This window comes from Eschrichtius robustus, chromosome 6 (assembly GCF_028021215.1).
Source record: "Eschrichtius robustus isolate mEscRob2 chromosome 6, mEscRob2.pri, whole genome shotgun sequence".
Taxonomy (NCBI): Eukaryota; Metazoa; Chordata; class Mammalia; order Artiodactyla; family Eschrichtiidae; genus Eschrichtius; species Eschrichtius robustus.
Window position 1 is genome coordinate 5,532,475 of NC_090829.1, and position 72,089 is coordinate 5,604,563.

Consider the following 72,089-nt stretch of genomic DNA (forward strand, 5'->3'; position numbering starts at 1 on the left):
CTCTGCCCCTCTGTGCTCGTCTAATTCCATTTCCTATTCCTAAAACAACAGCACTTAGGTTAGAGAAAAATCTCTTTCCACTCCCCTCTGGGGGGACTAGCCTGCATTGCCTGAGGAACCTGAAATGACCTCCCTTAAGACTCAGTGCCGGCTGTCCTCACCACCTCCCTCTGTTCCTCTAGACCCACAACTAGAGCCTAACGCCAGCAGACCCCTGAAGGTGAAGTGCAAAGTGAGACCCATGAGGAGGTGCAACTTGGGTTCTCCAGGAAGCAAATTCTGGGGTGGAGATTTGCTTACAGAAAGTTTCTTGAGGCATGCTCGCAGGAGTAATAACTGTTAGAGGGAAAAATTGGGCTGTGCTGCAGTCACAGCAAAGGCCTCAACCACCCCAAGGGAGAATTGGAGCTGGGAGACCTGTTCATAATTGCACAGCTGGGGGCAGGGAGCTGGGCATTTAAGTCCCATGTGAACCCGTCATTGGATGCTGGCTGCCCCAAGAAAGGGGCTGTGATGTCGGAGAGGGCAGCTGTCTTCAACTGAGCATAATTCCTGGAGAAGGCTGAGATCAGGGCTGTCAGCAGGTGCATGCCCAGCAGACGGACACAATTCCTTCAGCCTCGGAGGGGCGTCTGAGGACAGAATCCTCTACAAATATGCGTTCATTCTATTGTTATTTTCAATTTAACTACTTTGAGGGACTTTATAAGTTGTCATAGGCTTCAGTGGGATTTCCAAGTATTATGCTCTTTCTTCCTAGAAATTTTTATGAGAAAATCTATTTCAAATACAGTTTATGCACTATGTTTTGTATCATGATGCATTTAAGAATCAAGCTCTCTCTAACTGTGAGGCCTCACTACATTTTTACCAATCTTTTGAGACAAGTGTAAACAAAGTGACATAATATGTTTGCAGGCTCCTTATTGAGGAAAAAGTAAGTAAATCAAAATTAATTAGGCAGTGTTCTAGTCATTGTGTACATATGATAAATTGTTTAATCGTCACAGTAAATCGATGTGAGAGATAACATCGTTTCCATTATTCAGAGGAAGAAACTGAGGTTCAGAAAAGTTAAAGAAATTAGGCAAAATTTCATATCACTGGCTGCTTCAGGAATTCCCTGTTTTAGTGAAAAAGGTATATGTCTGTATTAGTTATACATTGTTGTAGAACAAGTCACCCCCAAATTAATGGATAAATAGTAAACTGTTATCATCTCATGTAATTTCTATGGGTCGTGGAAGTGGCTTAGTTGGGTGATTCTGGCTCAGGGTTCCTCATTCGGTTGGTTGCTGAGATGTCCAAGGAACAATATGGAGGCTAGGATGGTTAAAATGTTGGAAGGGAGTGATAAGCAATGGGGCTACAGTCACTGAAAGCCTTGACCAGGGCTGGAAGATCCACTTCGGCTGTTGGTTGGAGGCCTCAGTTACTTGCTGCACGGACGTCCCCAAAGGGCTGCTTGTATGTTCTCACCACATGGTAGTTGGTGATAGAGCAGGAGGAAGCTGCAATGTCTTCAAGGACCTAGTCTCACAAGTCACGCACAGTCCATTAGGGGCAGTGGGGATGGGCCACACTTTGGGGGTGGGAGGCAGTTGAGTAATTTAAAAATTTGTAGACATATTTTAAAACCATCACAATGTTAAGTATGTTAAAGTAGCGTGTATGCTTTATTTTCAAAATTTTCATCACAAGTTCGGCACATTATAATTGAACCAACTTTCTTCTTTATTTTTAATTGGAGTATAGTTGACTTACAATTTTGCATTAGTTTCTGGTGTACAGCAAAGTGATCCAGTTATATATATATATATATATATATATATATATATATATATATATATATAGTCTTTTTCATATCCTTTTCCATCATGGTTTATTACAAGATACTGAATATCTTTCCTTGTGCTATACAGTAGGACTTTGTTGTTTATCTATTTTATATACAGTAGTGTGTATATGTTAATCCCTAACTCCTAATTTATTCCTCCTTCACCCCCTTTCCCCTTTGGTAACCGTAGACTCTTTTCTATGTGTGTGAGTCTGTTTGCGTTTTGTAAATAAGTTCATTAGTGTCATATTTTAGATTCCACATATAAGTGATATCATATAGCATTTGCCTTTCTCTGTCTGAGTTACTTCACTTAGTATGATCATCTCTAGGTCCATCCATGTTGTTCCAAGTGGCATTATTTCATTGTTTTATATGGCTGAGTAATATTATACCACATCTTTATCCATTCATAAACATTTAGATTCCTTCCATGTCTTGGCTATTGTAAATAGTATTTCTGTGAACATTGGGGTGCATGTACCTTTTCAAATTACAGTTTTCTCCAGATATATGCCCAGGAGTGGATCATATGGCAACTCTATTTTTAGTTTTTTAAGGAACCTCCATACTGTTTTCTATAGTGGCTGCAGCAATTTACATTCCCACCAACAGTGTAGGAGGTTGAACCAAATTTCTTGATTGCTACAAGAAGCAGGCCTTTTATATGGCAATATTTTCTTAGTTATGAATATAGATTTTCTCATGTACAGTGTTATGAAGTGGAAAGAATGTTCATTCTTTATGGAAATTTTGAATATTTTAAGTATTAAAAGATTATCTTAATTAATGTAGCAATAAATATTTTCATGTTTAAAATTATTTTATTCATGAATTTATCCAGTGATTATTTAGTGAGGGCATGCTATTCACCAGTACTGTTCTAGGTGCTGGGGTTAAAGCAACAAACAACACAGGTATCATGATATACCTTCATACATCTTGTATTTTAATGGCAGAGATGAACAATAGCAAGTAACCAGATGAGTAAAAAACCATAATCTAGATTGTCAGCTATGAGTCAGGGTAAGGTAATAGCTGGTGGAGTGTCTGTAGGCAGGGACATTGGAAGGCGGTGGAGGGGAGAGTAAGAGAGGGCATATTTTTGGTTACCAAAGACCACCCTGACAGGCTAACACTTGATATGCTCAAAGAACACTATGGAGGCTAGTGTGGCTGAAATGTTGGAAGGGAGTGACAAGAAATGAGGTTGGAAATGTGTCCAGGGACCAGATCCCAAGGGTCTTGGAGGCTATAGGAATTAAAGACTTTGAGTTTTACTTTAAGTGTAATATAAGCCAAGGGAGGCTTGAGAACAAGAGAATGATATGGTCTAACATACATTCTAAAAGCCAGATGCTTTTTGGAGAATAAACTCTAGTGGGATAGAAGTTCAACCAGGACTCCCAGCTGGGAGATGACCCAGAATCCAGAGATGACAGTGTCTTAGAATAGGGAACAGGACAGGGGAGGGAAATGGTCAGACTCAGGTACATTTGTACAGGAGAGAAATAAAGGGGTAAAGGGTAACCCAAAGGCTCTGACCTCATGGCACTACTCAGTTAATATATAAATGACTACTTTTCTCTATAATTTATGCTCGCTGCTGAAATGTTTTCAGACATTGTTTTTCCCCTTGAAGAAATTCAGAAAACAACTTAGTTTGAGAAAACGTTCTTTACAACTACCAAGTTATTAAATTAACTTTTCCCCTGTTACCCAAGCTTTAGTCACATTAATACTGCACTCAGAGAGCGAGAAATCAATAAAGCCTTTAAATACCCATGATTATTAGTTCATATACATTTATATAAAATTATTTAATAAAAAAATCAATATTTAATTTTAATTTGGTATGAAGTGAAGTTTGTTATCAATTTTAAATTTCTTTTGATAACTTTTTTATAGTTTAGGAGTCAAAATATTCTATGTCTGGTAATTGAATAATGAAGCAATTGGAAATGAACCTCAAAACTCTCTTCTTTAATTAATAGTCACTATTTTTGTAAAATTTCTCAAGTGGATGGCCTCTCTTATTAGATTTTCTCTTATTTTCTGATTGAGCAGTGCTAACCAAATAATAATCTACTATGTTATGTCATGTATTAAATATTCCAAACTTTATTTCTTATGCTCTAGGGTCATTAGTTTCCATGGATGTTAAAATGTTTTAAATGAGAATTAAAACGGATTCACTGTTCAAATAAGTTTTAGAAATATAAACAAAGTTGAAAAAATTTCCCAGAATTTTCTAGAGCATTCAGTGTATCAGTGTGCATTTTCTCTGTCTAAAGAGGAAGTACAATTTACATAACTAAAACTTATTGACCAAGTAATGGTTTCATTTCCCCTTTAGTAAAAAGCTTGCCTATCCTTTTCCCTTCATTAATATTACTCTATTCACTTACTTATGGAAAATAGAGTATATATTGATAGTGGATTGAAATTCACTTTGAATTTAATCAGTATTATTCATTTTTTTCAATAAATATTTGTTGAGCAACTAGTATGGGTGTTTAGGGCCAGGGATACAGCAGTGAAAAAAATTGACATAATCTCTGATCTTGAGAATTTATATATGGTCTTCAAACTGAGTCCCCATATCTGCTGGAAGAGAAAAAGACATTCCCAGAAACTGATGAATGGTTTTTAGGGAATACAGTTCCAGATTTTCAACTCTGTGCATAATCTTTCCTAAAATGAATGTACCTGAGAAAGCTCTGGCAAACGGTTCCTGCCCACCCTCTTCTCCCCACAACCCTATCACAAAAGACATTTCTCTAGCTTTGCACAAGAAAAGGATACCATTACCCACCTCTTATCTCACTTATCTTACTTCAGTGCATTGTTTCATGGAGGAAAATCTTCCCAGCACCAGCCCCAGGTTGGTGTTGATGTTAAGAAAGCTAATAACCCTAATCCACTCGTCCTTGCTCACAGCCCCACCCGCACACTCACACACACACACACTTTGTCTGTTGTGTCTGTTGTTGTGTCTCCCTCTCCCTCCCTTCCTCCCCCTTTTCCTCCCTCTCTTACACACACACACACACACACACACACACACACACTGTGTCTGTTGTTGTGTATCCCTCTCCCTTCCTTCCTCTCCCTTTTCCTCCCTCTCTTACACACACACACAATCCTGTTACTTAAGTGAGAAGTTTGTTGTTGTTTTATTAACTCTCAGTGCTGACCAGAAGGGCGGTCACCTCCAGGATTGCCCTGTGACCAATCAAGGTTGGAATTGCAGCCTCACTTTATGGCACATCCGTTATCCAATTCTGTGAAGAGGCCATCGTTGTGTGAGGAGTGGGGAGAGCCAAGCCCGTTTTGCTAACTCAGCAGTTCAGGAGTGTTGCTGCCTTAGCTTGAATCCTGGAGGCTTGGGTCCCAGGCAGTTGTTGATAATCCAAGGCAGCTTTTTGGAAGGAACTCACATCAAATTCCCTTCCCCATTTCTTATTCTTCACTTAAGCTTCATTGAGTCCCATCTCTTTTGAAATGAAAAGTGTGCTGACTAATACAGTTTGTTTTGTCCAACAAGAAAGTGGATGATACAGTGCCATAATGTTGAATTATCAAAACATGAATTACGGGAATTTTAAGAAACCATCTCTCTTTCAACCAAACTACAATTCCTTCCTGCCCTCTGCCAGCTCCTGTAGCATTGCCTAAGGGTCCTGCATGATCAATTTGAATTATTTAGAGTTGGTCTCTCTCCCTCCCTCCCTTCCTTCCTTCCTTCCTTCCTTCCCTTCTTCATTTATTTTCCATGATACTGCTTGATTGGAATAAACAAGAATATGGCCTAAATGCCAGGCTTAGCAGATGCAAACCATGAATTGTAATGATTTTTCCACCAGTCTTTATTTCAGCTGATCTAATTGTCTGCCAATTTGGTGTTTCCAGGGTGTGGAGGTCAGAAAAAGTAAATTGGGCTTAAAAAATGCTTTGGAGTAATTAACATCTGCTTTTAAGTAATGAGATTGCAATATCAGTTGATATAATAAAAACAAAATACTGATTTTCCTATTCCAAGTCCTTTTCCAAAGCAATTTATAATGATGTGATCTAACATATCATGTTGAATGTTTTGCTGTGTTCCAGGAACAGTGCTAGTCACTTTAAAATGATTATCTGATTTACTGCATAGAAACTATGAGATAGGTATTATTCCTATTGTTATTTCTATTTTAAGAAGAATAAGCCTTGGGTGGGAAGAAAATGTCCTTAAATACTAAACACCTATAAGTATGAAATGCACACTGTTGGCACCCCCCAAAAAGTAAAATATTTTATTAACATTTTATAGGGATTCCATGTTGAAATGATACTGTTTTCGATATGTTGGGTAAAATAAAATTTGTAACTAAAGTTAAAAAAAAAAAAAGAAAGAAAGAATAAGCTGCGGTTGAGAGAATTTAATGAACCTGCCCAGGGCCACACAGCTAGCGAATGGCTTGGCTAGAATTCAAATCAGGTCGATGTATCTCTAGAGCCTGAGATTTTACCACAAATATCTTACACAGGGTCACACAGCAAATGCTCAGATATGGTTGGTTAAATTATTAGTTTCAATATGTCGTTTCTCTAGTGTTTCACTTCACATCTCTGCCACAGCTTCATGGTGGATAGAGGAACCTTACTGATTTGCCTTCTCATTCTGAGTGGCCATTGCCCATCCTGCCTGGGTGCCACCATGAGACACATGGAACTTATTTGAATGGAACCTGCAGGCTGTAGATGAGCCCAGCCAAACCCACTGAGATCAGCTGATTCCAATCTATTCAAACGTGCGCATGAGAAGAAATGACAGTTGTTTTAACCCAATGAGTTTTTTTTTTTTTAATTGAAGTATAGTCGATTTACAATGTTGTGTTAGTTTCAGGTATACAGCAAAGTGATTCAGTTATACATATATATATATATATTTTTTTTTTTTTTTTTTTTTTCAGATTCTTTTCCCTTAAGGGTTACTCCGAAATATTGAGTATAGTTCACTGTGCTATACAGTAGGTCCTTGTTGGTGATCTATTTTATATATAGTAGTGTGTGTCTGTTAATCCCAAACTCTAATTTATCCTCCCCGCCTTCCCCTTTGATAACCATAAGTTGGTTTTCTATGTCTGTGGGTCTATTTCTGTTTTGTATATAAATTCATTTGTATCATTTTTTTAGATTCCACATATAAGTGATTTATGGTATTTGTCTTTGTCTGGCTTACTTCACTTAGTGTGATAATCTCCATGTCCATTCATGTTGCTGCAAATGGCAATATTTCATTCCTTTTATGGCTGTGTAATATTCAATTGTATACACGTACCACATCTTCTTTATCCATTCAGTCCACTGAGATTTGCTGTGGTTTGTTACACAGCATTATTATGACAATAAGTGACATGTTGCAGAAAATGAATTAAGACGTTCAAAATGCACTGGCCGAATTTGGTCTGTAGACTTGGATTTTTTGTTTATTTTGTTGTTTTGTTTTTTCGGTCAGAATCATTTTAAACTTCTTTCTAATCTGAACGTCCTCAGGAGGACAGGTACCCTCCAATGTGCTATGGTTCCCAAAACTCAAACCAGTTCTACCTGGGATTTCTTACACCCGGTTACATTCCCACCTACCTGGCCCTTGACAGAATTTCAGCTTGTGATCTTTGCCATAGTCTGTAATGGAGAGGCCCTAAGCTTTCACCTGGTGTATATTTTATCTCCTCCTTGATTTAAATTTACTCTCTAGAGATCTGTATCACATATTGAATCTTTGGAGTAAGTCAGAAACCTGGATAGATTGTGAAAGTCAGTAGGAAATAGTCACTGTTTTGGGTTGTTTTTATTTAGTTTATTTTATATAAACATATATATTATATTACATTATACTATATTATATTGCATTGTAATGGATTAATAGAATTTTGGAATTTTGTTTAGATATATAACATATTAAATATATGTAATATTCAATGGAATAATAGAATTATAAATTAGATTAGACCTGAGAATATAAGGCATTAAAAACTGCTTAGTTTACTTGGAAAAATTATGTGGCTTATACCTGTTTAATGATTTAATCAAAAGTGGAAGTCTTTACTATTGACATAGAGAAATCAAGTGAACTGTTCATTTATAGTACAGTTACGAGTGTAATTTTATCCTTCAAATTCTTCAATTTTGGTCACATAAAACTTAATATAAATCTTAGTGATTGTTCTTTGTTTATTCAAAGTAGGTATAATTGAATATGTACATATATTTCCCAATTACCTGTTGGATACATGCAATGTAATCTACAGTAAAGTTTTCCTTGGTTCAACTTTTCCTTTGTTTTTATGGGATAAGCCTAAAAACTTTTCCATAAAATAAATTACTTCTCCCAATACAATTTAATTTAGAAAATTACCTGTTTTTGACTATTTTACAATGTGCTCCAAACAGAAAACTGACCTGAGGATGACTCGACTCTATCCATCACAACTGGAATGTAACTTGTCTTAGATGAATTCATCAACAGATGATGGATTTCTTAGGCATTAAAAGTAACTCATTCAGTAAATCTCAGGGTATTTGCCATCACTTATGTGAATGAAAATGAGAGATAATGAAAGAAGAAAGTATCACTGGAAGAAGATCAAGGAATTGCTTTCCTACCATGGTAGTTCTCTGAGCATTCCAGGTAGCAGACTTGGGGAAAAAAATGGCTGGTGGGTTGTCCATTTTAATTAAATGCCAGTGAACTACCTTAAACGAGATTTTAGTCAAGCCACAATGTCCTTTGTATATGAACATATGTAGCAAAGGGCTGTCAAGTCATTGTGCTTTTAAGAGAATATCTCTATTGAGTATTCTAGAACAGAGAGAAAGATAGTGAGGAATAATAGTCCTGAGAACATATGGTTAATGAAATTGCAGCAAAAGTGAGCGGTTTTAGAAAAGTTTATCTGGTCTGCAAAAATGCGTGTTGGCGCTTTGAATTGAAACCCTGGGTGAATATTTTCCTTTGACTCTTTCTTCTTAGTGGCCATTTGTTTATCCCACTTAGCAGATCCCCTGCTGCCTGCTCTACTGTCATTTTGGTTGGAACAGTTGTGCTGAGCTACTATCATCAGTTGTCCTCCTAGTTGAATCTGCCAAGGCTGACAATTATTATACTAAAAAGTGCTTGTTCAGTAATGTTCAGTCATTCAGATTACCTTCCTCATTATTTTTCTACCCTGGAGGCAGTGGATATGAACAGTCCCCAGCTCCTTCACCTGGGACTTAGATAGAGAAATTTGTTTAGATCTCAGTTATAATTCTATCTCTGATTAATGGCAAAGAGATTTGAGTCTCATTTTTCAGGAGCAGCTGGGGTCCCAAGTAGCCACATATAGACAACCTAGATATGACTTCAATGTCTCCAAGTTCACTGGCTTGAGGGAAAGTTCTGGACACCAAAATACAGAGGGTTAAAAAAAAAAAAAAGTAGAAGCAGGATGTTCTGAATAATTTTTAAAAGTGATTACAGTACTTTATACATAAAATTATTTTTAAATATCACCTAACCTCAGCATTTGAAATGAGGTGGTATTAGAAAGAAAAGTTGTTCATGAAGAGCTCATCTCTCTGAATCTTTCCAGCAACTGGAAATGAAGTGAAAATTGAAAGGGAGGTAGAAGCTTGTAGCTTTCTCTTCCCAGCTTGACAATGGAAGAGTCCCAAATACTGTGGAAGACGAAATTTGGTTTTGTGTTCTGGACTGAATCTCCTTCCCCATTTCTTAAAAACCCCTCCCCTTTAATTATCTCTTTTTTCTCTACTAGAAGTTTTCCGTGTGTGTGTGTGTGTGTGTGTGTGTGTGTGTGTGTGTGTGTGCACGCTGTATTAAATCACACAAAACAGAGTCTTTCCTTGTACCTCACCACCCCCACCATTTGGCATCATGTATCTAATACCCTTTACAGTAAATCATGACAAGGAAGTTTCTGCACACAGCATCTCTTTCCATCATCAGAAGGACTAGTTCATTTCCTCTCTGACTTTCCTTCCTCACATTCAGCTGAAGTCCTCGTCTTTTATATTTTGAAAGACTTATTTTTTTTAGAGCAGCTTTAGGTTCATAGCAAAATTGAGAAGAAATTACAGATTTCACATATACTTGCTGCTCCTACGTATGCATTTGGGATATATAACCCAGAACGCTTTCTGCTTTGTCCCTTTTAAACTAAATGACAGTGGCTTCTGCTGTCTGAGTGACAAAGATGTCAAGGAGATAATTGTGTGGCAGTCAGCCACAATAAACTGCTGACTTTGAAGTTTTTTTCAGCTCTGGAACATTGCAAATGATAGCCTGTTAATAGGGTCCATGAAATTGGAGAACTGCAACCTATCCTAGTGGTGAGAACTGGAATTTTAAATTAGTCTCTTGATTTGGTGATTGCAAAGCTCAGACCTCTTGCATAATGTAGAGTAAAAAAAAAAAAAAAAAACAGAGGTTGAATAGTTAGTATTTGACGCAAGTCTGTGATCTTCCAAAGAATCAAACAAGTCGGGGCTTCCTTGGTGGCGCAGTGGTTGAGAATCTGCCTGCCAATGCAGGGGACACGGGTTCGAGCCCTGGTCCGGGAAGATCCCACATGCCGCGGAGCAACTAGGCCCGTGAGCCACAACTACTGAGCCTGTGCGTCTGGAGCCTGTGCTCTGCCACGATAGTGAGAGGCCCACGCACCGCGATGAAGAGCGGCCCCCGCTTGCCGCAACTGGAGAAAGCCCTCGCACAGAAACGAAGACCCAACACAGTCAAAATTAAATTAAAAAAAAAAAAACAAAGAATCAAACAAGTCAAGTCTCAGACACAAGAGTTCATTTTGATTCTGAAGCTATACAAATGTCTAGATGTTCTTTCTTAAATTGGATCTTTACAGTAACTTCAGTTACTGAGCCAGTCTGAGCCCATATTAAGTATTCAACTCACCCCGTTGGTTCATATCGAGCTTCATGTCATCTGAAAAGCCCAAGACCTTTTTAATATTAGTAATACTGTAGTTAAGCTATGTCTTCCGCATTCTGTATTTTTGAAATTGTTTTGAATTTTGTTGTTATTATGAGTTAAGATGGTGTATTTGCCTAATCTAACCCTCACTCACTGTTCTGTTAATCACATCTTCCTGATTTTTCTTTGGTGTATCACCCTTCTCTAACTTGTATTCATGTGTTTGTGAGGATTCATCCCCCTCTCTGAGCTGGGCATGGGATTCGTGTCAAGCCAATCAGATACCACAGTCCTCTGGCCACAGTCCAGTATTTCAGAGCCAGTGATATACAATTCTGGGTCATTTGTAGAGATGTTTCAAAGAGCGTTTTTCTCTTCTGAACCTGAGAAGCAAAATATCAACCCCCTCAGTGACAGCAACCTTCTCAAGAGTAAACATAGAGGAAAGCAGAGGAGAAATCTACAGAAGAGGAGACCTCATCTAATGACACCTTTTGAGGCCCTTCTTTAATTTTTATTTAATGTTCACCTGTAGAATCTTCAGTTACCTGAGCCAGTAAATTCTCTTCTTCTCTGCTTAAGCCTGTTTGAGTTGGATCTCTATCTTTAGCAAGCCAGAGAGTTGACTAATACAAACATGGCTCAAGGCAATAGTGATTGCCATTCAATGTCATTTGCCTTCTCTAGTTTTTCCAGCCCATCAACGTTTTTGAAACCCTGATTCTATCCCAGCTTTGCATCGTCAGAAAATTTAATGTCGGTCTTCTCTGTATTTCAACTAAGTTTGTTGACACAAATCTGGAACATCAAACGGCAAGTCTCCAGTGTCTAATTAAGACATTATTCCCATAAGTGTTTACCATGCCCCCAAAACATACCATATGAGACAATCTACCTTGTCTAAGGAATAATCCACCCTACAAACTTGTCATCAGCACGATTTCTTTGTATCAGCGTACGATTTCTGAGATTTATTTTTCATCATTTTACAAAATCAGGAGAGCAAATCCCCATCACCCATCAAAAACCGTAGCGTCTGGAGTCAGACTGTTGAAATCCCAACACTAAATCTGCAACCAATTGTTTGATCTTGGGCAAGTTATCTAGCCTCTCTGAGCTTCAGTAACTTTATCCATAAAATGAGGATAAGAATTAAATCTTCCTCAAAGGGTTGTAAGAATTGAATGCGAATAACATATATAAAGAATTTAGCCCTGTGTCAGTTAGTATTCCAGCACACAACAGGTGACACATTCAAACTAGGGTGGTTGGTTCACGATGGTTTAATACGGAGACCATTTACTAAGGTGTGGGCAAGCATGTGGAAGAATCATGAGGATAATGGTGGAGTTGATCACACCACAGGTTTAACAGCAAGAGGAAGGAACAGCTGCAGGAGCTCAGAAGCGGAGTCAGGTAAACACAGAAACCTGGAGAAGAGCAGTGACCATCAGTGGGAACAGGGGACGGATACATAGCCAGCCTCAAGCAACCCCGCATGGACAGAGCAGGAAACCAAATTCCAACCCCCTACTCCTCCTTCCCTCTGATACCCTGCCAGGGATCCCCAGTGGCTAAATCCAATTAAGAGCCAGAGGACAAGGAAGCCAGTTGATGCGGTCAATGTAGATTAGTCTCCCAGTCACAGAACAGGGTGGAAAAGAATGGAGAGTCCTGCAGTAGCCAATGGAAAACATCCATCAAAAGCTCAATTCCTAAAACAGTACGCTCATAAAAAATATGTCTTTTTTTTTTTTAACCAAAATCATTTAGTAACCTATTCAGTTTCCCTAACAATCTTGGAATATAATTATCCTAGATTTGCAGAAAATTTAACATAAAATGTCCCATTTTTATGTTACGTATTAGGTTGAACCACGTGAAATTGTCATTTTGTGGGTCAAAAATAGCTTACTGCCTATACTTTCATGTGATTCAAAGTAATATCCTAAAATTGAATATTCTCTAGTCTGATGGGACTAGATTTATGGTACACTTTGCATGAAAGGAGAATGATGGAACATTTGGCTGGAATGGTAGACTGGAGACAGGTAGACAAGGACATTGGATGTCATGATCAGAAGTTCTAAACTTAGCATGTACTAGTTAAGAAGCTAGTGGGGTTGTTAAAACTAGGGTGTGATGCTTTCAGGGTTAGGAGGGTAACATTTTCTAGGGCTAGCATGCCATCTGCCTCTGACAATGAGTCTGCTTATTACCTGTATCTTATATATTCTGTCTGTTGCTTGGATCATAGCCAGAGAGAGAGTTTGTATTGTTATTAATCGTTTCAGAAGGCTCCATTCATGATTTACATCAGTCATATTGACGTCCTTAGAGGTTTTTAGCTACTTTTGGCAATAGCTTTCCCACTTTTGGCTTATTTCCATGTTCTGCGTAGGCATCTTTTATAGTCATTTTGTTAGTGTGTCATTGTGAAACCCCAAAACCTCCCTAGACCGCTACATAAATTGCAAGGCATTGTTGAAACGAAAGGTAATTTGATTATAATTTGGAGTCTCCGTCCTTAGGATCATGCCCGATCGTGTATATTTTAACTTTCTTTGATATGATAGACCCAATAATGAGAATATCCATCACTGCAGGGTACATTTAAGAAACATGCTTAACTATAGAGACTTGGGTGTATATTTCTTTGCTTAGCATGCAGGAATCTGTGATGCTTATCATTTATTGTCAAGATCTGAAGTTCTTGATGTCAGAATATTAACTATTTCTTTTCTGCCTACAACCAAAAGAATTAGAATTAAGCTCCCCACATAAGGCTAGTTTCACCAAACTTTTGATTGATTAAGCTGTCAGGAATGTAAGTAAAGAATGTGTTTGGAACTCTGCTTTAGTAGAATAACGTTTACTTCAGTCTGTAGATTTTGATGATAATGACACCAACAGCAACACTAATAACATTTGTCAATGTTAATCCTGCTCTAGGCTCCACTCCAGCTGTTCTGCGTGTATTATCTCATTTAACTGCCTTGAACAACCCTGTGAAACAGGTGCTACTATTGTGCCCATTTTAATGATGAAGAAACTGAGGTAAAAAAAATTGGGTAACAAGTCCAAGGGCAGGCAGATAGTAAGTAGGACAGCTAGGATTCCAAGGAAGGCCATTTGATTCCAGGGATCGTGAAGTTAGCCAATAATTTATAAAGTCTCCTCAGTAATTTAGGGAGCCTACCACTGACACATTTTGTCTCTCTTGGATGTTTGTATTTAGTTGAGAGACGTCTTTCTTGTGTATTAGTCATCCTGTTGTCCTTGCAAATCCTAGTCTGGCACTTTGCTCTTGGTTAGTGCTTAATAAATCCAGATGAAATACAGTTTCCCATACCGTACACCACTGATGTTCATAGCGCTCCTGCTTTTTCTTCTCTCTCTCTCATTCAAGTATTTCCCTCTCTTCCATTCTCCCTGGGTTTGTGACTTTCTCACAATACTTTTGTCACTTGATGTAGTTCTCTTGCTTTTCCTCTTAGATCACTTCATATATAGAAGACTTATTCCAATCATTACTCTTATTGGACCCAAACTTGGTGGCCTCTGTGTATCTCGGTTGGCAGCATGCTTTAAAATATAGTCTTTTGTGTTTTTTTTTTTTGGCTGTGTTGGGTCTTCATTGCTGCACGTGGGCTTTCTCTAGGTGCGGCGAGATGGGCTACTCTTTGTTGTGGTGCGTGGGCTTCTCATTGCGGTGGCTTATCGTTGCAGAGCACGGGCTCTAGGTGCGCGGGCTTCAGTAGTTGTGGCATGTGGGATCAGTAGTTGTGGCTTGTGGGTTCCACAGTTGTGGCTCACGGGCTCTAGAGCGCAGGCTCAGTAGTTGTGGCGCACGGGCTTAGTTGCTCCGCAGCATGTGGGATCTTCCCGGACCGGGGCTCGAACCTGTGTCCCCTGCATTGGCAGGTGGATTCTTAACCACTGCACCACCAGGGAAGTCCCTAAAATATAGTCATTTGGTTGATTAACCATGCTCTGCTGTGGGGAAAAGTGAGTATTATCTGTATTCTTCCCTGTCGTTTACTCCTGAGAACAATTGAGCAGTCTCTCCTCCATGAATCTGCTCCCTTTTACCTGTGGTCCTCAATTGATTTAGTTCCTACTGTTTACCTGAATCCTTTTCTCTAACCCCCGAACATCATTGAGTTTCGTATATGTTGTTTAAATGCTCTTGGTGGAGGCGAGGCTCCTGCCAGAATGTCCTTGTCCTCCTGGTAAGCGCCCTACCACTTGCTGGCACCGTATCTATTTAATCCTAGTTGTCAAAGCCTAGGAAAGCGAATACATTTTACTTTGGCTCTTTACTTACCATTTCTGCTTTTTCCCTTTTAGCGATGCCTTTTCACTCGGACTCTTCGTGTTCACTGTTCCTAATCATTCATCACTGAGCCACCAGGACACTGCATGTTTTTACTGCCTGGGACACCTGACAGGATCCTTAGTGCTCCTGGATGCCAAGATTCTCTTCATTTTTCTGCAGAGTGGTCATAACTTTGTAGCCTACATTCTGCCTCTTAGAATGAACCACAACCACTTGTTTCTTCCAGAAACTCCCCTTGAAAATAGCCCTGGCGCATTGCTTCTTTTATAGGAGTCTCCTCGATAAGGTGGGAGTTTGGAGGAAAGTTTCCTTTAGGCTGATCTGGCCACTTCTCTTCTTTCTCCTGTCTTTCTGCCATATTTTCCCTCTGAGCACAACTTACCAATGACGATTACTTTAGCAACTACTCACGGCTTAGCTCACAGTATTTCAAAACAAAGACAACACTTTTAAAACTCGTTTTGAAATGTCGTTTTCAAGAAACCACTTTTTTGGTGCAGGCGCGGTCATGCTCTGGGTTTCCGTGATAAGTAATCGCGTTTTCTTTTTAGTTGAAGGGTATTATGCTTGGATTTAGTGCAGCATTTTGCTTAACATTCAAAAGATCTTTGAAAGAAAGAAGTAGGGGAGATTTTGCTATATGAGCAAAGGGAGCAAGGCTGAACAGCTCTGTATCTCACGAGAACTTAAATGGCATTACCTGGCCCTATGAAGACAGGGTGGGAAGGTTTTGTCGGTCTTCTAGTATTTCTTCGCACTCTACTAGTTATTCTGAACCTGATTGCTTTTTAATGGAGATCAGACTAAGTGATATAAGGGTTTTCACACTCTTCACCCAGAACACTTTGTATTCACTATACGGTTCACTGATACCCAGATGCAAGCTAACATTAAATTACTCAGTGTTCAGTGATTTTCTTGCACAGACGGCGATATATAAATCTGCAGTGTTGACTTTATGTGCAAATCTTTTGGGTAACCTAAAAACAATGTAAAATGGTTAAGTGGTACTATTTTTAAAACTTTCCCATTAAACATATGTTTAAAATATTTGACATCTAAATCTTGAAACACTCTCACAAAGGATAAATTCGACACGTCTCTGCACTGATTTCAGATATTTTTATTCAATTATCATGTACATTACTTCTGCGAGAATATCAAGGAAACTAAAATGTGCAATATTTCATTGCCCTGATTATTGCTTTTGCCATACTTAATGTTACTTTTTAAAATATTTATTGATGTATTTTTGAATTAAAGTATTTGTGATGATTACAGTATTCTTGAAAATAACATGCCAGTAAGAAAGCTGGTGTGAATTAGCATTGCATGATACTACTTATGAGATCGTTTGATAGCTCCAACATCTATTTATATATTTTTATTGCACAATGTGTTAAATCTGTGATACATATTTTTACAGTATACTGTATTCAAGTTGACTTCTTTCTCTCTCATTTTAAATGTCTTTCTGTCAATAAATTTTAACCATGTAAATTCCCTCTTTTGAGATTCAATTCATGATAATTAGGATAGGACTTTAATTTAATGTATTATCCTGGTAAGATGACCAATCATCTGGTTTGCCCAGGACTGTTAGGTTCTCTGGGAGCAGGACTTTCAGGTTTAAAATTGGGACTACCTGCCCCAGGAAAATCATTTTTGTTTGCTTGGACTCAGGGATTTCCCAGGATGCAGCATTTTGTGTTAAAATGACGAATGTTCTAGGTGAACCAGGATGACTGGCCACCCTACATCCTGATTATTACTCTAGTTTTAGCTAGAGCATTTTTAGTCGTGGTTCTTGGTACCGAAGTAAATATTAAAGGTAATCTGGTGTGACCTAATACAAACTGCTCAAATAAGTTTTTACTGGAAATTGTTTTTTATATTCTTAATTTCTTCTTGATCACAAATTGTTCAAGGAAGTTATTCCCGGTATAATCAACTTTGCTTTCCATGATGATAGCCATGGAGTTATTTCAGTTTGCCTTTGGCTCTCAGGATGTCTTCCTCCCAGTGGAGTGATGCCCTGAACTTTGACAGATAACATCTCCTTCCGCTATGTCCTTAGAACTGCTGGGAAACTTGAGGTCTTTAGAAAATAGTCCATCCCCTTTCTTCCCAGGATTTTGTGCTTCCCTGTGTCTTCAGGACGTCACATTGTTCGTCTTCTACTCTGGGACCTCACCCCATGCAATTGTGATGTTTGGATAACAACTCAGTCTCTGAATTTCAGCTCAGTCTTCGTTGTTTGGTGTGGTGGCTGATGAGAGCAAGGATTTCAGAACTGGGTGACGTAGCTCAAATGTTGCTTCATGCTTTGCCAGCCATGGAACCTTGGGCAAGTTACCTCACCTCTCTGTGCCTCTGTGTTACCGAACGCAAGTTCGTGTGCCTGACATAACAGTGAGGCCAAGCAAACCTAAACATCAGAGTTTGGAGCAGAGAAGGGTTTATTTCAGGGCCATGCAAGGAGATGGGTGGCCCATGCCCCAAAACCCTGAACTCCTCGAAGGGTTTCAGCAAATCACTTTTAAAGGCAAGGTGAGGGAGGGGCATGGTTAGCTGTTGCAAACTTCTTGTTGTGGGAATCCTTTGTTCTTGCAGCTGTCCTTATAGGTCAGGTTGCAATGTTCCTGTAAACCTCCAATAAGGCAAATATTATTATCTGTTCTGAAACTTTTTTTCTCTATATGTAAAAGGAAACATACCTTAAAAGGTCAGAGCTTTGAGAATGGGCTATCCTGTCTATATCAGGCTATAGGCAACATTCTTTTACAAAAGGTGCAGAGCCAGCATGACTAAGCACGGGCAACAGAGCACAAAGGTTAAAATAAAAGAAACAGATCTAAGGTGGAGTCAGATTTCTTCTTCCCTATTATATCTGTACTCTCAGCTGCTTAATTAGGGGAGTAATAGGATCTCTACTTCTTTGGGGGTACTGTGATGATTCAAATGAATGCATCTAAAGCACTTAAATCAATCCACAACATGTAATAAGTATTTGGTAAACATTGATATTATTAATCTTGATTTTTTTTTTATCTGACAGTTGTCGTAAGTTACCACCTGCCTGAGTGCCCTTACCCTCACCCCCTGATTTTACTGAATCGGTTCATTTGTAAGGTAATTTGGTAGATCTTTGTTAAAACCTAAGCATCTAGAACTAAGAAAATCACCGCTTTAATTAATTCTGAACAGTGCTGGACCTTACCTGTACTGAGTCCTTTAATGAACCCAGCATCACTGGCCCCAGCCAGCCCGTTCACCCTCTCCTAACTGCAGGGTACCCTTCGAAGTTCTTACTTACAGCCTTCGTCTATCATAAATCATTCCTTTCAGCAATATGAGATGCCTATGACTCGACCTGCAGTATATTGGAATCCATGAGAGAATAAAGCACTTTCGACTGAAATTCACTGAATCCTCATTTTGATATGAAATGCATCTCTTAACTTTCAAGCCGTATTTGAATGTCTGTTTGTTTCAATCAACTTCTCTTCATTTGCCTTTGGCCTGAAGCAGCTTTCTAATTTATCTAAACATGCAGAGGCAAGAAACATTGTCCAAATGACTCCATTTGATTCTCAGTGAAGATGGGTTTTGATGTAAAACTTGAATTTGGAAGGAGAAATCAGATGTCGTCTCTCAGTGGGATCCTTTTAAGAAAAGTCCTATGCCGCTGGGATTTCAGATGTTAACAGAAAAGTGATATGTGCATGCTAATAACGTCATGAGGATGTTCCCACCACTCCTGGTCTTTGAGTTTAAAGCATATGGTCTCTAAGTTGACTGAGCTACTACTGGGTGGCGCTAAGCGTGAATGAGTTGAGGTGGATCCTGGCCAGGCTTAGCTGCCACACTGCTTCCTCCTGTTCTCACTTCTGTCTTATCCCTCACAATCTCTTTCTGCTACTTCTCTACCATTAAACCAGGTTAATTGAAAGTTTCATGATACCGATACCATGCCCTAGACAAAGCATGGGTAGGGAAGATAAAAACGAGAAAAGCCTCAGTGAGGGGGGAAATGTTTGTAAAGAGCAGGCTGGGGGCTTCCCTGGCGGCGCAGTGGTTGAGAATCTGCCTGCCGATGCAGGGGACACGGGTTCGAGCCCTGGTCTGGGAAGATCCCACATGCCGCGGAGCAGCTAGGCCCGTGAGCCACAACTACTGAGCCTGCACGTCTGGAGCCTGTGCTCCGCAACAAGAGAGGCCGCGACAGTGAGAGGCCCGCGCACCGCGATGAAGAGTGGCCCCCGCTCGCCGCAACTAGAGGAAGCCCTCGCACAGAAGCGAGGACCCAACATAGCCAAAGATAAATAAATGAATTAGTTAATTAAAAAAAAAAAAAAAAAAAAGAGCAGGCTGAAATACATGCTACCTTTGAGGTACAGAGAACTGTGTACTTTTTATTTTCTCTCTATTTCCCTTCTCCAGACTCCCCATTTTTATCTTCAGTTCTTTGCCTCTTCCCTGATCCTTAAGTGTGATCCATTGCTGCCTTCCATGTGAAACAAACAAGCCACGGTGGACTTTTGACCCTTAAAAAATGTTCACTTCCTGTTCCTGGTAACTATTTTGCATATGTTATTTGAGAGAATAGATGCTATTTCTGAATAGTATTTTTTTTTTAATTTTAAATGTTTTCCTTGAATTGTTTCTTTTCCAATTTGTTTTCTATTCCTTTTTCAGTCTTAAAAAATAATCCACTACATAATGTTGAGTTTGCTTAGGACTTAACTATTTTCTTTCTAGAACCATAGATTTCTGGTAAGAGCCAGGGTATGCTATCATAGTGTCCAGGCTGTTTACTTGCTGACCTTAGGAATTTTTGATGTGTCATTTCTTTTTTATTGATTTTTGGGGGGCTGTGTTTGTTTTAGGTACAAAGAGCTGAGCTAATATCATAGAGTGATGTGTTATGTCTTGATAATATTAGTTTTCTCTGAAGTTCTGAGAAGCTTAGAGTAGAAAGGTCACAGAGTAACCCCAAGTTGAGAAAATTAGAATTTGGGGAGGGGCTATTTAATAAAATCAATATTGAAGTCAATAAATCAATATGGAAATGGGCGTGCAAGATTAGCAATTCAATAATTAATGTGCGCAATGCTTGTGAGTTAAAAATAATGTTCATAATAATAATAATAATAGCTAACATTCTTTAGAGGATTAATCATGTGCTAGTCTCTGTACTTTATATGGGTTATCTAATTTAGATATTATAATAACCCTCTGAGTGTTACAGTTCTAGGTACCTTATTTATAGATGAGAAACCCGAAGTACAGAGAATTTAAGTTGCCTTAATTGCAGAGCTAGTCAGTGACCAAGACCTTATTCACACTCAGTTAGTTCTGCGTGCCAGTCTGGTGCTGTTAACCAAACATAGAGTCCTTATTCTATACTTCTCTCTGCCTCTCCATGGGAAACTGAGGCTAAATGAGATTTCGTGTGTTTCGTCACATCACAGAACAAATTAGAGCCAGGTTCCCAGACTTGTCTGCATTAGAACCAGCTAAGCATGCTTTTAAGTATTCCAAGTCCAATCCACACCGTAGACTAGTTAAATCACAATTTCAGGGAGAAGGACACAGGTATTAGTAATTTCTGGGGATGGGATTCCCATTTGCATACAAGTATGGGAAATATTGAGTTACAGGAAATGCTTGAAAAGAGCCAAACGGTACTCATTCCTAAGCCATTTTCATTATATTAGGCACCATCATTTGTTGTGGATTCCTGAAAGAATCTTTCTGCTTCAACTCTTCTTGAGTACTTAATTATGGACCTGGCATTGAAGTGAGAACTCTACTTGGGTCAACTCACTCAGTGCTCCCATAAAGTACATGAGAAAACGGAAGTTGAGAGAATTAAAGCAACATGTTTAAAGGCACAGACCTAGTTAGTGGTGGAGCCAGGATTCAAAGCGCTTGACTCAGAACCCAGGGCACTGGAATCTGGGAATAATATTGATTGCTTCTATTTTAAAGTCACTTTTCTTTGTTTCCATCCTCGAATACCTGGGAGCCTGCCTGTGCTGTGGGTTTCTGACATTTCTCTTTGCTGACCCTGCCTTCTTCTGAGGCTTTGAGGTTTAGAGCATCTGCATTTAGCCTAAGTCTGGTTGCTCCCATGTCAAGAGTCTTAATCGTGCTGGCTGCTGTGTTTAGAGCCTTATCTATATTTAGGTTCCAGCTGTTCTTGCTGATGAAATTGCTGGAGCACAGAAACTGTCTCCATCTTGCGTTCCCCATGGGGTTCAACTTAAAAAAAGAAAAAGAACTTCCACCATCATCCTTGAAATCTATGCATCCAACATTGCCCCTCCTGCCGGGGTCTCCTTTCAGGGGAGACCTTGCTGGCTGTCCTCATTTGTGAGGTTCTTAATTCCCAGTCATAGCTCTGTAACTCCACACCACTTTAAGAATTCCTTATCCTATATTGTGTGACAAATCATGGAATAGTTACATAGAATCCAGACTTTCCTAAGCACCCATGAATGAAGATTCCTAGAGAAGAGTGCAAATTAAATATTTGTATTGCATTTTTGAAGTTTTATACATTTTTGTTTGAAAATCAACAGAGTTGCTAATTTTAACGTAATTAGTGAAACAGTTATAAAGTACTTATGCAGTCTTTTAATTACAAATGTTATTTCCTTTTGTTCATTTTCTATCACAGCACTTAAGACATTGAAAATTCATAAAAACACATTGGGGGACACACAATTTTCGAGGGCAGGAGCCCGCTGTGTCCCCCTTTGCCTGGCAAAGCAATAAAGCTATTCATTTCTACTTCACCCAAAAAGAAGAAGAAAAAAAACACATTGAATCAATGAGTGAATTAGGTTTACTGAATCTCGAAGTAGTAGTAGAGAGAAGCAAAGCCTGCTTCCTGGGCTTGTGACTTGTACAGTCACGTGGAACTCCCTGCTCAGAAGGCAGCTTAATGCCCTGCTTTCTATCTTGAAATTCTTAATAATTTGTAAAAAGGGCCTCCCATTTGCACTTTTCACCGGTTGCTACAGATTATGTATAGGAGCATAGGTTCATGTAGCTAGTCCTGAATGAAGGGCATATACCGAAGCATAAACTTAGTCTCCAAAATAGTTAAGCAGAACCGTGGTGGGTACATACGCTCCTATGTGAACATACTGGTCACACACACCTAAGAAATCTTTTGGTTATTGTAATGAGTGTAGAAATTAACACATAAATAAAAGGATTTCCTTTAGAATTAGGCTGAATAATCATGTTTTGTATATCCGTGCCCACATTTCTCGTGTATGTAGTTGTGATTAATAAAACACACATTCATTTAGTATCTTTACTGAATTCATAAATGCTAGAAGTTTAGCCATTACTATGTGAGGGGGGTCAGACATCTATTTTGACATTAGAGTTGTCCTGGACATAATTGATGCCGTGTCCTGAACCTATCTGAATGAATTAAAATGAACTTTCCCATCTCTGCCCATAGAGATAAAAATATGTGAAAATGTAACAGTAATTTAAAAAGTGTGTGTATTTGAGCTTAAATAAATTCTTATTCCAGAAACAAAGTGCAAATGCCTTGCTCTGGAGAATTTCGGATCAGATACCAGTCCTATGTCCTAGGGCCTCCGTTTATTCCCCACCCGTGGATAGCAGATGAGAGACTGGAATAGAGGCTCCTGCATGAAGCCAGGACCCTACAGGGATAGCTCCTCCAAAAAAAGGAATTTAAATAACTCTGCCCATGAAACTGGAAGTGGCAAGGAGGTTCTCTATCTATCCGGGCTGTAAGTGTATATGTGGATAGAGAAGGGGGCTGAAGAAATTACACTTCCAGATCTGGGCTCTGTAGGTAGAGTCCAGATTTACACATCCTGTGTAATATGAATGTAATTTCAAAAATGAACATTTAAACTCCACCAAATTCTGTGAAAAAGCTGATCACTCTGTAAAAGCAAAGGTCAAATATCTCCGTAGGGACACGCCCATAACCCAACGCACACGGGATCCTAATGCAATCCAGACGAAGGATAAGACATGATGGACATGTGAAGAGACCACAAGGAGGGAAAGAAAACAAACACAAGGAAGACGAGGAGTCACACTTGAAAACTGGATAAAAGGGAATCCTCTCAAAGAAACTCTAAAGAATAATTTCTAAAATTATCATAGTGACAGAGAAGAACTAGCGTGTGTCACAGAAGAGGAAATGACAGTCACTTAGAGAATTAGAAACTAATCAGATATAATTACAAATGAAAAATATAGTAGAGATATTTAAATCTCAACAGGTACATTAATAGGCAGATTTGATCATTTTGAAGGAGGAATTCTTTGTGTGTTGGGAGTTACTCATGACAAAATTACCAGAAAAACTATAAAAACAAGACAATTATAAAAAGGAAGTTAACAGAAATGGAGTTTAGAGTGATAAGGCACAATCTATGTGGTGATAGACTATCCAGAGTGAAATAGAGAGAATGAAACAGAGACAATAAAGAAAAACGAAACTAACCAATGATTTTCCAGAATTGTTTAAAGAAAGGCCTATATCCTTAACAGACAATAATTATGCATAGTTCTAAATAGGGTGATTGATAGTGCAAAATATCTTAAAAGTAAAATCAAAGTGAAGAGAACATTTTAAAAGAAACCAGAAGAAAAAGACAGTTTACCTACCAAAAAAATTATTTTAATTAGTTGAATTCATATCAAGTAGAAGTTAATGAAATATTATCTTCAGAGTACTAATGGGAAATAAATATTGTAAAATTCTATACCCAGCTTAATATCTTTTAATAGGAAATTTGAAATGAACACAAGGTAAAATCTGAATTTTCCATTCCTAGAACTCTACTGAAACAAATATCAAAGTTGTAGTTCAGAACTACAACTTACCAGAAATAAATTGAATCTGTAACAAACAAGTTAGATGCAAGGAGAAATTCAGTTCAAATATATAGGTGAACATATTAAAAAATCCAAATATAGATGGTTAAACAATAGAAATGTTTTAATTTGGGTAGAACAAGGCATGCTAAAATACTAGAAAGCCGTAGAAATGAAAATGGGAGGAGAAATGTTATAACTTTAGACTTTGTTGCCAAGTGTGCAACTTAACAATTAAATGTAACTACTAAAAGTATTTTAAAAGTAGTGGATTCACTTACTGCAAATGAGTATGGAGGGAAAAAGTTGAATAAATTAAAATCTGTATCAGAAAGGGGGAAAAGGGAAAGAAGCAATGATAACACAAAAAAATGGTAGAGTTAACCCTAAATCAATCAAAGTAAATATAAACATAGTAATTTTCTAGTTATAATGTGGAAATTACTGACAAAATTAGAAGCAAAAAATAATAGAACTTTGATTTCCTTACAAGCGATACAGTGAAAATATAACAACACAGAAGAGTTGAAACAAAGCTGGAAAGAGATCTGCTAACCAAAAGACCGCTGTATAGCAATACTAATATAAGACAAAATGGACTTTCACAAAAGTGTTACCCAAAATGAAGAGTTACTTCCTCCTAAAAAAAAAGGAATGATTCTCTGTGTCTTCATGTAATCCCAAACTGATGTACACTTAACACAGCCGAAAATATATATACAGCAAAAATTTACAGAAGAAAAATGAGCTTCAATTTTATCTGTAATGTTATTTCTTAAGACAATAATACCTGTAAAATATATAACAAAATAGTAACCTGTATTAAATCTGAGTGGCAGGTACACTGCATCTTTTATATTACTCTTTGGACTTTAAAAGTTTGAAATATTTTCTAATAACGTTTAAAAGGTTTAGTGGCTTTTGCATGTTAAAAGTTAGGAAACTATTGTTCCAATTAAGTCATCTGAGCTAAGGCAGAGTTGTGTGTGTGTGTGTGTGTGTGTGTGTGTGTGTGTGTATACATATATGCATATATGTATAAATCTATGAATTCAATAAACATTTATTAATTGCCTACTGTTTTTCAGCCATGAAGGCAGGTTAGAAGTTTGGCATGTAAAGATGAATGTCAGGAGGATGGGCTAGGTTATGCTGGAAAAACAACCTTAAAATCTCCAGCTTTTTCACACAAAAGGTTATTTTGAACTTATGCAAAGCCCACTGCAGGGTCACATGGCTCTCAGCCTGATATGGGTGGAAAAAGCCTCTACGTGTTTTGGAACACAACCTTTTGGTCTTTGCAGAAGAGAAAATGAGAAGATGAAAAATTACAGTCCAGTTCTTACACATTCTCACTCCTGAATGTTCTCAGTCATCCTTGTCTTCCATTGAGGAAAGAAATTCAGATGGCCCTGTCTGAGTTCTGATAGGCAGTGAAGTGGCAGGAAGGAAAGAAGAGCTAGAAAGATCGGTTTAGCTTAGTGTGCAAGAACACAATTCTCCTGCCATCTTGGAACTAGCAGTTAAGTATAGTGTCTAGATCGATTTCTTAATCTCATCACCGTTGACATTTTTGACTGGATAATTCTTGGTTGTGAGGGACAGTCTTCTGCATTGTAGAATGTTTAGAGGCATTCCCGGCCTTTACTCATTAAACGCCAATGGCATCTCCCAGTTATGACAAACCCAAATATCTCCAAACATTGCTCTGTTCCCTTGGGGGCGGGGGTCAGGGGGATTGTTCCCGGCTGAGAAACACTCTTCTAAAAGAGATAAAAGAACTATTTTAGAGAGTAGGTAGCGAATCTATGAGATTTCATAATAAGAAGTAGCACGTGCTGAAACTATAAATAAGTTTATCTCCAAATTTATGTTGATTCCCCCATGACCTTTACAAAGCCCTTCTTAACAATATGAGAACCTCTCCCTTGTCTTTTTGACTTGCTCCCAAAAGGGTGGCAATCATACGCTCCTGTAGAATGGCCATTGTTTCCCATGTCAGTGGAAAAGATCCAGTTTTGACAGGTATGTGGGCACATCAATCAAGGTGCCAGCCAGAAAAATGCAGGCTTGGGATGTTTCCTAGAACCCTGGCATAGGTTCAGACATCAAAAGCACAAGAGTGATTTCAAGCAGGTCTTCATAGGGAAGCCAGGAGATAGAGATCAATTTCCAGAGGTAATGCTGAAAGAATATACGGGGACGGTGAAAACAGGAGAAAGACCAAGAGCCAGGAGCCAGATGGTTTCTGCAATTAAGCACTTGTCTCCAGAAACAGACAAGAAGTGTGGATGTTCACTCCTGTTCACTCCCGGATGAGTGTTCACAGCTCAGATTTCCAGGCTGAGAGATGTAAGTACGAGGGTGCCCGGCTGGATGAATAGACAGGAATGGTACCAAGAGGCACCAAAAACAAAGCTGATAAATCAAAGGATTGGAAATGAATTCCAGTGAGCAGTGGGGCTATCTAAGAGGGTGGAGACAAAGTTCTCCAGCATGATTGCTACGGAAAGAGAAAGGAAATAATCAGGCGGAAGTTGAGACAAGCCTGGATATTTTCTTTCAAGTTGCCTTAGGTGTCAGTGACATGAAAGAGTTTGCATCTTTGCATGATGCCTTATGGGGCATAGGGGAATAAAAAATATAGTGCAATGTATGTGTTTGCAGTCTATTTAGCTATTACCAATATTTATATGCTAATTTGTGGTATAATAAATTGATGAAATGGTCCTATAAAATGGATCCACTGGCACGTTGTGTAATGCTTGACACTAAACCTATTTGCTTTGAATTAAATCCTGTAATTGGCAAGGAAGTAATTCTTTAGCATCTTTCTCTGTAAATTATTTGCTTAGGTAAATAGCAGATAGACCCATCCTATGGCCACAGGTATGTTTAATGTTTAAAAAAGGAGTGATATATGCTTATTATAAACAATTCAAACAATAAAGACATATATAAAAACTGAGAATTCTCTCTTCTTTTGCCTCTAATTTAGTCCCGGAACCTTTGTAAGAGCCACTTTAAACTGTAAACACTTTTCAGATTATTTTGCAGGCTTATAGTTTTCTTTTTAATTTGTGTAAAGTCTGTTTCCAAAGAGTTACTCTTGTCAACCATTTATTAATTTCTATTTTTATTGCACTCTGCATTTCTGTTTTGTGAATATTTACATCGAAATTCCATTATTAACCAATATATCACATTAATCACTATTCTTAGCAGCTTTGTCTACTCATTATTATTTCTTGTATACCTGTCATTTTTCCCTTCAATTCATTTTTCCATTTGCATACACCTATCATATTTCTTTTGAAAAGTTCCATGGATAGTAATTTTTCTGAGTATTCATATATGTATATATATGTATATATAATTTTTCTATTTTGAATATTTTGGAGGGTGGATGTACATTTCAGGTTCAAAACAGTCTTAGCACATTTTACATATTGCTATGCTGGTCATTTATATTTTGTTTTGGTTTTGTTTTATTAGCATTTCTTGTTACGAGTGAGTTTGGCTCATATTTCTTCCTAGGTATCCTCTTCCTTCTCTCTGGCAGCTTGTAGGATTGTTTTGTTTATCCTTGGAGATTGCACTGTCCAGGAGTGAGGGATGTGAGGATGTATTGATACCTTTGTATTCTGTGTTCTGGAAGAATCTCTTTCCTTGCTTTAAACGTCTAGTGCACTGAGTTAATCTGTTGCCAGTGGTAATTCTATACTTCTGTTGAGTTTTCTTTTCTTTCTTTCTCCCCCCTCACCCCCCGTTTTAAATTTCAGCAGCCATGCTTTTAATTTCTGAGAAAGGTAAATTGGGTTTTGGTTTTGGTTTTTAAATCACAGACCTATTTTTAGAGCTGTAATAGCATCTTGAAACCCTTTGAAGATACAAATTATACATTTATTTTTCTCCAAGATTCTTTCTTCTCATTCCTGATTTAGCCCTGTTTCTCAGGGTTACTCTTTGTTTTTGTAGTCTTTCCTGCCAATTATTTTCTTCAAGCATTTGATGATTTGGGCAGTTTGCTTAGAGATGTAAATAAGCGTTGTGATTGACCAAAGCTATTGATGGAGGGTTTTAACTCAGTTAAAAGAAGATCTGTGTGGTTAATTAGAGGATACTGCTGGGAACCTGAGTCCAGTTGTCTTATGTTTCTGTGACTGTGGAGCTCTTGTGTTCTAAGAACGGGGTCTCCTCTGCCAGCCTGGGGTCCAGATGCTCCTTGGGGTCTGACCCACCTTCATCCTCCAGCCCCATCATCCACTTTGGGTCTCCTAAGGGACTGCGCACTTTATTTAGCAAGATGTACTTGAAACTTTGGCCTGGCTGGATCTTCTCAGCTAATCAGCTCCTTTAATTGTTTTCTACCTGTCAACACACAGGCTGATTTTGCTTCCAACCCTGCTACCTGAGCTATTGGAGCTATCTCAAAGCTCTACTGGGAAAATTCACTTTTTTGAGTTATTTTTGGGAGGCCCCAACACAAATAGCAAACATATTAAAGTGTTCCCACATCAACAATAGATGCAAATATTTTAACAGTACAAAACAATTAAAATATTAATAAAAAAATTATTTGGCTTAAAGTAACTAACTTAATACTGTTGTCTCTGGTGTCTCAGTAATCATCATACTTGGGAATTCTTGCAAGGTAAGAATATCTAACTTCATTAACAAATGTAGTAGAATTTTTATATGTGCTGTGTATAGCAAGACAGTTATTAAAATTTTAAGTTCAGAGACATTTAAGCAAGTGTGTTTTTTTAATTTAAGTTTTGTACTTTTTGTATTTTGAAGCCGATATATGTTTTCCAAACTCAAACAAATTTGTACATCTTAAGCACTAATCCTCTTTTTAACCTGTGTGGATTGCACATTTCTTAGCTCTTTTGGGTTTTACCTTCTGTCTGAGCATATCTACTTTAAATCTTCCATAAATTCCTCAAATTTGTGTTCTTCTAATGCTCTTGCTCTGCTTTCCAGTGCTAATATTGGTTTATTTTTAATTTTCCATTTTTTTCCTATTATTCTAATGGGATTTGGGGAGATAGAAAAAAACTAAATACCATTGTTGAGTCAACAATCTATGACTAGGAGCCGGTAATCACTTTTGATTGAGAAACTCTCAATTTTCTATATACATTTTAAATAGGTATAATCTATTGCCAGTACTTAAATGTAGACAGAAGCTGATTCCAGTTCCTAATGATTCTACGTCTAGCAGCTCATGGAGAATGTTTTTAACCCTATACTATTAACACGGTGGGTGGACATCCCTAGGGGAGTCAAAATGTATCCAAAGACCAGAATAAGTCATTGTACTTCCTTGCTGAGTGACAGTGAAAGTGTTACCAGCTCTGGAAATTGTCCTCCAGACTACTGTGTCACATCAGTATTCCTATCTTATGGTAATTATTTTAAATACTGTTTGGATATGTCTGGTCTCCTCATTGGACTACAATCTAGGGGTCATAATTTATTCACCTTTATAAGTCCCATTTACGGGACATTTTCTGGAGCCACATGCATTTCCTGGTGAAGAAGAGGGAGAGAGAATAAGAGAATACAGGAGGGGGCAAGGAGGGAGGGGTGAGGGAGGGAGAGGGAGGGGGAGGGAGGGAGGAAGATTTTATAAGCAATGTTTTATAACTACGAATGCATATTTGCATAGTTTATTAACTACTTTGGTGTTTGGTATGAAAACACATTTGTAGACTATATTTAGTGTGTAATCTCCTTAGGATTCACCAAATCTTTGATAATTGTTAATGGAACTAATACTTTGGATAAAGTTCAGAAAGTGCTATGCATTTCAAGCTTAGCTTGTGAATGTAAGGAATTTAGGACAGTAACCCTTAAGATGTCAAGGAGGAGGTGGGTCTTATACCCTTTCAAGAACCTAGTGTTGAAAAAAGGTGCTTCTTCTCCCCAGAAAAAAAACCAAATGGTGCTAATAATTTCGGAAGGGTAATGGGATGTCTGGATCCCAAGTTAAGAGTCCTTGTGGTAGAAAGTTAATATCAATACAATTCCCTGTTTGATAATATCATGTACACGTACTGATTATTTTATGTGTATCTTGAACTACAATATTTGAAAAAAATAAAAGGAAGAGAGGGAGGAAGAAGAAAGCTGCTACTTGCTCGAGTCCTTTTTAAAATGTTTTGTTTGTGCTGCAAAATACAAGGTGTTTTGTCATAGCATAATCACAGTCTTGAAGACTTGAATTTCAGCTCTGTAACTTAGCAAAGGTGTGATCTTAAGTAAATTACTGTGTCACTGTATGTCTCAGTAACTCCCTCCTTAAAATGCAATCATAATCATTTTCTACCTTCTACAAAGGATTGTTATAAGTATTAAGTGATTGTTTCCTATTTTTATTTTTTATTATTATTTATTTTATTTATTTATTTTTGACTGTGTTGGGTCTTCGTTGCCGCACGCGGGCTTTCTCTAGTTGCGGCGAGCGGGGGCTACTCTTCTTTGTGGTGTGTGGGCTTCTCACTGCAGTGGCTTCTCTTGTTGGAGAGCACGGGCTCCAGGCGCCGGGGCTTCAGGAGTTGTGGCTTGCAGCCTCAGTAGTTGTGGCTCACAGGCTCTGGAGCGCAGGCTCAGTAGTTATGGCACACGGGCTTAGCTGCTCTGCGGCATGTGGGATCTTCCCGGACCAGGGCTCAAACCTGTGTTGCCTGCATTGGCAGGCAGATTCTTGACCACTGCGCCACCAGGGAAGCCCCTGTTTTCTAAATTATAGATTTTATTATTACATCATTAGATGTTTACAACCATTCTTATTAATACAACCACTTTCCTAAGTTACTGTTATTTAGATTCCAAAAATTTCCTCTGATCATCCAGGAGTTTATTTTATGAATCAAAATTTTAAAGTTTCTAAGAAATACCAAACTGTAGCATTTTGTGAATTGCATCCCCTGATAGTGAGAGTTGTTCTCTTCTTGTCTTGAGCTGAGTCTGTCAAGCTCATCGGGGTGAAGAAATGCTGTCACGTGGGTAACAACCCAGTATTGGGTTTGTTCTTGGGCGGTTTGCTTCTATATTAATGACGGCTATATTGGGAGACAATCAACTCTGATGAAGTATAGACAGCAGTGTTTTTTTCTAAGAATGAGTATACCATTCTTCAATATTTCAGATGCTTTAAAATAGCCATCTACCCACACTTTGTACTTATTTCCATAAAAAGCTTTCTTAATAGGGACTCTTTTGCTTAAATATACTTATTTTAGAAATAATAAATGGTGGAATTTACTCATAAATTACTGCAGTTTTATGCAAAAATAAATCAAGCTCTAAGTAATTATTTATTATGCTTCTGGGAACAATTTAGGGAAGATTCATTAACAAAACTTGTAGAAAGCCATGTATCATGTCTTCAATGAGTTATATTAGTAGTGAAACCTTTTCAATTATGATCAGGTGAAATATTCTGTCCAGGATTCTACCATGTACATTTAGTTCTAAATAGATAATATTTTCACTGGGGGGTGGCTGGTAGGGGGACAGGAGAAAGGAAGGAATTTAAAAAAAATCAGACAAGATTTATTGAAATAGCTCTCCTTACGTTAGTTTCCCAGTTCCAAATATAAACAACATCTGCCCAAATAATTATTCTTACAGAAGTACAGAAATTGTTCAATTCTTATGAGGAGATAGTGATGCACCTGGAAAAATGTTCTCCCTGTACGGTGAGGTAAATTTGTGGAATCCAGTTTGTCCCCCAAATATTTTTTTTTTTTTACATTCTTTTTTTTTTTTTTTTTAATTATTTATTTATTTATGGCTGTGTTGGGTCTTCGTCTCTGTGCGAGGGCTTTCTCCAGTTGCGGCAAGTGGGGGCCACTCTTCATCGCGGTGCGCGGGCCTCTCATTATCGCGGCCTCTCTTGTTGCGGAGCACAGGCTCCAGACGCGCAGGCTCAGTAATTGTGGCTCACGGGCCCAGTTGCTCCGTGGCATGTGGGATCTTCCCAGACCAGGGCTCGAACCCGTGTCCCCTGCATTGGCAGGCAGACTCTCAACCACTGCGCCACGAGGGAAGCCCCCCCCAAATATTTTTGTAGTATTGGGTCCTTGGGAGCTTCGTGTCCAGCTAGAGCCCATCAGAGAGTCTTAGATTGTGGATTTCTAGGCTTGACATGTAGTTATCCCAACTACATCATATTGGACTCCCAGTCTCTAGACTGGCAAAGATGCAGGTCTAAGCCTGAACAGAGCAAACTCAATAGATGTCTTTCTCCAACCCCACCTCAGCCAACTCAAGGACAGGTTTAGAAGTGAACTGGTATTGGAGTAAATAATCGTCCCTGGTGCTAATATTTCTTTTCTTGCGGAGGCAGAGAAAATTATGTTGGCGAAGTATGTGTACGGAACTCTTGTGAATTTTGCTCTGCCCCAAAGTTAATTTTCTAAATATTCTGAGTTTCATGACATAGGCGGATTGTGTATTTATGACAACAGTAGTTAAAATGGCTCCTCTTGATCTTTCTTTCCCACCCTGTTTTTTCATACACGCTGATTTTTAAAGCTAATAAATATTCTTCATATTTTATTAATTGTAATGTTCTAATCTTGAAATCTCTTAGAGATTTTTTGTTTGTTGGTTTTTTGGGCTTTTTTGCAATAGGCCACTAAGGGCAAATACAGTCAGGAAGATGATTAGACTAATTGTAGGTCTTTGATACCAAGTCAGAAGGGAATTTATTCCTCCATTCTCCCCCTTTTTCCTTGATTCCCTTTTATCTCCATTCTACTGTTTCTATTCCTACTATTATTTCTACTTATATCCTGTTCCTTTATCATTTCTTCTTTATTTTCCTTCTTTTGTAATATTTTGATTGCACTATTTACAAAACTATAGATTCAATATAATAAAAAGCTATATATCCATAAGCAAACTTAAGATGTAAAACACAATGCAACCATTTGCAGCAACATGGATGGGCCTAGAGATTATCATACTAAGGGAAGTAAGTCAGGCAGAGAAAGACAACTGTCATATGATATCACTTTTTTGTGGAACCTGAAAAAGATGATACAAATGAATTTATCTACAAAACAGAAACAGACTTACAGACATAGAAAACAAGCTTATGGTTACCAAAGGGGAAAGGGGGGCAGGGATAAATTAGGAGTTTGGGATTAATAGATACACACTGCTATATGTAAAATACATAAACAACAAGGACCTACTGTAGAGCACAGGGAACTATATTCAATATCTTGTCATAACCTATAAGGGAAAAGAATCTGAAAAAATATGTGTGTAACTGAATCACTTTGCTGTACACCTGAAACCAACACAACATTGTAAATCAACTGTACTTCAATTTAAAAAGAAAAAAAAAAAAGAAAAACATGACTATGCAGCTGACGGCCCCTCAGTAGCATTTGAAAATCCCCTGACTCTTCTTCAGCCAGAAGGAACTGCTTTCCAGATTTTAGCATTTAAAAATCCCATATTTCAGTATTTCATTTTATATCTAAAGTTTACACAAATTGTATACTTGACATAAGCTTCTGCAACTTATTTTCTCATTGAAATTATTTTTTATAGATTCATTTATATTGTATAATTTTCCATAGTATGTATATACCACAATGTATTTGTTCATTCTCTGGTTGAGGGATATGGATAGTTACAATTTTTCCTATTCTAGACTTTACTGGAATCAACATTTCCATATATATTTTAACACACTGTGCACCTAATAATAGGATTTCTGGGGATTGCTTGGCTTAGAGTACACTGGATTTTTAGTTTTTATTTTTATTTATTTTTTTGGTTTTTTTTTCAATTTTTATCTTATAGTTGATTAACACTGTTGCATTAGTTTCAGGGGTACAGCAAACTGACTCAGTTATACACCTACATATATCCATTCTTTTTCAGATTCTTTTCTCATTTCGGTTATTACAGAATATTGAGCACAGTTCCCTCTGCTACACAGTGGGTTTTTAAATAGATATTACAAGGTGTTCTCCAAAGTGGTTTCACCAAGTTGCCCTCCTACTATCAGTGTATGAGAATTCGATTCCTTCACGTCTTTCCTAATATTGGGATTTGTACAACCTTGTAATATCTTGATTTCTGTACTCCCTGTTGTTTCTTATTTCCTTCCTTCCAACTTTTTAAAATGTATTGTGGTTTTAATTCTGCTCTCCTAGGTTAGGCATCTCTCTCAATTTTCAAACTTCCTTCTTTGCTAATATAAGAATTTAACTTTACAGTTTTTATCATGCACACTGATTTAGCTAATCATTACTTGTCTTGATTTGCAGTAATTTTATAATTATTTGGGTTTAAGCATTTCCTGATTTTAATTCTTGTTACTCGAAGTGTGTATAGAAATTTCCACACACCTTTTAGCTGTTTTTGTTGCATTTTTAGTTGTGTGGAACCTAAAAAAGTGCTTTCCAGCTTGATTGCATTTTGCTTAGAAAAACAAAGTCTGTATGAAAGTGATTCTATCTGTTGAGCTTTGCTTTATATTCTAGAAAGTATTTTCCCCAAAACCCAGACCAGTAAAAGCAAGTTTCCTTGTCCTCTCCCTTTGCGTCCAAGTGGATATTTTTCCAGTCTACCTTATTTTGAAAGCCTAGCATTCTGAAGACCTGAATTTTATGAGGAGTCTCAGTGCCAATGCCCATCTAAATAAAGGTAATTTTTGAAAAATACATAATGATATACCAACTAAATATCCATTAAAAAAACAAAATGGAACCCTACTTCTCACCAAACACCAGAATGAACTCCAAATTCATCAAAGATTCAACTGTAGGGAGATAAACTATACAAAGAAGACGAGAAGAAAAGGTATCTCAGTTTCTTTATAATCTGGATGTGGGAAAGCCTAAACAAGACTCAAAATTCAGATGTGATAAAGAAAAGATTGATAAATTTGACCCTATAAAAATATTAAAAGAAACCTTTTGTATGAACAAAAAGAAAACTCTATAAACTAAAAATAACATAAATTCCAAACTGGGAGAAAATACCATATATCTATTATATATACATCACATGGCAACTTGTATATGATATTTTTATCTGATAAAGGATGAATATCCCCAATATGTAAATTCCTAAAAAAACCAGAAAAATTACTGAAAACCCAATAGAAAAGTAGACAAAATATCTGGGCAGTTCAGATTAAACATATACAAATGGGCCTTACACAAATGGTGCTTATTAAATTTTCCTCATAAATTTAAAATGTAAACTAAAACTACACTGAACTCTTATTTCTCACCTGTCAGATTGGCAAGAATTCAAAAGCTGGGAAGTACACTCCACTGATGAAAGTGTGAAGAATTTCTACTCCCATACATTGCTGATAGTCATACACAACCGCTCTAGGGAAGAATTTGCAATATTTATCAAAACTGCAGAAGCACACTTCCCATTGAACCTGCAGTGGATGCCATTTATCGCTATATACACTGAGGATAAACCTCCACACATACCAAACAACTCATACACAGGGTGATTCATGCAGTGTTATTTGTAATAACAGAATTTTGGAAACAACCTAAATAAAAATCCATAAAAGCCTGATTTGAATCAACTGTAGTAGACTTGCACAAAAGACTGTTATTAATCAAATGTTTAAAAATAAAGTCGATCTCTATGAACATTTATGGAATGATTTCCAGAATATATTGATTAGTGAAAAAAGTCAAGATGTGGTAGAATGTTGCTAGTTTTGCATAAAGAACCATGAGAATGTTGAGCAAGAAAGTAAGGACAGTGGTTAATAGGAGTGTGTGAAAACAGAACAGAAGGGGTAGGGATGAGATGGAAACTACTCTGGGTATACCTTTTGATTCAGTGTTTTTCTTAAACAATCTACCTTTTCAAAACATTGTTAGTAAGTGAGGATTTTGAAAGAACTAAAATTGAGTCTCTTTGTCTAATTAACACATAAACAACTTCACACTTCACCCTGTACCCAAGGTCTAGATGTCTTCCTTGTGGAACTATTAAAACCCAATCCACTGTTTCTACCATCTGTGTGTCAATTTCTACTTACGGCTCTTTTTTCCCTTGATTTTTCTTGTTGCTTTTGGTATTATTAACCTAAACTTACCTATTTCAAAGGATGTTTATTATATTTTCTCCAATGTTTTTGTGTTTTTGCAAAAGAGTTTTTCAGCAAATCATTTGCTGTGTTGCCAAATATAAAAGGCATTCTTTCTTGATGTCTCTTTATTTTCCTCTTCTTTCCCTTCTGTCCCACTTCTCTCATCATTCTATAAGTACCTGTTAAATCTTATTGACATTTTATTTCTCATTTTCCATCTGTGATTCAACTTCCTTTCTCTCATGTCTATCCCTATTCAGCATTTGTTACTATAGCCAAAAAGATTATCTGGTCATTTTTATATAATCATGAAAGATCATATAAAAAATCACCTCTGAAAATACCTGTATTTTCGTAGCGTTCTAAATTTGAAATAGTGTGTCATAGCATTTCATTAAGTAAAAAACATAGAAACTCAACCTCGATTATCTTGTGACTATGAAACACCCAAACCATTTGCAATTGACTTTTTGAAATGGATTATTAATAAGGATGCAGTTTTTCTTCTCGCGGAAGCACTGCTTAGTTCCTTTCCCTCCTCTTCTCAAAGAGTTAAACTAAACATACATTTTTCTAAATTGTGTTCGTTTTGCCTCTTTTTTTTTTTTTTTTAATGTATCTAAAGATTTAAGAATGATCTGAGCCCAGACCATCCTGTGGAATTAGAACCAGAAGGGTGTGTCTCTTGGGCTGTATTAAATACATAAAAGTGCTATTCTTTTCCTTTACATTTACAGTCAAAGCTCAAAGAGGCACATTCAAGAGGGGAAAAAAAGCTTGGAAAACTTATAGATCCCCCCAAAATGGCCTTTTGTGTATTTCCGTTTCTGCTTTTAAATACTCTAAGGCTCATTCCCATTTCTACAAATGTCTGTTGGAACAAAGGCACGGGCGTTTTCAGTAAAATAGTAGCACTTTGATATTTCACATTTAGTGTTCTAAAGATTGTCTAATGGCTCTTTCCTTATTTTAGATTTTCAGAGGGGCTTATAGTGGGCCATTCCTTTAAGCGGTTGGCGGTGGGGTGGGATGGAGGGGAAGAATGTTGAATGTTGAATTGCAAATGCTGAAGCACACATTTTAGGCAAATAATGTATCGTTTTCAAAGCTTAAGCAATTAGTTTAATGAGTGGACTCTCACTAACACACATTTACTTCCCAAGTGTGTTTTTAGCTCATTAATATAAATATATATAATATATTAATAACTGTCCCTGCAGAAGAAACAGTATGGAAAGGAAAGGGAATAAAGAGAGAGAATGTGACTCTGGCAGGCAAAAGGAAAAAGGAAAAAAAGGCAGGGACTTCCCTGGTGGTGCAGTGGTTAAGAATCCGCCTGCCAATGCAGGGGACACGGGTTCGAGCCCTGGTCCGGGAAGATCCCACATGCCGCAGAGCTACTAAGCCCATGCGCCACAACTACTGAGCCTGCGCTCTAGAGCCCACAAGCCGCAACTACTGAGCCCACATGCCACAACTACTGAGCCTGCGCACCTAGAGCCCGTGCTCCACAACAAGAGTAGCCACCGTAATGAGCAGCCCGTGCACCACAAGGAAGAGTAGCCCCTGCTCGGTGCAACTAGAGAAAGCCCGCGCACAGCAACGAAGACCCAACACAGCCAAAAATAAATAAAATAAAATAAATAAATTTATAAAAAAAGATAAAAAGGCGAAAGGAAAATAATATAATGTTTTTGGCAGCATGTAAAATCTAAAGCATCACCACAAAATGATACTAACTTCTTTGCACTGCTACTAGACCCTAAAGATCAATGAAGAATGGCTGATCTACTAAATATCTTAGCTATTTCATTTCCAAACTTGATGTTCAGTTAGTTCCCATATGTACAAGTATGTTTCCTGTGTTTGAGTTATTTCTTACAGTTTTATTGAGATATAATTGGCACACAGAACTGTTTAAGGTGTATAGCATAATGACTTGACTTACTATATTGTGAAGAGATTACCACCATAAGTTTAGTGAACATGCGTCATCTTATATAGGTACAAAAAAAAGAAAAACACTTTTTTCTTGTGATGGTGTGTTTGCATTTCTTAGTTTCTCTCTCAGCTTTTCTCTCTTTCAAGTGATCAGAATCTTGTTTACTTCAAGTCCCAGTGATACCTCCCAGGGCTCTTGGCCTTCCCCAATCAATAGAAATTGCTAGAGGCCAGACAAGAAATTCAGGCAAAGCTTTACGGGGACCCCTGCTGCAGCAGGGTCCAGCGAGAACAATCAATAGGTTTCCTTGCTCCTTTGCGCCCAGAGAGGGGGTGAGCTGGTTCCTTATATGGGGTGAGGGTAGAGGTGTGTCCAGGTGTCCGGCTGGAGGGGTGTCTGAGGTGGTCTGCCCACCCCTTTGGTGGTGTCGTGTGCAGGGGGCATGCGCAGTACCCTGCTTTTGCCCCTGACACCCTGCTTTTCCTCCCAGTTCTTCAGAAGTGGCAGTTGGGTTTTTTGGTCTTTTCGTATCTTTTTGTGTATAATTCTCCCCAATTGAGCATGCACGCAGTTACTTTTAGTCCCTTATAGTTTCTTTGTATTTTGTTTCTCGAGGAGATGTTTGTCCAGGTGCAAGCCCTGCAGCCAAAGGGTCCCAGGTTCCAGCCTGTCTCACCAGTAGGATAATTTAATTTGCTCTATCTTTTAAGGAAATGGGCAAATTGTATTTTAGAATAGAAACATGTTAGTAGGAATTCTTGACTTGGAGTCTTTGGATAGACTCCAGTAGTTTCTTTGTTCATGTTGTTGCTGTTGTTTGGTGTGTATGTGGGTGTGTGTGTGGGTGTGTATAATAAGAAATTTTAAAGAAATCACATCCTTATTTTTAGTGCCTCTAAGGGAAATATAGCATTTCTTCCAATTATGAGTATAGATGACAAACCATAGTATTATTTGGGAATTCCTGTGACTTTGTCACCAATAAACATAATAGAAATCTGTTGTTACAGATATCTTGATGTATTGTTTCTACTTATCGCTGCCTTGAAATAATGATCATTATTAGACCTTCCAAGACATCTGTTATTTAATGTGGTAATAAGCAAGAACATATATGACCATATCACATTTTAAAAATATTTTGATAGCTGGTATTTACATGTAGTTGCTTTGCTTTGTAATTATTTGTATTTTAATATTTTATCTTAGGTATTTAAAACCATCATTATTCAAAGTGCCTAAGGGGCCCGTTGCATGTACTCTCACACACAAACACACACACACACTCTGAAGAGTTCTTGCATTAATTTATACAATTATATTAAAGCAGAAATTGTCTTTTGTAGTGCATGCTCCTTGAGAGAGAATAATACAGAATTCGTTCCCTGGGTTCCTTGGGTTTAGGTTTCTAAAAGGCCTTGCCAGACCTCCTAAGTCCAATCTGCTGTTAACAAACATTCTCAAAACATTTTGAGTTTTATTCTAGCAATGCAGCCACACCCATCAATCAGGCTCCCTGAGATGCAGCATTTCTCTTGCAGTTTCATTGTTGTTTTTATCTGTAAAGAGCCAAGGGCATTCCACTGCATTAAAATACCACATAGAAAAAATATTTTCTAAAAAATGTTTTCACTGACAAACAATTCCTATGAAATTAGCTTGGTATCTTCACTGTTGTTGCTTCCATCTGAAAGGACACCTAAGACAAAACAAAGTTGTTTTTTCTTCTTCCTGCCATGTCTGACATTAACATGGATGAGTCTTAATACAATCTAAGCACACAAAATGAGACTATTTAATATTGCTGGTTGATTTCAATACTTTGTGTCCATTATCAACATCCTTGAGCCTGCTGTCTTCTATCAACATTCCCATCAAATTCTTTAACTTCATTGTATTATTAGAAGGCAGTAGCACAGTCTATGGAGTCAGCCTGACTAATATTCATATATGATTCTACCATTACTTTTGACCTTGAGCCTAACCAATATCTCTTACGCAGTGTTCTTGTTTATTAAATGACAATTATAGCAGCTATATCACATAACTCTTTAAGGAGTCAATGAAATTATATACACATGTGTGTATACATATGTATATATACGTGTGTGTATGTGTGTGTGTGTGTGTGTGTGTGTAGTGTCTTGGAAAGATCCTGGCATAGGGTAAGTGTACACAGTGAGTGCAAGAAAAGACTAGACGTTACTATATTATGAATTCTAAATCCTTGACTCCAACCTAGTTCTCCCTCAGGAACTAGAATTCTGCATTTCCAGCCACCCACTGAACAGAAGAATGAGAAAGTCTTAATGGCACTCAGATAAAATAAGCCTAACACTGAACTATCTTTCTCTCAGAAGCTCTCCTACTTCCCCATTTATGATAAGGGCATGAGCATCTTGACAAGGTTTTCAGGCTTAAAAGTTGGGAATAATCTCCATTTATCAATCAGGTATCTAATCAGTTGGTGAATGCTGTTGATGTAAAACAGTATGTAGGTCTCTATGTATGTAGCGACCTAACAAACACCAAGGCTCACCAGCCAGAGATTACCCGGAACACAAGTCCAGTCAGAGTTGGGTTTATTTAACTTGGAAAACTGCACTGAAGGAAGATATCTTGGGAGTCCCAGTAAAAGGGTGTGTGGAGGGGCATTCATAGGTTTGGGATTGTGTTGCGTGGTTCTTAGGAGGATCTGGGAACGCAGCCCCTAACTTCAGATTGGATACTGTCAATGCATGGGGCAGCTCATCTGTTGGGTATCTTGGATGACTTCATGGAGGAGACAAGATGAATGAGACAGAGCTACATTCGGCATTGGTACAAAGCAGAAATTACCCAAAAAGGAGGTGTTGTTAGTCATTCTGCAGCTGTGATATGACCTTGGGAGAAACACTGAAACATTTTGTACATGGCCTTATCAATGTCCCATTGGAAACATTGTTCTTGTTTTGATAGGAACTTCACATTCTGATTACCAGCAAAGCCGGTTTTTATTTTCTCACAGTACAGTTCTTTTAGAATGAGGTAATGCCGCTACATGTCTTTATTCAGTTTTTAAAGTGTTCCATAGCACCTAATCAAGAACATTATTGCTTAATGATGAATAAATCCATGATTTAGTCAATCAGCGAAAAATTGACTGAAATCCAGAGTCAACATGTTTTTATGGGAAGTTCTAATTAAATTTGTTTATGAGACTTTTCACTATCTGTTGGGTCTTAAAGATCCAACAAACCATAAGAGCATGTGTTCTCCAGTAGCTCATAATCTGGAAGAGACAAAAGAGAAGTGAACAGTAATTCCACTCTGATGAATAAATGATGACATAATGGCATGTGCAGAAGCAAGCTTTTTTTAGACAAGTTGGAAGAAACTTCCAAATATTGTAAAGATTAAATTGGGACTTGGAGTTTTATAAAATTCTGTTAAGGGAAAAGCAAAGGTTGAATGCAAAGAGAAGGCTGAGGGATAGAGATTGATATGAATGTTAAAGTATCATCCATATGCTTTGTTTTCAATAAGTGATACTTTTCTCCCAAAGCACCCCAGTGGAAATTAAAATACAAATTAAATCAATAAGGGACTTCTGAAAAATCTGGCACATTGATAAGAAACTTTTTAAAAGTATATATTGGTAACATTCAGGATTGGCAAGGATGAAATGAAATGAGCAAGCTCAAAAACTGCAGAAGGGAGAACAAATCACTATAACATTCCTGGTGGGTGATTCAGCAATTTGCATGATAGATTTTAGAAACATTCAAATCCTTTGGACTCCTGACTCTTACTTCTTGGCGTTTATACAAAGAAACTGATTCACTTTGTTATAAAGCAGAAACTAACACACCATTGTAAAGCAATTATACTCCAATAAAGATGTTAAAAAAAAAAAAAAGAAACTAATCAACCATGTATACAAAGTCTTATACATGAAGATTTTTATTGCAAGTCGTTTACAATAACTAAGAGACTAGAAACAATCTAAACATTTGTCTGGACATAAAAGGGTAAATACATTATGGTACAGCCATGCACTAGGACACTTTGCAGTCGTGAAAACATGTTTGTGAAGAACATTTAATGGCACAGGCAACATGCTCATAATATCATAAGGACTTCAGTAGAGTATAATAACATGCACTTTAGCCTCAGAGACACCTAGGTGCTTGGCATATCTTTGCTAACTATCCATATAGCCTGCAAAAAGTTACTTAAGTTATGTGAGCTTCAGCCTCTTCATCTATAAAATGGGTGAAATAATAGTACTCACTCCACTGTTGCTGTGAGGGTTGATTGGAATGACATTTAAAGAGTTTAGTGCCTGACACCATTGTAAGGGCTGAATAAAAGGCATGATGGGTGATGAGGCTATACTTTCAAATTGCTCTTTTTCTTCTGTCTCATAGAAACGGTTATACTGCCTCTTACTGCTGTCAGCTGTTATTTGTATGTCTTCTATCACGTGTAAAATGAACCTGTTTGGTAATAGCCTAGCGTATCCTTAGATTCTGTGTGCAGAGCAAATAGTAAAGGCTTCAGATGCCCACAGCTATTAGACACCTTCTAGAGGATTTTCTGATCTTTGACTTTTTCTGGATATCTACCTTCTGTAGAATTCGGTATTATGTTAACTAGTAGGCAATATTTATAGCACTGCTGGGTTGGGTGGAGGTAAAAATAATAGCAAATAACCTATGTAATTCTGAGTGCCAGGCAATATACACTTATACACAGGCTAACTCATTTAATTCTCATAGCATCTACGTGAGACAGGACTGTTACTCTTCTCATTCCACGATGAGCATACTGGAGAGATGAGATCATTTGCCCAATATCACACAGATAATTCGTGGACAAGCCAGAATTCAAGTCCATGTGGTGTGGCCCTGGAATCCATAATTCATTAACACGCTAAACTAGATTCTAGGGAAACTGGACCGTAAAATCCATTAAGGCAGACACTATATCAGACACATATACTACTAAACCTCCACGTCCTACCACTGTGATTGATACAAAGTCGCAACTCAATAAATCTTGCTCAAAACTTGACTGACTGGCCAAAATGAAGAGGGTGGACATTGCACCATCCAAATTCAGTCTGTTGCCCGCGGCACTTCTGATAATCATTCCAAAGCTGCCCTTTACCTTCTGGGCTCTCAGGTCAAGTACCTATATGGAAGCAACACCATAATACAGTCTCTCATTGTAACAGCTGTCATGCTAGAACATCCCTGTTTGTGGTGGGAACATTATTTACCAGCAGTGTGGTCAATCATTTCTAAATCTTGGAAACAATCCACCTAAAAGAATAAGATGACTTCCAAGTTATTTTTCTTATTTTCTCTGTATAAATACTACAGTTTTATCTCCCCTTGCTCCAAATGTTTGCTAACAAAACAAATGTGGTTTTTGTCTCACTTCACAGAAAATTCACAGCTTTGTGATGGCATGTGGCTACAGATCTCAAAGCTGAGAGCATGATTTTGGCTCTTGTTTTCTGTTTGCCTGACTGAATAATTTATTACAACTACAATTTTAAAATTCCTTAGAAGCACGAAACATTCGTTGCCAGGAGTACAACTGCTTTCCATCCAAAATGCCAGCATTTCAGTGTGTCTTGCAACATTTTAATTACTTTGCTTATGGAACCAAATACATGCATAAAATACTGAAGGCAAAGGAAAAGTCTCCCTCACCATAATTACATTTTGCAAAGGCTTACTTACATTTTCATAATTATTCAAGTGTTTTTGTACAGGGAATTTTACATGTTAAATGGAAAATTATACCTCCATAAAAGCCACTGCAAATTAGCAGCTTTAATATAGCATTTGAATTCTTGGTACAGTGTACTGTTGATTCTGCCATCAGATCACCCACTGGTTGTTTGAAAAGACAGAGTTGCTCCAGCAACCTGTTAAATTTGAGTTATTGCCAGAAGATTTGTTGTCCTTTAAGGTAGCATTCTGTTTTCAAAGCAAGTCCAAGCTCTACAAACTGTTTGTCAGTAGTATTAAGAAGCTCAGAATTTCCCCATGTGGGTAGCAATAGCTGTTTCAGCTCATAATCTTTTTTCCGCAGAGGATGTATAGATAGGCTGAGCTCTATAAAAAGAAAAGAAGAAAAATGTTCAATAAGATTCCTGGACCTACATTTGAGTCAACTGATGAATTTATATATTACCTCTAGTATTAGTGTGCCTGATAGACTTACTATGTTTACACAAAAATATAATATATGTAAATTATATATTAAGTACAAATATGATTACTAATAATTACGTATTTATAGAATACAATAGAAATAGATATTTGCTCCTAAAATTAACGTTAAGGACTAGAAATGAGTAGAAATTAAAATAAAGATCAATTCTAATCTCACTACCAAGAAAAAGGCACAGTTAACATTATGAGCTCTTACTAGGAAGTTAGGTAGATTCATGCTCTGAAAGTATACAAAATGGAACGTGATTTCTAACTTTAAATTTGTGAATAGTTCCTTGTTGTTTCTAATCAATCACTGGTGTTGACCAAACCTTTGTTGGATACAATCATGAGAAGAAGTAAATACCACACTTGTTCCATTGTCACTAGATTCCCTAAGATGACAGAGTAATTTAAATAGAAAATCAGGGATTTCAGCTTAGGGATTCTTTTTTCAAAGAAAATGAGGACCCCATAACAGTTATTCATATGTGACACATCCCTGATAATTGTTAAGAAAGATCATTGATTAAAACCCTGTAAAATAATAGCAGAATATTGCATTTGGGGCCAGGGTAAAATGTACCAATTTTTGTACACTCCCATTTAAGATTTGTCTTCAATTAAAGCTGAAAATGAAGACGATAAGAGAGAAATTGTTGTGATCTGGTGCTGGAAAATTTACACAGAAAGCTTTGCACTAAATCCAGCACACACATGAAAGCTCCAGGGAGATGGAAGAAGAAATACATTCTCACTCAACAGCTTGACATATACCATCAACAGAAATGCGGAAATGGCAAATGTTGTACGAAAAAAGATACTAAGTTATCAAGAGGCTAATTTTATGTTACCTGGGCCAGCTAAGGCATTTTTTTTTAATTTATTTATTTTTATTTATTATTTATTTTTGGCTGTGTTGGGTGTTCGTTTCTGTGAGAGGGCTTTCTCTAGTTGCAGCAAGCGGGGGCCACTCTTCATCGCGGTGTGCAGGCCTCTGACTATCGCGGCCTCTCTTGTTGCGGAGCACAGGCTCCAGACGCGCAGGCTCAGTAGTTGTGGCTCACGGGCCCAGCTGCTCCGCGGCATGTGGGATCTTCCCAGACCAGGGCTCGAACCCGTGACCCCTGAATTGGCAGGCAGATTCTCAACCACTGCGCCACCAGGGAAGCCCAGCTAAGGCATTTAATGGGATTAAAATGAGGAGAGCGTTCAAAGTTAATTAATTACATACTTACAGACTGGAGGGTTTGCCTGTGTGTGTGTGAGTGTGTGTGTGTGTGTTTGTCCTAAGAACATTCACCCAGTGCTTCTAAGGGTCCGAAGAAAATAACTTTCTGTATGTAGGACTGTGTAAGAAATTTGAAGCATATTTCAGCATTTATTCAAATCTTTGTTCCAAATCCAAAATACCTTTGGAAAGAGAGAATGATCATCATTTGCTAATAATTATCTTTTACATGTCTAAACTAAGAGGTAATCCACAAGTAATTGGTTTCCAACTGTTGCATCAGAACATTATGTCAGAAAATTATGACTATATCTCCATTTGATTATAATTTGGAAAATGACAAACACATTGAACAGATGCATCCTGGGTGACCAAAGTCCCATCTAAATCAGGAATGAAACAAGTTGGCAGAGCTCCTGTACAGTAGGTTGAACCATATGGAATGGCGATTTGTGACCTACAAAAAGAGCAGTTTCACATGGTTCACCCCAATGGTAGTTGCGTTCTATAATATGACACTGCTGTTGACTTCAACATGACATTATTAGTTATCTATTGCGGTGCAATAAATGATCCTGAAATTTAATGATTACATTTATTATGTCACCGTTTCTATGAGTCAGGAGTTCAAAAGTGGCTTCATTGAGTGGTTCCACTTCAAGATCTCTTATGAGGTTACTGTCAACATATTGGCCAGGGTTGCAATTACCTGAAAGCTTGACTGGAGCTAGTAAATCCATTTCCAAGGTGGCTTACTCACATACCTGGCAAGTTAGTGTTGGCTGTTGTCAGGAGGTCTTAGCTCTTTGCCACAATGGCCTTTCTACAAGACTGCTTTAGTAGTGTCCCCACTATATGGCAGCTGGGTTAACCCAGAGCAAGACATCCAAGGGAAAGAAAGGAAGTCACAATGCTTCTTATGACCTAGTCTGGGAATTCAGGCACCATCATTTCTATGATACTTTATTCATTAGAAGTGAATCACTGAGTCCAGCCCAAAGTCAAGAAGGGGAGAATTAGGTTCTGCCTTTGAAAGAGAGGATTATCAAAGAATCTGTGGACATATTTTTAAACCACCACAGTAGCCATGGTTACTCTCCATGCAAACATATATGATTGATACTCATACGATATTTCCAATACAAGTTCCTTTGTTCTAAGGCTTGACACATATTTTTCCACCCCGGCGTTCTCCATCTTTGATTACTTATCTCCTCTTCATCTGGAATCTTCCTGCAAAGACTTCACTCTTCTCTCTTTCTCTTCTAAGCATTTTTGCTGAGATGGATCATCTGAAAAGTAGTAGTTGTTTCAGGGGCCTAAGAGACAAGTATTACTGAACTTCCCAGATTAGAAAGTACACATTTTACTGGAGGAGGGCAAGAGTTTTATTCCTTCCCTGTTTATTTCAAACCTCAAAATCACACATTTTGAAAAGAGCTACTCCAACAGCTTGTTACAGGAAAGCCTCCTTATTGTTGACCAGAGTTAACTAAGTTGTTCAGCTTACTTACTAATTAGCTGTCAAGTGTTGGGTAAGGAGTTCAGTCTCTAGACCTCAGGGCTCCTTACCTCTATGGTAGGGTTGCCTAAGGTGTTATTTATAGTAAAAATATTATATGGTTATGATTAAAGTGATCTGTGGAATTACATGTACATAGTGTAAGAGCAGAGAATTTTGTTTTTTTTTTCTGGTTAGTGCAGCTGTACAGGGCAGTGACAAAATAACTCGTACCCCATTTTTATAATTTTTGAAACTTGTCCAGAAAATTCTCCAGACAAATGAATTATCAACTGTGGATCATTTGGTCAAAGTGACCACTGGAAAAGAAGTTCAACGTGTACTAGAGTCTGTCAGGACTATTATCTGTTGTTCTCTGAGTCATGGTGTCCGATGGCAGGCTCCTGGAGCTGGTGAACCTGGATTCTTGGGAGCTCTATCCAGAGCAAATAAACTTTTAAACCTAAGGTTCTGATTTTGATATTAACGTGAAGCAAATGTGTTTTGTTTCTTCATAGATTGTATGCTCTTCTAGGCTGTGTTTGTAGAACTGAGGTCAGTTGTGTTACTTTTATGGTAATACTGAACATCTTAAGATAGCTTTCACATGCCATCTAGGCTTACTACCCAGGAAGGCTTTTTAGAGTGTTAATTTGCCGATTTGTGATTGTCTTACTGATTACACTCGCGGGGAAGCATCTAGAGGCATAATTAGTGGAAATGTACTCACAAAAGAGTAGTCGGATAAAAGGGTAAATGGAAAGTTTTACTAATATCCAGACTGGTCTGGAGACAAAGGCAAAATCTGATTATAAACATATATGTCAAATCACAAGCAAAATCTCTAATCTCAGAGAAAATTTATCATGAGTTTAAGTCACACCAGGGCAAACACATCATAACCTATGTTTGCCAATGATGGCACAGTTCCTGGATTATTTTCCTCTCTCTTTCCAGGAAAAAAAAATAAGCAAAGGAAAAGTATGTATCGTATATAAAATACTACAATATTAGCCCTAATTTAAATCCTGCTGGTACATAAAAAGAAACAAAATTGAGTTATTTGTAGTGAAGTGGATGGACCTAGAGTCTGCCATACAGAGTGAAGTAAGTCAGAAAGAGAAAAACAAATACCGTATGCTCACATATATATGGAATCTTAAAAAAAAAAAAAAAAAGGTTCTGAAGAACGTAGTGGCAGGACAGGAATAAAGACGCAGACGTAGAGAATGGACTTGAAGACACAGGGAGGGGGAAGGGTAAGCTGGGACGAAGTGAGAGAGTGGCATGGACATATATGCACTACCAAATGTAAAATAGATAGCTAGTGGGAAGCAGCCGCATGGCACAGGGAGATCAGCTCAGTGCTTTGTGACCACCTAGAGGGGTGGGATAGGGAGGGTGGGAGGGAGACACAAGAGGGAGGGAATATGGGGATGTATGTATACGTATAGCTGATTCACTTTGTTATACAGCAGAAACTAACACAACAGTGTAAAGCAATTATACTCCAATAAAGATGTTAAAAAATAAATAAACAAATAAATCCTGCTGGTAAGAGAAAACACATATTTCTTTAGTACTTATTCTTTGACAGGTGCTTGATTAGGGAACGTGTATACATAACTAAATAAGAAAGGGACCCTGCTCTCCAGGATATCAGCGTCTAGAAACAGGAGAACCTATCAAAAGAGCATAAAGCAGTGAAAGAGGTTCCGAATACATTTGGAACATCTTACCTCTGGAAGTGATAAAACAAGCAAACAAGCAAGCAAACCAAAAAAAAACCACAGAGGAAAAAATAGTTTATGTCTTCATCTGGAAAAGAAGGCTGGAAAAACTTTGATTTATTATTTGTTTATAAATTGTATGGTGGTGGCATTATTAGTATCTGTTATTTCTGATTCTTGCCTTTGGCTACATTAACTTAACTACTAAAGGGGGAAGAATTGCTGTGTAGTTTGCTTGTTCTTCAGCAACATCCATTCTGCTCATTCCTTCAAAGATATACATGGCTGTTGAGTAATCTTTCAGTTATACACACATCCCCCATCCAACCTCCTTTTTTTTTCTTTTTCTTTTTTTATCCATTTTTGACATTCTCTCTACTGATTAATTCTTCAATTCCTTGAAAGCCAAAAGTAATCAATGTCCAAAGGGACGTTATTAGCTATGGGAGAATGTAAGTGACTGACATTATCCCACAAAACTTTAACTTTAACATACTCAGTCTTTAACTGTTTAAAATCTTTTTTTTAATTGAAGTTTAGCATACATACACAAAATCACACAAATCGTAAGTATACAATTCAGTGGGTTTTCACAAAGCAAATATACTCATTGTAACCACCACTGAGTGAAGAAGGAGAATATTAACAGCACCCACAGCAGCCCCAGTAAATTAATTCCTCTTTAATAATAATAATAGATTCTACCCATTTTTGAATTGTATATAAATAGCATGATGCGGCATGTACTCTTTTGTATATGGTTTCTTTTTTATCATAGTATGTTTGAGTGATTCACTGAAGTCTTTGCCTGTGGCAGTGGTTCAGTATTTCTCAGTATTAAATATTTTCCATTATATGAACATATCAAAATGTCCATTCTACTGTTGATTTGGAACTATTATAAATAATACAGACATGAACAATGTAGTCAGTGTTTTTTGTTCTTATTGCTTGTGTATAATACATCTCTTTTGTTCCTCCCTGCACCTTCCATCTGTTTTTCCCTCTGTGCTATAGTCTGTATATTTTCTATTGATCTGTCTTCTAGTTCACTCATCCTATCTTCACCTGTGTCCCATCTCTCATGCTATGATTTTATTTTATTTTACTTTTTAATTTTATTTATTTAGTTTTTATACAGCAGGTTCTTATTAGTTATCTATTTTATACATATTAGTGTATATATGTCAGTCCCAATCTTTTAGTTATTGTAATTTTCAACTCAGAAGTTTCCATTTGATCATTTTCTTATTTTCTGTTCAAATTCTCCACCTGGTCATCTATTTGCTTGAAGAAATTAATCACAGTTATTTAGACATTTCATCTGATAACTGTATTATTTGTGTCACTTTGTATTTCCTGTTTTTTCTTCTGGTCCTTTTTTCTTAATATTTTAAACAAGTTTGGTTTCATTGCCAATCTTGCATATGAACAATTTTAATGATGATTTACCCTATCCTCTGGAAGTCCAGAAAGAGACATAGCACCTAAATCCAATCAGATCTTGAACTGACTGGGTGATACTTTTCAGTCTTGATAAGGTCCAGTCTACCCATGGTTAACCCCCCACACTTACGTTGTATCCCTCCAGGGATCCCAGTTAGAGCCTGTAGGGTATTTTAGTGCCATTCCTCCTTGGAGGTCTTGAAGTGCAATTTTGGACTTCCTAGTACTGCGGGAATGCTGAAAACTCCATGCTACCCTTTAGTCATATTAGCTTCTTTTCATGTATTTTCTGCTTGGCTCCTTTGCATCTTTCCTAAGTAGCTTAATCAGGTAACGACTCAACGGAGCAACAGGTTTTGAGTGTTAGTCTCACTTCTGTGACCCTCATTCATCGTTGGAATTATGGTCAATCAAGTCCTAGAAGTCTTGTCATACCAGAAGTCCAATTTTTGTTTCCCCAAAGCCTGTGAAATCACCAAACGCTCTTTTGTGTTTTAGGACTCTCAGCAGCTTCTACCCATCTGAGTCACATCTTTGGCATATGTCAATAATGTCCCAAGGAGAAAACCAATGTACAAAAAAGTTAGCTTACCTTAATAAGAATTGCTTCTTTCCAAGATCTTGCTCTTCAAAACTGGCTGCTTCAGCAGCTCTCTTGTTTCAAGTCCAGTGTTTAAATTTTCAGTCTATTTTTTATTCTTAGCAGCATTATTGGTCTCCTAGAAAATATCTCAACATAGCTGGAAGTGCAAGTTCCAGGCTTGAATTTTTATTTATCCTATACTTTAGAATAAATACTCACATGGTAATAAGATAAAGCTGTTGCCAACATTTAAGACAGTAAATTAGGAAGAAACGAATTGTCTTCACATTATGGACTTTTAAGAAATTTGAGTAAAGTAGACCGAATATGATTTCCTTGCCCAAGACTGAAATAGGTCAAAGGAGGCCAACATTACCAAAGCTAAAAACTTAAAATAATGACCATTACAGTTTCAGGTTTTAGATTTTCACAAGTACCCATTTTTCACAAGTCAAAGATAAAAATTTTCTTTGTAGAACATATGATGGACAGTACTTTTCACAAATATTTGACCTTATTTTTTCCCATCACATTTTTATCTGTTTACATGTGTTCTTTTAGGTGTGTATCTGTGGTTTTCTGCTCTAAAACACACAGGCAAACTCATACATTCACATGCATATACATGCACACTTATTCTAAAACATCGGAAGGAAGTCTGCTAGTTGACACCAGTGGGTTTATGTGTGACACTATTAATTACAGTAATCGAGAAATCAATATAATGAGTAGCTCTGATTATGGAGCGTGTGTTGCATGTTATAGATCTGACCCAGTTCATGAAATGCCGGAATAATTAAACTGAAAGCCACAGATGCATCTTTACTAACTTGAAGCTCTTCATTTCTCTGACTTGTTATTGGAAAATGAAGGTGAAGTCAGTTCCTTAGCTTTGAAATGTCAGTGTGTTTTTGAAATTTCCTACACATTTAGTTTGTTTTCCAAAGAAGCCACCAGCTTTAGAAGCTGTGCCAAGTGTTTAGGAATGCACTTTAATTCATTCAAGTCAGTAATATAATTCTACCTAAAGTCTTGTAGTATAAATTATTGATCTCATCAAATCCACTGAGGCAGAGTACTACTCAATATGGAGGAAACACGAAAGTGTAAGTCTGTATTTCTACTGCTGCAATTCTAAATAACATTAACAAAATTTATTTAGCAAGTTTAGCAAGATTCCAAAAGAAGGAAAAAAGGAATGGATACTTGTTCAATGACTCTCTACCTTCTCATCATCAAAGTACCTTTTGTTTTTATATAATTTGAAACTTACAGAAAATTGGCAAGCATAGTACAAGGACCTCTCAGATAGACTTTACCAAGATTCACTAATTATTTACATTTTGCCCATTTGTTTTATTCTTATCCCTCCTTCTTGCATCCTCCCTCTCTTCCCTCCATGTTTTTGAGCATTTTGAGGGTTGTTGGAAACATTTTGCTCCTTTACCCCTAAATACTTCAATGTGTCTTTCCTAAGATAAAGGGTATCCTCTTACAACAGAACAGTTATCAAAATCCGGAAAGTTAATATTGTTATAATGTTACCAAATCCAGAGTTCATATTCCAGTGTGTCGATGAATCCAGTGATGTCCCCTGTAGCCATTTATATGCCATCCAGGACTGAATCTAGGATCATGCACTGCATTCATTTTCATGTTCTGTAGACTTTTATTGTGAGACAGTTCTGCAACCTTCCTTTATCTTTCTTTTCTTGACGTTTGTGAAGAGTACAAGCCAGTTATTCTGAAGAATATTCCTCAATTTGTATTTCTGACCTGAAACTTGGTTTCTTTCTGTGTGCCCTGGTAGAATATGTCTAGAAAATGTATCGACCTTGCTCACTTGTGTTTCCTCATTATTAGGACTGCGTCTTGGGGCATAATAGGTGCTCAGTAATTGATTTTTGAATAAATGAGTGCTTACAGGTGGCATGAGCTTTAGGCATATTACTTCATTTTGAATCCGTGCTACAACTTTTTAATCTGATTATTTTTAAACCCATGTTGCAGATAAGAAAACCTAGGATCAGAGACTAGTAATCACCCAAATTACACAAGCTATTAACTTACAGCACTGTGATGGGAACTGACATCTCTCTAGGTCAAAAATATCTTCACATTGTCCACACTCTCTTTTTTTTTTTTTAACATTTCAGTTTTTGTTTTTTTGTTTTTTTGGGTTTTTTTTTTTACCATACTGCACGACTTGCAGTATCTCAGTTCCCCAACCAGGGATCAAACCCGGGCCCCAGCAGTGAAAGTGCTGAGACCTAACCACTGGACAGCCAGGGAATTCCTCATGTCTACACTCTCCTTGAGTGCAGATTTTTCCATCTTCTGAGTATACTCCTTCCCAGTTCTAGTGTCAACTTTGGCATTCATTCTGCTGGAAATCTTTTAAGGGTTAACTGTAGCTGAGTGGAATGAAATAAACCTAAGGGCTAACATTATTTTTATCTGCTTGATACATGAACACGTGCATCTTCCTAAATTCAGTAGCTTCTAAAGATGTTTCAGTCTCACATTGATCGTCTCCGAATACAGCCTATAATAAGAGAAGAAATTACCTTTGAACAAGAAACAAGATATTCTGTTGCTTCAAAATTTTTAAATTGGAGTTTCATCTTACTTTCTTTTTTTTGAAGGACTAACTGTAGAGCAAGTACTTAAGAAGAATTCTTGGAAGCAAGTGTTTATGAAGAGCCCCAGGAATTATTTTTTTCCATTTGTGAAAATCTTTTCACTTTGTTGCACATAGAATGATGTTAACTCCAGGTTTTAGTGGATGAAAGATACAGAAAGAGACAGAAAATTATGTTTCATATTTGAAAGAGTTTAAACGTGCTAATCTTGGTTATTTTATCCTGGCTAATAATGGTTGGTCCATTCTTTACTCAAGATTACAAATTGATTTGTGGACCAAGTGGACTATTATAGCAAATTGAATTAGAAAAGTTAAAAAAGGGGACTTCCCTGGTGGTGCAGTGATAAGGAATTCACCTTCCAATGCAGGGGACATGGGTTCAATCCCTGGTCAGGGAACTAAGATCCCACATGCTGCAGGACAACTAAGCCTGCGCACAACTACTGAGCTCGCGTGCCTCAATGACAGAGCCCGCGTGCCACAGACTACAGAGCCCGTGTACCCTGCATGGTATGCATTGTGGAGCCTGCATACCACAATGAAGAGACGGTGAGCCTCAACAAAGATCCCGCGTGCTCCAACTAAGACCCGACACAGCCAAAAAAATAAATAAATAAAATAGATAAATATTTTAAAAATTAAAAAAATGAGTTAAATAAGAATAGTGATAATAACTAACATTTATATACCATTTATTGTGTTTCAGGTACTGCACTGAACACTTTGTTCAAGCTGCTGTGTATGGCTTGTTAATTTATAATCTTTCAAGCAATATTTGTTCTTTTTGCATTAATGCTTCCATGATACGTTGTATCCAGAATAGTATATAACATAACATTAATATTAGCAACCATTCTAAAATTGCTCGGCTTGTCATTATATATCTGCTCTGAATTTGTCCTCTTATTTTGATCAGCATCATTGCCAGAACTATCGTTTTCATTTATACTTCATTGCTTTTAATGTATATTTTTGGAATCCTGGGTATACATACCTTTTTTAATTACCAAAGAGAAGAAGTACATAAAACCTCATAAAGAGATCTCTTGAATGTTCATTCATCAAAGGCAGATGAATAGAGACATTATTTGACCACCAGGGGCAGCAAATTATTTTAAAAAGTTTCTAGAAGTGGAGTTCAGTATTTTGATTGGTAGACTTTCAGAATGTAGATTCAACTTGGAAAATTTTATATGTGACACTATGTTCAGATTCTTAGGCAATAAGGATATTAATTGGGATATGGATGGGAAGCAATGCCTAGAAAAAGCAGTAGAAACTCTTTCCCCTCCTTATCTTTTTTTTTCCCTTTTTTTAAATTAATTTTTATTGGAGTATAGTTGCTTTATACAATGGTGCATTAGTTTCTGTGGTACAGCAAAGTAATTCAGTTATACATATACATATATCCACTCTGTTTTAGATTCTTTTCCCATATGGGTTATTACAGAGCACTGAGTAGAGTTCCTTGTGCTATACAGTAGGTCCTTATTAGTTATCTATTTTATATATAGTAGTGTGTGTGTTTCAATCCCAGTCTCCCAATTTATCCCTCCCCCCTTCCCCCCTTGGTAACTGTAATTTTGTTCTCTACTTCTGTGACTATTTCTGCTTTGCAAGTAAGTTCATCTCTACCATTTTTCTGGATCCCACATATAAGTGATATTATACGATATTTGTTTTTCTCTTTTTGACTTACTTCACTCTGCATGACCCCCCTCCCCATCCTTAACTACTTTTCCACAAACTGCAATGCCTAGGTCACTGATTATAATCTGAAAACCTGTCTTGAGGGCTTCTCACCCTCCTTCCTGACCACAGCCTCCACCCCACCTCCAAACACACCACACACAGAGCCAGTGCCACCCCAGGCATGAAAGGTGACCTGATGACCAAATGAGAACCCTCTTCTTCCAAATCATCACTGCAACAGCGCGATAAGTGGCACCACCCAGTTCAAGCTTTAACAGCCGGAAAAGCAAATGAACATTTTAAAGGATTTCTAGACAAAGCCTACTGAATCTCTTGGGAGAGGACTATTGTGGCTATTTTTTAAAATCTTTTCCTTTATTAAAGTACAGTTGATTTACAATGTTGTGATAGGTTCAGGTGTATAGCAAAGCGATTCAGGTTTATATATGCATATATGTTCATTTTTAGATTCTTTTCCATTATAGGTTATTACAAGATATTGAATATATTTCCCTGTGCTATACAGTAGGTGCTTGTTGTTTATCTATTTTTTAAAATTTTTACTGGAGTATAGTTGATTTACAATATTGTGGCTATTTTGATTTTTTAAGCCAGGATGGGACTACTGAAAAAAAGATACTCCTTGGGGCAAAAGACTGCAGTTTAACAAAGAGTTGCCAAAAATATAATTCATAAAAGACTAGTTGTAAGAGATGATCTTGGAAAAAAATGTTTTGTATTCAAATAATTAAAGAAATGGGTCGTTACCCTATCTCCCTCACACATTAGACTAATAGTAAGTCTAAGATATCTTGCAAGATCGAAAAAAATTTAACTTTGTTTAATGAGACGTTTCCTTGGTACATATAAATTTTCCTTCATGAGGAAACACACTTTTAAAACCACAAAACTATGAAAATATATGCGAGACAAAGAAGGTATAACACAGAAAAACAAAATGATCATCAGACACAAAAAATTACATTTCCACGGAGGGCTGGACACCTCACCAGGTAACAGAAATGGCCAGTAGCCAGTGTCAATATTGTACCAGATTTCTCTTCTAGGAGCTGAATTGCTGGGTTCTATCTGGAAGGAATCAGTACTTCCAAGTTTTATGTTCTTAAAAGAGAGATAAGGAACACAATTTTCTCTACCATTTATTTAAAATCCAGACTAAACCTCTTTCTCAACATCACTTTGCTCACCTTTGAAATCCCTATTTATCTGCTTCCCCTTTTGTTTACCACCAGGATTTAATTGAATACATCTCATCTCTTTCCAGCAATGAACATCTTCTGCCTGCTTTTACGTTGCCCATCGTCTGTTCTCTCCACTTCAGTGAGAAGCATCTTCGTGGGATTTTTTTTTTTTTTTTGGTTTGTTTGTTTGTTTTTCAGGTTTCCAAAGAACTTTTTTTTTTCTATTCTTTTCCATTATGGTTTATCACAGGACATTGAATATAGTTCCCTGTGCCATGCTAATCTAAAACTTCCACTCCATCCCTCCCCTACCCCACTCCCCCTCGGCAACCACAAGTCTGTTCTCTATGTCTGTGAGTCTGCTTCTGTTCCATAGATAAGTTCATTTGTGTCGTATTTTAGATTCCACATATAAGTGATATCATATGGTATTTGTCTTTCTCTGTCTGACTTACTTCACCTAGTATGATAATCTTTGGGTCCATCCATGTTGCTACAAATGGCATTATTTCATTCTTTTTTATGGCTGAGTAATATTTCATTGTATGTGTGCATATATATATATGTGTGTGTGTGTGTGTATATATATATATATATATATATATATATATATATATATATATATATATATATATCACACCTTCTTTGAGAAGGATCTTTGAAAGACACTCTTATGACCATGTCTCACCCTGCTTTCCATTCTTTAGTGTCTTCCTATTGCTTTTAGGATTAAGACCCCATTCCCTAACCTGGCCTACAGGACCCAGGATGATCTCTTGACAACCCAACTCACCTCTTTTGGGGTGATCTCTCAGTCTTACTCTCTTCCTTTTAGTCACATTTGTCTTCTTTCAATTTCTTGTAGGTGCTGTGGTCCTTTTCATTCAAAGTTCTACAGATGTTCTTCCTCTTTCAAAATTGCTCCTCATCTAATCCACCATGCTCTCCCACTAAATAATGGGTTTGTCTGTATTCTTCAGAACGAATGTCTCCAAGAAAGCCTTTCCTGCCCCCAGATAACTTCAGAAACCCCTGCTATAAGCAGTCACTGTACTGTCTGTTTCTACACTGTAGTATTGGTCACCATTTTCGTCTAATACTAAATTGGCTAATTCGTTATTGAATGTTTGTCTCTCTAGAATTAAAGAAAGACAGAGGTAATGTTTTCCATCAGTAAATCCACAAGGTTTAGCACTTAGTAGCTGAATGAAGGAACCAAAGGTTGGAAGAATGGATGGATAGATGGGTGGGCAGATGGATGGATGGATGTTGGTGGGATATATGGATAAGTAACCCAAAAAAATGGATGTATACATGCATGAATCCTTGTTCTATAAATATATGAACATACTTGGACTCTGAAAGATAACCGAAGTTTTTATTATTGAATACTTTTTTTATTCAACAATAATTTCAAAGATGAGCTCTCTTCACCTCTCTTTCTTCAAGTCAATTTACTGCAGAAATATAATCTTTCTAGACTATGGAACTATAATCTGAAGCTCTCCTTTCTTTCACAGTTTTTATTTGTATCTCTCTTGTATTCTAATGTAAGGAGGAGTTACCTTCTGTTGCTCTCACATACTTCAACTTTCCACACTGAATTTGGAGTAACTTTTTTGGGGGGGGAGTCGTGTATGTTTGTTTGTTTTTAATTATTACCCAATGTTTGGAAGCTGCAGTCAGTTCACTTCAAAAATACTAGGGAATCAATTATTCATCAATTGAAATATAACAATGTAATGTTATAAACGTGTGTAGCTCTACTTTAGACATCTTATAGTTCTAGACAAATGAAAGGCATTATAATTCCAATGCGAAATAAACTCATTTAGTTTACCCGTGTAGTTTCTTCTACCAGAAACTTTTGCAGCATTGGAAAGGAAGGAAATTTTTGCAAGGAAATGTCGAAAAATTGCAAGGAAGTTTTTGCAGCATTGCCACAATTTATTTCATTGCAATTGAACCAATTCTACAGTTACTTAGTATTTATAATTAAACTGGCTTCTTTTTTAAAAGGGTTTTTGACAAAATACCTGTTGTAAACCAAAAAGAGAAGAGAAAAAAATGTTAACTTAAAATTTTGTGAAGTCCAATGTTCTGCAAGTGTGATATGAAATTGGCCACGTCGATGACAGGAAAAATGATCCCTTAAGTAAATTCTCATTCATTCATTCATTTAATAACTAGTTACTAAGACCTTTGACATGCGGGTCCCCCTCTAGGGGCTGGCAAACCGAAAATGAAGAGGACAGAGCAGGCTTCCGCCCTCTGTGGAGCTCACGCCCACCTTGCATAAGTTGTGTGATCCTTCTGGGTCAGGTTCTCTATTTTGTCATGGAGTGAGGGAAGCAGTTAGATAAGCTGCCTTCCAGGGTCCCCCTGTCCCAGGCCATCACCTGGCCCAATGCTTCTTTTCCCTGTGCCCATCTTGGGGCCAGCACCCATCCTGTGTGGAAGGAAACTGGGTGACACTGTCCCCTGAATCACACTGATGGGCTTTGAGTACTTCAGCTCCTGTGACTCAAGTCAGGGAAGGATCCTTAGATGGTTGTTTACAGTGCTCTGAACATATATGGAAATGAATGCCTTAATTGCCTGCATCCTGAGCTGGAGGGGGATGAGAGAGATTAAATTTTGACTCTCTCACTCTTTCATCAGAAACACTGTGATATTTTATAACTTTATGAATTATTTTCTGTTATCATTTTGGCTTGACCAATGGGAAAAAACTCTTGAAGGAGCAATTGCATTTCTTTAACTGCATTCAGCATGTCCATTTGTTTTTGACTATTCTTATTGTCCTGTTTGAAGTGTGTTTTTCCTATCCATTGGAAGCACTAAGCTTAATTCTGATTTGCTAATTAATTTTTATTTATTTATTTTTGGCTGTGTTGGGTCTTTGTTGCTGCATGCGGGCTTTCTCTAATTGCAGCAAGCAGGGGCTACTCTTCGTTGCGCTGCGTGGGCTTCTCACTGTGGTGACGTCTCTTGTTGCAGAGCACGGGCTCTAGGTGCGCAGGCTTCAGTAGTTGTAGCACTCGGGCTCAGTAGCTGTGGCTCGCGGGGCTCTAGAGCACAGGCTCAGTAATTGTGGCGCACAGGCTTAGTTGCTCCGCAGCATGTGGGATCTTCCCGGACCAGGGATCGAACCCGTGTCCCCTGCATTGGCAGGCGGATTCTTAACCACTGTGCCACCAGGGAAGCCCTGATTTGCTAATTTAAATAAATTTCTGAGTGATGAAAAGCACAGAAAGCTCACATTGTTAAAACTAAATTTCCAACTTGGATATCATATGTTATTTGTGATACTGAAAGAGCAAAGGCATTTATGTAACTGAACTATTGGTTGCAAAAATCACTTTAAAAGTGGCTTTATTAACTACATGAAATAAAAACAGCAAATACTAGGAACATATATTTTATGCTGTAATCCCAGTAGGTGTTATCTTATAATGTTGCATTTTGAAATCTCAGGGCTTTAAAGGAAGAACATTATGGTTTCCATTTTTTTCCCCTTATAGAAAATGTAACACAGTGTTTCATTTACCTTCCATGCTTTCTTTTCCTTGTATTATTTGTAATGAAAAAAAAAAATACTGGCACATTACTGTAGTAAGAGAGAAAAATAATATTGTAAACATTCATGGTTTATATTTAGTTCATTTTCTGATTGCTAAACCCCAAGCCATCTCTCTCCGGCTTAATATTTATTTGGATTTTTATTTCAAATACGAAACTTTTGCAATAATTTAGCAATGTAGGTTATCCAGTTATTAGATAACTTGATAACAGACTCAGCTTCTCCTCTCAGCTTATATTACAGGTGAAAATGTTGATTTTCATTTACTGAGAGGAATTAATTTTTTATTAGATATACAGCTTCTTGTCATTGACGATAATGATAATAACAATAAGAGTTCCCATTGGGCTTCCCTGGTGGCGCAGTGGTTGAGAATCTGCCTGCCAATGCAGGGAACACGGGTTCAAGCCCTTGTCTGGGAAGATCCCACACGTCGCGGAGCAACTAGGCCCCGTGAGCCGCAACTACTGAGCCTGCGCGTCTGGAGCCTGTGCTCTGCGACAAGAGAGGCCGCGACGGTGAGAGGCCCGCGCACCGCGATGAAGAGTGGCCCCCGCTTGCCGCAACTAGAGAAAGCCCTCGCACAGAAACGAAGACCCAACACAGCCAAAAATAAATAAATAAATAAATAAATAATTAAAAAGAGTTCCCATTTGTTAGTTATATTACACGTGCCCAGCAAGTTGACACTATCTAAATAATGTCTCATATGTTCTCACAGCAAGCTTATGGAGAAACATTGTTATTCCCATTTTAGAGATGAAGGTACTGAGGTTCTGAGATATGAACTTTACACAAATCCCAGTAACTGGATAGCAGTAAAGTTTGAGTTCTGATCTGTCTGACAGCAGAGCCCATGTTCCTGACCTCTGCAGTCACTATGCAATGTCCCTAACTACAAAATAACAGGTCTTCTGACCGCGATCAGCTAACAGAATGATTTTGCCTGTGATTTGCGCAAGCTGGTATTCTTAGGTGGGGAAGATGAAATGTGATCCACAAGGCTTAGTTGCATTAATTTTGAAAACCACTAAGGAGACGTGGATTTTTCGGAGAGGAGAGGTAAGCCTGGTCCTTGCTGACTGTCCATTTCAATGACTTAGAGGAGTTTTATTAAAAGAGGATGTCTCCATAGCTACCTTGCTCCCCTCACCTCCTTCTCCTCATATGTGCGTGAGTCTGTGCCCGTGGGCAAGTGTACAGAGTAGCCCTTGGGCACACCAGGGGTGATCTGGAGAATCAGGGTGCTGATTTAAAGCGAACTGTTTCATCAAGTACTGTCTGCTACCTGCACCCACAAGCTGGTGGTCAATTAGTACACTGAATGGAACTACTGCGTTTATTATTGGGACGTTTATTTACCAGTAGTGTGATGGTGGTGGCGGCCGGGAGGAGTCGTATGGGCTACAGATGGAGAATGGGAGGAGAAAATACCAAAGCAAAGTGTTGAGCAGGCAGACCTCAATGCACTTGTCTGTTAGTAACTTCTAGGCTGTGAGGGGAAAATCCACGTAAGAGGAAATGAGATGGAAATAAGGGGAGATCAGATAGTTATGTTCAGAGGCAGAGGGCTGGAGACAAAGCCCGCAGTGATTCCCTAAGCCAAGCGGTACACCGTTTCAACAATATCTTCTTTTTTTTTTTTTTCGATTGCGCTGTGAGGCATGCGGTATCTTAGTTCCCCAAGCAGGGATCAAACCTGGGCCATGGCAGTGGAAGTGCTGAGTCCTAACCACTGGGCCGCCAGGGAATTTCTCGTTTCCACAATTTCTTAAGTACTTCCCCTGGGACCTGGGCAGGCTTGTGCCGTGTGAGTTTATGGAGGTAGAAAAGAACATAATTTTACTCGGAAAGCTGTTCAGTAGGATTGTAGCAGAGAGCTTTTCCTCCTCCAAGAATGTCCTCCTCTTCAGACGTGGATGAGAGCTAGGACGCTATAATAACCCCCTTGGACGCCATTGTTTATAAGGTAGGAAGATTCATGAAGCTTAGTAATGGGACAGGATCTGGGGCTTTGGAACCAGGAAACAGTCATTCTTGTCTTGGAGTCATTACCAGAACAATGTTGTCAAATTGAAGTGGAATTTTAAAGGAAGAGTAGAATCGGTAACTACAATTACTGAATTAGGTCACTTGCAGGGTAAGGACAGCCTTAATGCAAGAAGCAATTAGAGTATCAAGACTAAGGATACAGAATATCCAAAGATAATAAACCTTAAGTCAAGGTTAAATTGGATTACCCATTGAGGAGAGACTGCGGATCACAGGATAAAACAGCACAGATTGCTTTCTGCTTGAGGTATGCTTTCATTGGAGGTCTGGCATCGGCCCCTGCAGCCGTGCATCCCTCTTTCTGAAAGCAGGCTCATTTCATGTTTATTTTGAGAGACCATGCTTAGCATAACACTGCCTCAAATGACCAGAATCCTAAACCACTCTTGCACATGTTTATTACAAGTGGAACTTTCATCCATCACTGGGCACAGGTTTCTCTGGCATATTAATTGCTTTAACTATGCCACCCTGTTGGTCAAGAACTCTGTCCTAATTATTGAAAAGCTAAGTAAAATGGAAAGTTTTAGTTTCATCGGGGTAACTTCTTAGTTGTCTCCCTTTTAAATGTTTATAATTAGATCACTATAGAGGGTCCCCCTCTCCTTCCCACACCCAAACTTCATCATTTTGGAAGTTGCCTCATCTTCTTTTTATTAATATAGTACAATTTCAAAGTGGGCAAGAATATCACGTTTTGAAAACAAACCCCAAATGATAGGATTGGACAGAATCAATACTACTTCTTAGGGTAAAAGTTGAAACAACTTTATAAAAACATAGAAGCAATTCCCCCACCCCTAGTCAATTAATTATTAGGAAATTAAATAAATTGAATCTTTTACCTTGAATCTATCACTATTTATATGTACTCTAAAAACAATGGTTTTGTAAAATCCAGATTTATGGGAATGTTTGGTAATTTTATGACACTTTTAAGGTAATGGACACTATGCCAAATCAAAAGTTTCCTTCTACATCTAGGAAATCAGCCTTTAGGGAGTGAGTAAGTCAAGCTTGATTATCACAGTGTTATTTGGCATCACAGTGGTTTACTAAAGGCTGTTTGTACAAATTCAATTAAATGATTAGCTATGGAAACAATATTGAAAAACCGATGATATTCTCTATACATACTCCGAACAGGTTCAATTATATTTTACAGAAAGAGAGTATACTTCCTACTCTTGGTGGAGACCTATCCTCTGGCATGACTGGAAGAGTCCACCAGGCTTTCTTATTCTCCAAGGTCTGCCGTCTTGGCAGATGTTTGGATGCTTCATCTTTGGGCCATGTTGGAGCTGGAGACCAGGATGTGGCTTACGACAAGGGCTCAGGATGAATAAAGCTAGGTACTTATCTACTAGTGAAAATCCCTCGAAGATATTCTCTTCTCTGAATTACGGAAGAGTTAATTTTCTGTATCATTCCTGGGGCACCTAGCATGTGCTAGTACAGAACTGACTTGCAGTAGATATCTAAGGTAGGATAAAGTGAGCTCTCCAACCACCATCACTGGATGAGTGGATCCAAAATATTCGATTCTGTAAAATGTGAGTTAATGAAATGGCCAAGATGAGCCTACACAGCTGGCTGGCTAGGAATTTGGGAATATATGGAAAATTCTAGACAAATCTAAGTTCTTGTTTGGTTTGGCACCAATTAGGGATGCTTGCTTGCCCTGACTTAAGTACTGATAGAGATGATTGTGGATCGAGTGGCTAGCTGGAGCTTTCTGGCCACCATCAGAGCCTTAAGGAATCACCTGTTTAGTTGATACATGTTGGCTAGATCTGGGGAGATGGGTATGGGAGAATGTTGGGAATGAGAGGACCTGTCCTCCCTCTCCCCTTTTCTTCGGGTGGAGTTACTCGCATTTCCACCCAGCCTTGTTTCCTTTTCATGTCCTCTCCCACACCCACAAGAAAATAGGAACGTTAAGCTGCCACCTCCTTTACCACCCTCTCCCCCCACCCAATTTGAGAACAGGGTCAGGAAGAAGAATAAGAAGCCAGGCACCAACAGCAATGCACTCAAATGTGTGTTATTGTGCCATGTGTTATGGGGAGAAGGAAGGATTTCATCTAGTCATTTTCCTTTGTTTGAGAAAAGAACTTGGCATGACTTTCCACAGTGATGCACCACTCATAGTGTCGTCAAACTCAGGTTCAGCAGCTCACAGCTCAAGAATCCAATACTGAGAGACAAGTAAAAGGAAAGAAAGCTTTCTCGAAGAAGCCAGCAGACCTAGGGAGAAGGTGGACTCATGTCCCAAAGTACCAACTCCCAGTTACCCATCAGGGAGCAAGAGTTTTTAAAAGGGAGTTTCAGGGGTGTATAGGCAGAGGGAGGGTGCTATGTGCAGAACAGCACAGTCAGCTCCAACACTCATCTCGAAATTGGTCATGCCGTGGTCTGATCAATGTCATCTTGATTGTTTTAAGTACAGTTAATCTTCAGTTCCAGGGTTGGTTTGTTCCCATTTCCTTGAGGCCAGTTCTTGGAATTGTGTAAGATGGAGTGGTTGATGTCATGGCTACAGTCTGGTCATCATGTCATTAACTCCTTCCACCTGTTGGGGGTTTCAGTATCTGCACAAAAGCTCAAAGGATATGGCTCAGGGTATTATCTATAGCCCTTAAGGAGGGACTAAAAGTCCTTGACTTTGTTTAGTGGCCAACCCGATATTTTGTCTTTTGTGACTGTTTTCCTTTGTTTCTGCATTTTCTCATTTCTTTGATTAAATTTATTAGTTAGCTAAAGTTTTTCTACAGACAAGAGGCAGGCAGAGGACATGGCGGTGTTGGGGGGGGGTGGGGATCTGTCCAGGGAAGGCCCCATAGGGTTCTGCTCCATTATAGTAATAAGACATGAAAACCTCATTTGATGATAACAAAATAGCTTGCATTTTCGTGATAAAAAACAATTGTGTAAGGTCATGGTTCCCAAATTATATGCAAAGTATTTCAAAGCACTTTGGTAAACTCACAGGGGTGTCACCAGATATTTTAAATTTTTTTAAAGGAAACACAGCCTGTCAGACTTTGCACACACCACTTGATGGAGGCTGTTCACAGTTTCAATACTAGATCACATAATCACTTTTCATGATGTCATAGTTTTGCAAAACTTAGTTTTTGTCATCTGCTGTGATTAGAAGCAAATACAACACAAAAGTCAGTGAGGAGCAGGAAATGATTGTGAAGGTGTTCAGTCAATCTTATCCCAAAGTTTGTGAAAATGTTTCAGGCTTAAAAGAGGCATGTGCATCCCATTATTAAGTAATTGCAGTGAGTTAAGAATGAAGTAAAAATAATGTTTTACTTTCATTAATATCTATTATTTAGTCATTTTGCTACTAACTTGTTAGGACATAAATATTTATTAAGTTGTTTGGCCCCAAGTGCTTAGAAAATAGGACTCATATATTTCTTTTGACCTGGGAATATCATGTAAAAATTAATAAGACACTAAAAGTACCACAAAATGAAAAAGTTTGGAAACCTCTGGGTTGAGGAGTTACTCTAATTCCTCTTTAGATCCCTGTGAGTCAATGAAATAACTGAAAAATCTCCACTATGAGAATGTATCAAAAACTGTAATTTTGAGCAAATTGACCCCTATGTGGTTACTTGAAGCAAAAAAAAAAAAAAAAAGGAAATGGATTACTTAAAGACAAATTCCAACCGCTGTGGGTCTGTCTGGGAGGAATAAATTTTTCTCTACCCTTCTAGGTTCTTCTGGCTGTTCCAAGAATTAAATTGACATGAGACAGAATAACTGGAGAAAATCACACAAAAATTTAATAACATGTATACATGGGAGAGACCCAGAAAAACTGAGTAACTTTCCAAAATGGCTGAAACCTTCACCTTAAATACCATCTTCTACTAAAGACAAAAGAGGATGTCTGGGATAGTGGTTTGGGACTTAAAAACGGAGGAAGGAAATTGACATGAGATGGAAAAGCAAATGTTTGGTAAACAAATGTTTGCTGGACCAGTGGGACACAGAGAGGAATTTTAACGAAGAGACTTTGCGAGGTTCCTCCCTGTCTACACATCTGGTTCATACTCTACTTACCTATGGTGATGCTTCCTTCCTGGAACATGTCCTCTGTTTACACTCTTTTAGGCAGTTAGGGGAAAGGTCACTGTTTCTCCCTGAGTCTTTTGGGTCTTGAATGTTTTCAGCTCAAAATAATCAGCATGCAAAAAAGACCTTTGGAGTGGAAAGTTTTGTTCCCCTATGAGTCAAACATCACTCAATAAAAATGTGTTAAAATTGAATATTCAAAAAATATACAAAAAAAATACAAAAAAACAAACAACCCAATCCAAAAATGGGCAGAAGACCTAAATAGACATTTCTCCAAAGAAGATATACAGATGGCCAACAGACACATGAAAGAATGCTCAACATCATTAATCATTAGAGAAATGCAAATCAAAACTACAATGAGGTATCACCTCACACCGGTCAGAATGGCCATCATCAAAAAATCTAGAAACAATAAATGCTGGAGAGGGTGTGGAGAAAAGGGAACACTCTTGCACTGTTGGTGGGAATGTAAATTGATACAGCCACTATGGAGAACAGTATGGAGGTTCCTTAAAAAACTAAAAATAGAACTACCATACGACCCAGCAATCCCACTACTGGGCATATACCCTGAGAAAACCATAATTCAAAAAGAGTCATGTACCAAAATGTTCATTGCAGCTCTATTTACAATAGCCAGGACATGGAAGCAACCTAAGTGTCCATCGACAGATGAATGGATAAAGAAGATGTGGCACATATATACAACGGAATATTACTCAGCCATAAAAAGAAATGAAATGGAGGTATTTGTAGTGAGGTGGATGGAGTTAGAGTCTGTCATACAGAGTGAAGTAAGTCAGAAAGAGAAAAACAAATACAGTATGCTAACACATATATATGGAATCTAAGGAAAAAAAAAAAAAAAGGCCATGAAGAACCTAGTGGCAAGACGGGAATAAAGACACAGACCTACTAGAGAATGGACTTGAGGATATGGGGAGAGGGAGGGGTGAGATGTGACAGGGTGAGAGAGTGGCATGGACATATATACACTACCAAATGTAAAATAGATAGCTGGTGGGAAGCAGCCGCATAGCACAGGGAGATCAGCTCGTGCTTTGTGACCACCTAGAGGGGTGGGATAGGGAGGGTGGGAAGGAGGGAGATGCAAGAGGGAAGAGATATGGGAACATATGTATATGTATAACTGATTCACTTTGTTATAAAGCAGAAACTAACACACCATTGTAAAGCAATTATACTCCAATAAAGATGTTTAAAAAAAAAATTGAATATTCAGCCTTTGAAATTTTCATTATAATTAAAAGATCCTTGTCATAGCAAATAAACTGAGGCACAGAGAGTTTTATTTACACAACAAAGCAAGGAGAACATTGTGACTCAGAATTGTGTGTTTTGATGACATATGTCATGGCTTTATTATTTTCTTAATGGGGATGGCGGGTAGCTCCTATCCTGTAATTAAGTAAGCTAAACTCCAGTCTGACTTTTTACCTTAAGCAATTCAATTAGAAGTAACTTGAGAGTACCCTTCCGTTCTTGTTGCACATTTGCAACCAGCTCATATTTGTTCATCATATTACAAATATAGCTCAGTAAAACAAGTTGGAAAAGGTCTCATTTTAAGCCAGATCTCCAGCAGAGTTTTTTGCTGCAGACTACATGTGCCTTTGTTGTGTGTGTGTGTGTGCATGTTTACTATTTTAATTAGAAATCACCTGTTCTAATTTCCTCTGATTTCCAAATACTGCAGATTTATCTTTGTGAAAGCCTAAATAAATTTCTCTCTCAGCCCCCATATTCATTTTAGTTAAATGAACATTTAAAAATATGAATGGCTGGGTATATTATTTGCTAACATTAAATGAAATTGCAGGAAATCCTCTGTATCCCTTGGATGTCTAGAAAATACAGGATTTGTGGCAAACAAAAATATGAGTTCCTGTCATTTCCCTGGAAGCTATATGATTTGAAAAGATTCACAAATAACCAAAGTTATTTCATATATTGTATTTTAGCCATTTGGTGAAACATTTTAAAAAACTTTATTTGGAGGTAACTCTCTAATCTTACTGAAGTTATATTTATTCAGGAGGCTTCAAGTATATCATAATGAATATAGTTATGAAAGGTGAGTCAGAGGATCATGATGTCAGGAAAAATAAGAACAGAACTCAAACAGCCACTCAGTTCCACTTTTTTCCAGATGTTCTACTGCCACTAGAAAACTAGTTTCCCATTGAGATTGATGTGACTTTTGAGAGGAAAAAAATGTATATTCTGAGCCCCTGGTTGGTATGCGCTGCTGCTTGAAATGTGCATTTCCTTTACCAATGTTTTATTACATTTCATTAGGCAGAGATGGGGGTAAGGAGACACTTGAGGAAAATTCAGACAGCAGAGGAGATAACATTGAAGGGTATTCAGGTTTGATAATTGTGGTAGTTTGTAACCCAATGAAGAATATAAAGTTAGAAAATAAAGAAGTTGGCCACCCGTAATCTTAATTGTGTGCTTGCTGAATGTATTCACTGGCTGGAAAGAGAATGTGTTTAAAGCACCATGGAAAATTTTTCTGGAGGTCTCAGAAATGAGCTCCTAGATCATTGACATTTTTCATGTGTCCTAGCAATTCTACCTCTGACATCTAAACTCCTTTCCTTGACTTTAGTTTACCTATGGAAATGCAAAATAACTGGAGAAATCTACCTTAATGCCTTCCCCCCAGTAAAGACTTTTATTAAATCCATGATATGTCTTAAAAATGTATAGTGTCTTAGATCAAAGAAATGTGGTGTTAGAGACCAAAGACCACGAGGTCTTAGAGGTGGGGAAGTTGCTAAGGAGACACAGATCAGTGAAAAAAAAACACTGAGCATTTTGCTCAAGGGTCAAGTCAAGGTTTCTTGAGTCCTAGGAGGGGAGGAGGTGCCATCATCTTGTCCTATCCAAGGATTGAAAGCAGCTTTCTGGGATAGGAAGGAATGAGATTACTGGTTGGTTAAAACAAGTCCCATTCGTTGCTCAAGAAAGTTTTCACTTCAGTCTGATGATGTTCCAACATACTGAGGCCCCGCCAGAGTTCAAGGTTCTTTAACAATCTCTGCTAGTTAGAACTAGTTTAGGAGAAGGGTAGCATTCAGTTTTGATATCTCCTAGGCAAGTGCTACAGAAGTAAAGTTTTTCTTTCTTTTCTTTTTACAAGAGGTAAATAAAAGAATATAAACCTGAAAGGGGGGGAAAAACCCCTGCATTTAAGCCAAGAATTTGGAAAAAGCATTATATTAAAAAATAATTAAATTGTTAGAGGGTTTATTTTAATATGCAATAAAAATAGGTCCAGTATAAAGACCCTCTAGGTTCACCCACAGCAGAGCATTTTTCTGGAAAGCAAATAGTAGCAACAGTGGCAGAAACCCTAATTTAGACTGGAAGTGAGGGCTAGACTTGTATGAGAAGGCAGTCATTTAGTTTAGAAGCCCTTCAACTATTTGAGATCAATAGCATTCAAATATAACCACACTAAACATGGGCACCCTGATAAAATGTATTAATATAATTAAGAAATGAGAAGAGTCAACCCAGTTTTGAAAAAGAAGAGCAACGCAGTGGATTGAATGATCAGATGCTATAAAAAGCACTAGTAATTATAATAGTGTGATACAGAATAAGGTAGATATTAATTAGTGGAGTGTATTAGAAAGTTCATAATCAGACACAAGTTTATATGAAAATTAATTATAATTTAATGGCAACATTTCAAATCAGTAGATAAAGAGTGCTTTTTCCAAATGGTATCAGGGCAAAAACCTAATTATATTGAAAATTAAAAAGCAATAATTGGATATCCACTTCGTATGATATGATAAAATGAAACCTGGCTGAAATACTGGTTCAAAAGCAACAAATAATATAAGATTCTAAAGTTAAATATTGACAAATACATAATTCTGGCTTGGGAAAGGCTTTCTAAGCCAATGACTGAAGCAGCAAAGGAAAAGACTGATAAACTTTATGCAGCAGTAAAAGCATAGAAGATAGATGCATGATAGGTAGATAGATAGATAGATAGATAGATGTAGAGATATGTCATTACACCCCTCAAAACTCATGGGAATGACGATATGAAAATAATTTGAAAAATGCATGAAAGAGCTCTGATAACTAAAAAAATGTTGTAAATTCATTAAAGAGCGGCCAATATAATGTAAATTTGCCAACAGTTATCAACAGGCAATTCAAAAGTATATTTAAATTATAAATGTAATATTTTATATCTGTCTACTTGACATCATGTGTAGAGTTATGTGTAAAATATTCAGACATTTTTAAACACAAGTGGTATATGAACTATTACAAAGTTTCATGAGGGCAAATTGAAATAGTCACATCACCTTTGGCCCCAAAATTACATTTTGAAAAATGTATGCTACGGAATGAATTGTAGAGATTTATAAGAATACTTCTCAGGAGTACTCAAGCTGATGTTTTGTCAAGAGGGTCAAATGGGCATTAAATCATGTATCCAAGACAGACGATTATGTAAAGAATCATGGTAGATCTACCCATTGCGATATTATATGGCCTCTTTAAAAATTGCCTTCATAGAAGACTCTTTACAAAGTTAGAATGTCATTCTTAACATAGTTTAAGTTAAAAAAAAATCAACTTTTAGGGAATTCTATTTAAAATACATGTAAGAGAAAATAAAGAAAAATTCAAAGCAGCTCTCTTTAGAATATAATAAATACAGTTTCAACTTTGGGATCCCTGGAAAGTAATAGGTGAGTGTGTAGGCTGATTTATATATTGGTTTTCTTTGTACATAGTGCAAAACACTGGATAGGTATAAAAATATTTTGTGTATATGAATAATGTAAAACAACTAATAAGCTATACATCATTCATTTTCTCTAATTATTTCATTTTAAATAAAGGATGGAAATGGGTAAGTTAAAAGAGAAAAGCTGGAAAATCAAGGAACCAGTGAATCCTCTAAAGAAGAGATCCTAATTTTGTGGTTCACCAGTGTATGACTTTGGAGAAATATATAAATACATTTGGTGAACTGATCCATGAACTGAGCAGGGGTCAACTCAATCAGCTAATTTGCCGTGAATATACACACTGCATTAAGTAGAATCAAGAGATGCTTACTGGGTTCAACTTAAATTCATATTACTGTGAACTGTTTTCTTAATTCTTGGAGAGCTATGAAATTGAGCAGCAGAATGCAGAATGTAGAATTTATCCTTATTAATATGAGTTCCTTAAAGAGGAAATGCAGCATAGTTACTAATGTTTCTGGAATGAACACGGAGTACCAGGTCATAAACTTGATCTATCAGTGCACATATTTAAGTATCTTTTCTCCTAAGACATTTAAACCAGTTTAGCAATTTGACGATATAAGTTAATATAAGAATTCTAGTTAAGGATATGATTAAGATGGTACATCAATTAGACATGGGATCATTGAGCAAACACATTCTATTACAAGTATAAAATATATTTTTGAAAATACATTTTTGCCATCATGTAAAATTCTTAGTTCAGGAAAACCAACATTTGTGCAACCTTCTTTACGTTTTATTTTTGACATGAGCGAAATAATTTAATCTTGACGGTCTTCTAGTTAGATATTATTTCTATTTTATAGAAGTTGAAATTAAGTTTTTCAGTGAGTTGACAGTTCACACAGCTAATGAATAGAAGAACCAGGCTTAAAATATTTGCTCTTCTGTGTAGCAACCATACAACTAACACAGATCTCACCATAAACATGCGTTGTACATGCATGAACATCCACATAGATTATGAAAAATGCTTTTGAGGTCCAGACAACGTTGGAGGATAGAAATATATTCATAAACGCTATTGAGTCAGATACCAGTTTCCTGTTCCAACCAGTGCTTGTTTAGCACAGGAAAATCCCTCTCTGTCTCTGTCTCCGTCTTTCTGTACATTAGACTGTACATATATGTACATTCATATACAGAGTCAGTGAATATATGCATTCAGTATTTGAGAAACCTTCACATTATTATGTACATTTTCTAATAGTTTACCT